Source organism: Durio zibethinus, chromosome 12, assembly GCF_047325235.1.
Source record: "Durio zibethinus cultivar Kanyao isolate XHJ-2024 chromosome 12, ASM4732523v1, whole genome shotgun sequence".
In the NCBI taxonomy this organism is placed as follows: domain Eukaryota; kingdom Viridiplantae; phylum Streptophyta; class Magnoliopsida; order Malvales; family Malvaceae; genus Durio; species Durio zibethinus.
The window spans coordinates 18,064,077-18,136,165 of NC_143173.1; the positions used below are offsets into that span (position 1 = coordinate 18,064,077).

The 72,089-nt window shown below is 30.1% G+C and overlaps 3 protein-coding genes, 2 long non-coding RNA genes and 1 pseudogene across 9 annotated transcripts in view; 2 read left to right on the top strand and 4 right to left on the bottom strand.

Moving 5' to 3' along the window:
- LOC111297678 (uncharacterized) overlaps nt 1-1,077 on the bottom strand; it is a 10,809-nt gene extending 9,732 nt beyond the window's left edge. For 3 of the 4 annotated variants that reach the window (XM_089740940.1, XM_089740941.1, XM_089740942.1), the window contains exon 1: nt 1-1,077. This exon is cut by the window's left edge. In XM_089740940.1, coding sequence (XP_089597066.1) covers nt 1-560 — 560 coding nt within the window. In that variant the 5' untranslated portion in view covers nt 561-1,077. The other variant, XM_089740939.1, reaches the window with a different exon arrangement.
- A 1,355-nt stretch (nt 1,078-2,432) lies between these two features.
- LOC149515806 (uncharacterized) lies at nt 2,433-3,467 on the bottom strand. The gene is made up of 2 exons (XR_016326281.1): nt 3,031-3,467; nt 2,433-2,860 (listed from the first exon to the last, which is right to left on the bottom strand). It is a non-coding gene; the product is annotated as an uncharacterized LOC149515806 (long non-coding RNA).
- Nucleotides 3,468-8,128: 4,661 nt separating this feature from the next.
- Nucleotides 8,129-16,186, top strand: LOC149515807 (uncharacterized). The gene is given in 3 exon segments (XM_089741797.1): nt 8,129-9,495; nt 9,691-11,811; nt 11,889-16,186. Coding segments are annotated over 3 exon segments (6,963 nt in total). The 5' UTR covers nt 8,129-8,259; the 3' UTR covers nt 15,495-16,186.
- A 1,422-nt stretch (nt 16,187-17,608) lies between these two features.
- LOC149515808 (uncharacterized) lies at nt 17,609-18,591 on the bottom strand. The gene is made up of 2 exons (XR_016326282.1): nt 18,187-18,591; nt 17,609-18,015 (listed from the first exon to the last, which is right to left on the bottom strand). It is a non-coding gene; the product is annotated as an uncharacterized LOC149515808 (long non-coding RNA).
- Nucleotides 18,592-58,738: 40,147 nt separating this feature from the next.
- On the top strand, nt 58,739-69,797 carry LOC111297690 (dihydrolipoyllysine-residue acetyltransferase component 1 of pyruvate dehydrogenase complex, mitochondrial-like; annotated as a pseudogene). The gene is made up of 19 exons (XR_016326036.1): nt 58,739-58,902; nt 59,619-59,669; nt 60,068-60,122; nt 60,192-60,225; nt 61,860-61,909; nt 62,021-62,066; nt 62,228-62,300; nt 62,543-62,611; nt 63,057-63,239; nt 63,327-63,377; nt 63,484-63,562; nt 64,871-64,879; nt 66,161-66,216; nt 66,378-66,752; nt 68,006-68,066; nt 68,145-68,189; nt 68,280-68,363; nt 69,311-69,386; nt 69,461-69,797. The product of XR_016326036.1 is annotated as a dihydrolipoyllysine-residue acetyltransferase component 1 of pyruvate dehydrogenase complex, mitochondrial-like (transcript).
- Nucleotides 69,798-71,229: 1,432 nt separating this feature from the next.
- The window catches only part of LOC111296688 (uncharacterized), a 12,893-nt gene continuing 12,033 nt past the window's right edge, over nt 71,230-72,089 (bottom strand). The window contains exon 7 of the mRNA XM_089740943.1: nt 71,230-71,453. The gene's annotated coding sequence lies outside the window, so the exon portion shown is untranslated. The remainder of the gene's footprint in view (nt 71,454-72,089) is intronic.

A 72,089-nucleotide genomic window follows, 5' to 3' on the forward strand; every position in this document is an offset into this window, starting at 1 on the left:
GGAATGTGTCCTTGAACGAGATTGTACTTCAAATCCAAGATCTCCAAGTTGGACATTTTAGCTAGTGATTGAGGGATTGTACCTGTCAAATTATTGTTCTGGAGACTCAAGTATAAAACTTTATTTAATCTCCCAAACCATGAAGGAATTTCCCCACTAAGAAAATTGGAACTTAATTCGATGAGTTTCAGACGACTTAATTGCCCCAACTCTCTCGGCAAATGGCCCTGGAAATTGTTGTGACTCAAATCAAGAGATACTAAAAACGAGAGATTTCCCAATTGTGGAGGGACAGTTCCTGTAAGATTCATGTTGGTAAGATTCAAAGTGTTGACTCTCCTATGCTTAGATGCGCAAGAGACACCAACCCAATTGCAAACAGGAGTATTGATGGTCCAGTTGTTGGCTAAGATGTTGTGAGGATCTATGATTTGGTGCTTAAATTTGAGAAGAGCATGTTGGTCTGTGGTAAGGTTCCTCACAATCATGGCGTAGCAAACCATGAAACAATGAATGAACACTAAAGCTAGCGAAAGAAAATGGAATATTCTCATGTTCATGGCTGTGGAGGGAAAGCAAATCAATGAAATTGCAGGATGGTTAACGAAGTTTGCTCGAAGCAATTCTTAAATAGGAATCAACTCGCCATTATGACTGAGCCTTCAAGAGGAAAGTCCTGGGATGGACTTGGTCTTCACAACAAATAAAATGAGTCAAGCTTTTGATTTTGGGCCCTCTATTATTTTTTTTTTTCTCTCCTTTTACAAGCACTGGTGAAACTAATTTATCTTTTCACATTCTTTCTTTTTCTTTTTCTGTTTCTTTCTTTTAATTTTTTGTCTTGTACACTTTATAAGGCCCCATGACTCCACGTTTTACACGAGAGAGTTGCAAAATAGTAAGGGCTCTATCTTTTTTTGTTAAAAAAAAAGTAATTTATAATATTCTTAAAACTTCTGAGTTAGTTATTTTACAAATCAAAGTAATTTAAATTTAATTAGTAAAGTTACTTAAAAGTCAAAATGAAATAATAATAGAAATATGTTAGTAAAGATATTAAGTTTTTTTTTATTTAAAAATTTATGGTGAAGGAAAGCTTTCCTATTTCAAAATAAGAACAGACCGTAGACCTGAAAGAAGATTTACACTAGATTTACATATCGTCCGTCAAGAAAACTGTTGGTAGTGAGATTCGAATCTAAATCTTACAAACGAAGTATTCGAATCTTATTACTCAACCAACCTCTGTAGGCATTTACATTTTTACTTTGTTTAAGATGTATTAAAAAAAAAAAAAAAACTATACACTTAACTCATCAAGTAAGTTTTTATTAGGTAACGTCAGTTGTTTTCAAAACATTTTTTCTTTTTCACCCACACAATGAATGTGTAAAAATCAAATAGAAATACAAATAATTAAAAAATTTAACTATTTTTATAAAATAAAATATTACTATATATGGTGTATTTGCATTGTGAAATATTTTAGTATTCACTAATAATATGTCAAGTGAAAATTGCTTCTACATCATAGTACATGAGATTCATTCAAAGTAAGCTTATACAAGTTCAAACTTGAGATCCCTGTTTTTTTTTTCTTAACCAATAATTAATATAGCATTTATTATTATTGTTTATGCCTTTGAAATTCTCTCAAAGTTAGTGCCTTTTTTAATAAAATTAGGTGGATACCCATGAGTTATTCCTAGTTAAAAAAATTTTTTTGCCATCTTTATTCATCGTTTTTACTCCAAAATTTACCTATTTGAAAAAATAAAAGGTGAAAGTTAAAAAAAAAAAAAAAAGCCAAATGGGTTGACATGTAAATACATCAATTGATATCATTTTCTCACAAAATTTATCTAATAAAAAAATAAAAATTTTTGAAAAAATTGAAACACAACAAAAACAAAAAAAACAAAAACAAAAAATAAAAAATAACTCATGTAGACATCTAATTTGGTCTAGGCCCGGATCAATGGGTCTGGTCCAAATGGGTAATATGGGCTCATTTTTTTTTTAATTTTAATTTAATTTAATTTAATTTAATTATTTTCATTATTATTATTATTATTATTTATCTATTAATATTTTATTTATTTATTTATCTATTTTTTTAGTTATCTATTAATATATTTTATTATTTATCTATTATTTTTATTTTTATCTCTTTTCTTGATCAATTTTCGGTTGGGATTATGATTAGTATAAAAAAATTGGAATGAATTTGGTCGTGAATTTAGAGACCGGTAGAGTGGGAATTGGATTCAAAGTTTGAATCCCAATCCCAGATGGAATTGGGATTGATCAGAAACTCTTCTCATCAATCTCTATAAATAAATGTTTAAACAGAACCCAAAGACACGGAAAGAACACATAGGAAGAAAAGAAAAGCATAAAGGCGTTTAGAAAGGTCAAAAGCAATCTTAAGGATTTTAGTTGTAGACACCGGTTTTGTCCGGATCTACTGTTTTATTTTAATAATAATAATATTTAACAAAACAAACAAAAAAACAAAAAATAAACAAACAAAAGAAACAGAAATAAAACAAAAGTCAAGGGGTTGGTACGGCGCCGAACTGGTCCGACCAACTACCCGATCAACCTCCCGACAAGCCACCAATCACGGACGGTAGGTATGATTTTTCAGTTGAAAAATGAGATTCGAATCCTAGAAAATCTGAGATTTGAATCCCAACAAGCTCTATAAATAGAGCTTGTAAACTAGACTAAAGGGGGGAACGAAAAAAAAAGAAAAGAAGAAGGCAGCTTCTGTAAAAAAAAAATTCTGCAAAAACACACAAAAAAAAAAAAAAAACAACAGTCCCCTGGAACGGGGAACCCAGCGCCAGAAAGCCACCTGAAAAAAAAAAGAGAGAGATCAGCAGATTCAAAGAAAAAAAAAAAAAAAAAAAAAAAGAGAGACCGAAACTTTGAGCCCCGATCTACGTCGATCAGGGCTGTTTCCAGTAAAAAGGACACCGGATCTGGAAAGATCGCGTCGAAGAGAACTTCCAGAAGAATTTTCACCTTTCCCGGTCATCGGAAACCACCGTCCAAGACTGCCGACGGCGAGCCAGACGGCGGCCGGCACGGTGCTCCGGCAACCGACCGACGACCTCTCCCCCAGAGCTCTCTCTCTCCGTCTCTCCCTTTTTTTTCTGAAACAGAAGCCAAATGAACCAAAAAAAAAATCTTCAGCTATATATAGTAAAGCAAAATCTCAAAACGACGTCGTTTAGATAAAGACCCAAAACGACGCCGTTTCAGCCAAGGAGGATCCGCGCGTCAACCCGCAACCCGACCCGGGGTCCGCGCACCCGACCCGCGACCCGCTGCCTTTATCATCTCTGACCGATCTGACTGGACCGAACCGAACCGCCGGACCAAACCAACCAGATCGAACTGAACCGTCGGACCGAACCAACCAGACCGAACCGAACCGCCGAACCGAACCAGGAGTTGACCGGTCCGTTGACCGGTCCGGTTCAGGTAAAAAAAAATTTTTTTTTTTGAATTTTTCTTATTTTTTAAGTATTATTTTATTAATATTTATGCATATTAAAATATCTATATTTGTTAGACTAATTAATGAAATTGTGGTTAAATAATTTTTTATATAATTATGTTATTTTTTAGAATAAACTTTAAAAACAATAACATAAAAAATAAATTTAATAATAATACTAAAGTAGTAAAAAAATGAAAGAAAAAGGAAATTTTTATCCGACGATGAGATTCAAAGGTATTCCGAGTAGTGATGCCTACGAAATCTCTAGGTGAGAAGATTTTTTTTAAAATACTACCAGCGTATTGGAGTATTTATAAAAAAATTTTCAATATAGTAAAGATTTTCTTTTTTTAAAAAAAATAATAAATTAAAATTGATTAATAAATTAAAATATAACTAATAAAAAAATAAGAGAAGAGGAAATTTTTATCCGATGATGAGATTCAAAGGTATTCCGAGTAGTGATGCCTACGAAATCTCTAGGTAAGAAGATTTTTTTTAAGTACTACCAGCGTATTGGAGTATTTATAAAAATATTTTCAATACAGTAAAGATTTTCTTTTTTAAAATAATAAATAAAAATTAATGAATATAATAAAAAATATAAGTAATAAAATAGGAAGAAAAAAATTTAATCCAATGATGAGATTCTAAAAGTATTCCGAGTAGAGATGCTTTAAGAAATCTCTAGGTGAGAAGATTTTTTTTAAAATATTACCAGCGTATTGGAATATTTATAGAAAATTTTCAATATGATTAAATTCCTTTTTTTCTTCAAAATTTTAATTAAAATTAATAAAATAATTAATAAATTTTTGAATGAGAATAAAATGTGTGCATAAACATGAAAATATTTTGCATGGCATGCATGACATAATTTCTTACGAAAAGTAAATTTAGACCTCCAAAGATGAGATTCTAAAAGTATTCCGAGTAGAGATGCTTTAAGAAATCTCTAGGTGAGAAAGAATTCTTTTAATGTTACCAACGTACTGGAACATTTTAAGAATTATTTCAATAAAAAGGTTTTAATTTATTTTTCTCGAGAATAAATTTTTTTAACATGACATTTTCTTACGAAAAATAAATTCGAGCCTCCAAAGATGAGATTCTAAAAGTATTCCGAGTAGAGATGCTTTAAGAAATCTCTAGGTGAGAAAGAGTTCTTTTAATGTTACCAACGTACTGGAACATTTTAAGAATTATTTCAATAAAAAGGTTTTGATTTATTTTCTCGAGAATAATTTTTAATAAATAAAAATCAAGAAAATTATTTTTTTTAATATTGAAAATAAGACTGTTTGTATTAAAATCAAAGGATAACACGTTGTTAATTGGTACCGTTTTTAACGGGCGTTGTGGGGGTGCTAATCCTTCCTCACGCGTAACCGACTCCCGAACTCAGACTGTTTCGCAGACCGTAAAATTATCTTTTTAATAAATTTTAATTAATTTTAAGATTTCATTAAAAAGGTATGTTTTAATAGGTGGCCAATCGCACCTAGCCAAAAAAGATTGGTGGCGACTCCGTTATTTTTTATTTCGTTTCCAAATTCGTCGGGCGGACACAAAACCGTTACGACAGCTTGGCGACTCCGCTGGGGACGCATTTTGTTTTTGAGAGTCAAGCCAAAATTAACTACTTGTTATCCTTAAATTTTGATTTAAATAGTCTTAATCAAATTCTTAATTTTTTATTCTTCATTTTTAGTAAAACAAAACAAAACCAAACAAATCAAAAATAAAAAGCAAAAAAATTCACACACATTTCTCTTATTATGCCTCTTATGTTTTATTATTGCTTTCAATAAATTAGGATATATTTGCACACAATGGCACGATGCATCTCATACATGAGCTCTATACCCGGGCTTCGTCCTTTATAGAAGGAAGTAAAGTACCTATTGCTCTCGTGAGGTGATAACCTCCGCAATGGCAAGCGAAATACTTTCACTCGAATTGAACCCTTTCCGTTAGTAGCCTGTAATGGGTGAGGATCGGGATGCCTTACTAGTCCAATATGGACGACAGTAAGGAACAATTTGGGAACCTTTAGACCCTGTCAATCCAAACCCAGCATATAATAAGCCTAGGAAACCAGCCTTATGTAGAGCTCCATCCACTTTCTTGTAAAAAATATCCAAGAATAAAAGTTGTGTATAATACAAAACAAAACAAAACAAACAAAAAAATCTCTAAAAAAAAAAAAACAAATTTTTTTTAAAATCACATCCTCACACTAACTCAATTTTGTTACATTAATCATATCATACAGTTTTGCATCGAGATATTTGCTCAAGGACATTTCTCCCAAGAAGTTTTCATGGATCCCATAGAACTACAGATTTGCTCATCCTCAGTCAGTGTGCCATGTGAGTCGTATAATGAAGTACATGTTTGGTCGAAAGAGGCTCAACAAAAGAACGGAGATTGTTTGCATACCAGTTATATGTCTGAGTTACCCGAAAAAGTGCATTTAGATCTCACACAGAATGATTTAAAAGAGTTAGCTGCTATCTGGGGTCAGTTAAGTGAAGGAAGAAAAGAAAGCTTTTGCAAAAAGTATGGGCAGATTGCATCTCTCATTTCAGTAATGGTTGATGAACAGCTGGTCAAAGCAGCTATACAGTTTTGGGATCCATCCTATAGATGCTTCACTTTTAATCAGGAAGATTTGGTGCCAACCATCGAGGAGTATTCGATTTTGCTCGGGATAGAATTACAATGTCCAGATAAAGTATTTACCCGAAAGCCAAAATCAGGTTATCGTAAAAAGTTAGCCAAGCTTATGGAGGTTAAAGTAGAAACCATTGATTCCTTTGTGAAGTCTAAAGGTAAACATCTCGGCATTCGTTGGGACTTTCTTCGAAATTTCATTCAGGAGCATTTGGATAATGATCAAGGTATGGATGTGTTTGCTCTAGCATTGTATGGCATGGTAATCTTTCCAAAGACTTTGGGTTACATTGAGATAACTGTGGTAGACTTTTTCGAGCAAATTAAAACCCAAACAATTAATCCCGCTCCAGCAGTCCTAGCCGAAACCATCAGGTCATTGAATTTTTGTCGACGAAATGGGAAAGGTCGATTCATAGGATGTGCATCTCTATTATACGTATGGGTCAGAAGTCATTTCAAATGTGGGAAAAGTGCATTTTTGAAACCATATCTTCGAAATAAAGCACCACTCGAAGAGTTTTGCAAAAGCCAATGGCCGACATTAAAGACTAAGGAAGAATGGGTCCTTTTCTTACGAAGGATTACTGGGGATGAAATCGAATGGATGGTGCCTTGGATGCCTCGTGTGCCCTTGTTGTATCGTGGAGGAAATGAGCCATGGATTCCGTTATTAGGGCTATGGGGTGTTGTAAGTTATGCTCCATTGATGGCACTTAGGCAATTTGGTGCAAAACAGTTTGTTCCTGCTACTCATGGCCTGGTCCAAGTAGAATTCATTTATGGGGAATCAAATCCATCAAGAACTTCGGAGCAGTTGATCCAAGCATGGAAGAGAACACAAAGAATGAGGTTAGGGCCTCTCATCGATAAAGTCACTTCTGATTATCAGATTTGGAAAGCAATGCGGCCTAGAGACATAGTACTCCCTCCTGATGATAGCTCATATCAATTGGTTAATCTTTCAGAAGAGGTGCAATTATCAGAAGTTGAGCTTGTTAAGAAAGAATTAGAAGCTGAAAAAGAAGAAATAAGAAGAGAAAATTTGAGACTTCGTGAAAAAGTAGGGCAATTAAGATATGAAGCGGAGATACAAGGGAGCATATTAGAAAAAGTCATAAAAGAGCGAGATTTGGCTAATAGTGACTTGAAAGATCTACATCAAGAAAATAAGAGGTTACTAGTTACCAAGTCTTACCTTGGCCGACAACGTGAAATGGATAAGCTCCGAGAGGGAATAAACCAATGGAAGGGCAAAGCTCAAGAAAAGCAAGAGGAGACCACCAGAATTTCTCAAGAATGTCAGAATTGGAAGGGATTATACTCTACAACCTCAGCAAGATTGGTGGAATGCCAAAATGAAAAGAAAAGATTAAAAGTCATGCTCGCAGAAGAAAGAAAAAAGCACTTCGAAGTATTGAATGAAAAAGAATCGCTTCACCAAGTGATCCAAGGGTTAGAGCTACAACTGCAAGACCACAAAAGTCATATTTCAGCAATGATAGATGAGTGGCATAGAAGGGAAAAAGATTGGATCTTCACATGTGATTCAGAAAGGGATGCTCATATGAGATGGAAGGCAGAAAGTTTAGGGAGGCAACAGTACATAAAGCACTTGACTAATCAAGTTTGCAAGGCAGTGAGGAAAGCATGGGAGATGGTTGAAAAGGTAGAAGCATTAAGAAGAAAAGTCAATCCCATAGGAGAATATGGACAGTGCCTAGTGAACTTTCTAGATGAGGTGAAGGACCATTATGAGCAAGTCAAATGCTTTTATGGATATAACTCTAGGATGATAAATCCTATGTAATAAAAGTTGTATGAGATCAATAAAAATTTCTAATGTTGAAATTCGTTCAAGAACAAATATCTCTCACTTGCATTCATGCATCATATACATCATTTTTCATAAAGTAAATTTTTAACACATAGCATTCTAATTTTATTTTTTTCTTTTCTTTTTCAAAATAAAAAAATTTTGTGGTAATAAAGGTTCAAGAATAGCTCGCCCATCAAAAATTTCGGCCCAACCTACTCGTCATTCATACAATACCAGGACACAGACAAGAATCATGGAGCAAGAACAGGCCAGTCGATTTGAGAGAATTGAAAAAGCTCAAGAAGAACTAAAAGGAGATCTTAGTATAATAATGGATATGCTCAAGAAACTTGACAAAGGAAAAATAGTGGAAGAAAATCCTAGCTTTCAAGAACAATCGCCAGATATGGTAGATCCTGTCTATCCTCCAGGGTTTGAGCCACGACTGAACCAACCTTCACAAGGAACTAGAGTACCAATTTTTACTCCTGGTGGATATCCTAATCCTTATCCAGGAATGACATCCACACCTGCTCCAGGACAATTTCAGAATTTTGTTAATCCCATTATGATGGAAAAACCACCTGAGCCAATCTTAGTTCCTGATTTAGATGATCCCAAGGAAAGAGAAAAGCTAGGGATGCAGACACCTGAAAAAGTAGAAGATACCAGTGCCCGGGAGAAGATGAAGATATTGGAGGAAAGGCTTAGGGCTGTAGAGGGAATGAATTTTTATGGCTCCACAGATGCAGCTGATCTTTGTTTAGTTCCAGATGTGGTAATTCCACCTAAATTCAAGGTCCCTGAATTTGAAAAATATGATGGTACAAAATGCCCAATGACCCATATCACCATGTATTGTCGAAAGATGGCAGCATATGCTCGAGATGAGAAGTTGTTAATGCACATATTTCAAGATAGTCTTACGGGTTCTGCAGCTAGGTAGTATGTCCAGCTAGATAGGACTCATATTCGTTCTTGGCAAGAGCTTACAAAGGCATTCCTTACACAATATCGGCATGTCACGGATATGGTTTCAGATCGTCTGTCTCTTCAAAGCATGGAAAAGAAAGTAACTGAAAACTTTAAGGAGTATGCACAAAGATGGAGAGACGTGGCTGCACAAGTCCAACCTCCTCTCACTGAAAAAGAAACAACTATTTTATTTGTGAACACCTTGAAAGCACCATATTATGAGAGATTGATAGGCAATGCAACCAAGAACTTTACAGATATGGTGATATCAGGAGAGATCATTGAAAGTGCCATAAAAAATGGTAAGCTTGATGTGGGAGAGACAAGTGGAGCAAGAAAGAGTGGAGCTCCTAGAAAGAAAGAGAATGAGGCCCAAGCAGTAAATTTTGTGGGGCAACAATTCAGAGGTTTCACACCCTACTCTGTACCAGTCTACCAAACCCATTACCCTTCTATAAACCATGTTACATCCACCCCCCATTCATATCAACCATACCAGTCATTACCACAACCAGCTTATTCACCCCGTTTTCAGCCATCCTTTTGAACACCCACCTATTCCTATAATCGTCCTGTTATACCTACAAGACCAGACTGGAGACCTAATAGTGGTCCAAGAGCCCCAAGAAATACCCAAGAAAAACTCACTTTCGATCCCATTCCCATGACATATACAGATTTGTATCCTCGACTTGTTGAGAAACATCTGCTTGCTCCTGTTATCATTGAACCTATGAAACCTCCGTTTCCCAAATGGTATGACCCCAATGCACATTGTGATTATCATTATGGGAATCCAGGTCATTCCACTGAGAACTGTACTGCTTTGAAGCGTAAAGTGCAGGGGTTAATCAATGAAGGAGTATTAAATTTTGATACCAGCCAACAAGGGACTCCAAATGTCAATGGGAACCCTCTACCGAATCATACCAGACCATCAATAAATGCTTTGATTGATGGGCAAACAAGCTATGTGAAAAGAAGAATAGAAGAGGTCAAAACTCCTATGGCTAAGGTGTTCGAAGTATTGGTCAAAACTGACATGTTGAAGCCAATAGAACCTCAAAATTACTCTGAAATAATAAACTCAACTGAAAGCTGCAATTATCACAGAGGTGTTCTGGGGCATTCTATCCAGAATTGTCATCAATTTCGTCAGGAGGTGCAAAAATTGATAGATGAAGGTCGAATGGAGTTTTATCAAGAAAGAGGAGAGTTGGTGAAAACTGAAGTGTCTACCATTGATTCAAAGAATAAGTTTGTACGTAGACCGGTAACTATCTATTATGATGAAAAGCCAACATCAAAGCTAGAAAAACCCGTCTCTCGACCAGTGGTGACAATTAAAGTTCCTGGCCCTTTTCCATATCAGAATGATAAAACAGTACCTTGGAAGTATGATTATGATGTCGTAGTTAACCCAGATACTGCCAACATAACGGGTGTAGGAGGCATAACTCGAAGTGGGAGGTGTTATACCCCAGAAGCTCTAGAAAAAGCTAGAAAGGAGAAAGCCAAAGTAGGAGAAGAAAATGAAAATCAGAGTGGTCTTGACACAACCCTAGAAAAAGAATGGCAGAAGCCAGTATCTGAAAGTGAAGCAGGTGAATTTTTGAAGTTAATAAAACATAGCGAGTATAGCGTGGTAGAACAGCTGAACAAGATGCCAGCTAGAATTTCGCTATTGTCATTATTGCTCAGTTCAGAGTCACACCGTAATGCTTTGCTGAAAGTGCTAAATCAAGCATATGTGTCTCACAATGCTTCTGTTGAATATGTGGAACAGCTTGTTGGCAATCTGACGATTTCAAACTATATCTCTTTCAGTGATGAAGAGATTCCTCCTGAAGGTAGAGGAAGTACCAAGGCTCTTCACATTACTGTGAAATGTAAAAGTCATATAATGGCTAAGGTTTTGATTGATAATGGTTCATCCATCAATGTTATGCCTGTGACTACTTTAACAAAACTTCCTGTTGATGGATCTTATATGAAACCTAGTCATATGATAGTGAGAGCCTTTGATGGAACCAGAAGAGAGGTGCTAGGAGATATAGAAGTGCCATTGCAAATTGGCCCATGCATTTTCAATGTGAAATTTCAAGTTATGGACATCTCTCCTTCATACAGTTGCTTATTGGGTAGGCCGTGGATCCATATGGCAGGTGCTGTTCCATCCTCATTACATCAAAAAGTCAAATTCATTGTTGAAGGGAAGCTAACATGTGTGACAGGGGAAGAAGATTTATTGGTAACTCAACCGATAAATACTCCTTATGTGGAATCAGCAGATGAAGCTTTAGAATGCTCTTATAGATCTTTCGAGATTGCCAATGCAACATATATAGCTGGAGGATCTAAATTGTATTCGCCATACTTATCTACGACTACTAAAATGGTAGTCAAACAGCTTACCAAGATGGGATGGCGACCTGAAGCCGGACTTGGGAAGAACCTGCAAGGAATCACGAAGCCATCGACTATAAATGAAAAGAGAGATAGATTTGGCTTGGGATATAAGCCAACAAGAGGGGACAGAACAAGAATGGTGAATGAGAAAAGAGATAAGAGGATAGCTAATCTTAAGGGATATGAGCTGGAGTCAGAGCCTATAGTCATTCCACACCTCTATGATTCTTTTCACTCAGGAGGATACATTTATTCAGATTTACCGAGAGCCTCAAGTGCAGGATTCATGGAAAAATTTTCAGAGCTGGCCATTCAAATGGTGGATGATGGGGAAAAGAAGAGTCGAAGTGAAGAGTTGTTCGTGTACCCTTGTCCTTCAGATTTTGAGCTGGATAATTGGAAAGTTACGGAGCTGCCTATTGTTTTTAAAGCTTTGGAAAAGTAATGTGAAACTTTAAATCCCTAATTACTTTCTACGAGTATTAGGAGATCTTTTATGGTGTGTTTATGTTTGTCATTTTAATAAAAGACTTAGAAGATGCATCCACATTTCTTCTATTATCTTCATTTTACCTTTCATTCTTTTCTTTCCTACATTTTCTTGCCATTCCATTTTTGTGTGCCAATATTTTCTTCATCTTACCCTTTTGCAGGGTCCCAAACAATGAACATGAAGATAATCATGGCAATAATCTCGGATTTGATTTTGAAAATTTAATTCATGTTGATGAACTTGATAATGAGGAAGATTCAGATAACTACACACTGCCTCTTGATTTGTTAAAATTAATAGAACATGAAGATAAGCCAATTGAACCCCACCAAGAAATTACTGAATCAGTAAATTTGGGAGATGGTGAGAATAAAAAGGAGGTCAAAATTGGTACATCTCTTTTACCAGTTGAAAGAAAGAAGCTAGAAGAGTTACTCCGAGAATATGTAGATATGTTCGCGTGGACTTACCAGGATATGCCAGGACTCAGCACTGATATTGTAGAGCACAAGTTACCTTTAAAACCAGGATGTAAGCCGATGCAGCAAAAGCTAAGGCGCATGAAACCAGAGATGCTACTGAAAATTAAAGAGGAAGTGAAGAAACAATTCGATGCTGGATTTTTAGAAGTGGCAAAATATCCTGAATGGGTAGCCAACATAGTGCCAGTTCCTAAGAAGGATGGAAAAGTGAGAATGTGTGTCGATTATCGAGATCTAAATAGAGCAAGTCCCAAGGATAACTTTCCTTTACCTCACATCGATACTCTAGTGGATAATACTGCTAGGCACTTCACATTTTCCTTTATGGATGGTTTCTCAGGCTATAATCAGATCAAGATGGCTCGAGATGATATGGAGAAAACTACATTTGTGACCATGTGGGGAACATTCTGTTACAAAGTCATGCCTTTTGGGTTGAAAAATGCTGGTGCTACTTATCAAAGAGCAATGGTGACTCTTTTTCATGACATGATGCATAAAGAGATAGAAGTGTATGTGGATGATATGATTGTAAAATCTCGTGAAGGAGAGGATCATATAGTCAATCTCAAAAAGCTGTTCGACAGGTTGAGAAGATTTCAGTTGAAGTTGAATCCTGCCAAATGTACATTTAGAGCCAAATCAGGAAAACTATTGGGCTTTGTAGTCAGTGAAAAAGGAATCGAAGTGGACCCGGATAAGATACAAGCCATCCAAAACTTATCTCTTCCTCATACTTCAAAAGAAGTGCGAGGCTTCTTAGGGAGATTAAATTATATTGCTCGCTTCATCTCTCAACTCACTTATAAGTGTGATCCTATTTTCAAGCTTCTTAGAAAATATGATCCTGGAGAATGGAATGATGAGTGCCAAGAAGCTTTTGATAAGATCAAAGAATACTTGTCAAATCCACCTGTGTTGGTGCCACCAATGCCAAGAAAACCTTTGATTTTGTACTTAACAGTGCATAAAAATTCAATGGGATGTGTGCTGGGGCAAAGAGATGAAACTGATAAGAAAGAACGAGCAATTTACTACTTGAGTAAGAAGTTCACTGATTATGAGTCAAAGTATTCACCATTAGAGAAAATGTGTTGTGCATTAACCTGGACAGCTCGAAGGCTTAGACAATACATGCTTTATCACACTACTTGGCTCATAGCAAAACTGGATCCTATTAAGTATATCTTCGAAAAGCCCTCATTGACAGGAAGAATAGCACGGTGGCAAGTTATGCTTTCAGAATATGATATCATTTATGTGGCTCAAAAAGCTATTAAAGGGAGTGCAATAGCTGAATTCCTTGCTGATCGTGCAGGCGAAGATTATGAGCCAATGAAATTAGATTTTTCTGATGAGGATGTGATAGCCATTGAAGAAAATAAACCTGTTGAAAAATCATGGAGGATGTATTTTGATGGAGCTCCTAATGCTTTGGGTCATGGTATTGGGGCAATTTTGATATCTCCTGATGGACATTATTACCCCATCACAGCCAGATTAAATTTTAATTGCACAAACAATGTGGCTGAATATGAGGCCTGTGTTACGGGTCTACAAGCAGCAATTGAAAAAAAGATCAAAGTGTTAGATGTGTTCGGAGATTCAGCTTTAGTCATCTATCAGTTACGAGGTGAATGGGAGACAAGAGACTCTAAGCTGATTCAGTACCATAAATATATCTCTGAGTTGGTTAAGCAATTTAAAGAAGTTCAATTTGAGCATCTACCTAGAGAGGAAAACCAAATTGCTGATGCACTGGCTACTCTAGCTGCAATGATCAAAATAGATGCAAATACTGAAATCCAACCCATCAAGCTGGATGTGAAAGATGTTCCAGCACATTGCTCAGGTGTTGAAAAAGAAATTGATGGGAAGCCATGGTATCATGATATCATGCAATACATTAAAAACCAGCAATACCCAGAACATGCAACTGAAAATGATAAGAGGACTATCAGAAGATTGGCTATGAGTTTCTTCATTGATGGAGATATCCTTTACAAAAGAGGTCGAGATCAAGTGCTCTTAAGATGTGTAAATGCAGCTGAAGCAAAAAAGATTATTGAAGAAGTGCATGATGGAGTTTGTGGGGCACATGCAAATGGTCATATGATGGCTAGACAAATTATGAGGGCTGGCTATTATTGGTTGACAATAGAGAGAGACTGTATTGATTATGCTAAGAGATGTCATAAATGTCAGATTTATGCTGACAAGATTCATGCTCCGCCATCAACATTACATGTTCTAGCTCCACCTTGGCCGTTCTCTATGTGGGGCATGGATGTTATTGGTCCCATCACTCCAAAAGCTTCGAATGGGCATAGATTCATTTTTGTAATTATTGATTACTTCACCAAATGGGTAGAAGTTGCATCATATGCTAGCGTGACCCGATCTGTGGTATGTAAGTTCATGAAAAGAGAGATAATATGCAGATATGGACTTCCGGAGACAATTATTTCTGATAATGCCAAAAACTTGAACAACAAAATGATGAATGAAGTATGCACTCAGTTCAAGATCCGTCATCGTAATTCGGCACCATATCGTCCGAAGATGAATGGGGCAGTGGAGGCTGCAAACAAGAATATCAAAAGAATCCTGGAGAAAACGACTGAAACTTACAAAGATTGGCATGAGAAATTGCCTTTTGCCTTGCATGCTTATAGAACATCAGTCAGAACGTCTACTGGAGCCACACCGTTCTCTTTGGTATATGGTATGGAAGCTGTACTACCAGTCGAAGTGGAAATTCCCTCACTTAGAGTCTTGATAGAGGTAGAGTTAGAGGAAGCAGAATGGGTTCGAAATCGCTACGAGCAGTTAAACCTCATTGAAGAGAAAAGACTGTCAGCACTTTGTCACGGTCAATTATATCAAAAGAGGATGATGAGAGCATATGACAAGAAAACTCGTCCCCGTTGCTTCAGGGAAGGAGACTTAGTGCTAAAAAGATTTCTTCCAAATCAACATGATAATCGGGGGAAATGGACACCAAATTGGGAAGGCCCGTATGTGGTGAAAAAGGCCTTTTCTGGTGGGGCATTGATTTTGGCAGAAATGGACGGAGGTGATTTACCTACCCCAATAAATTCAGATGTTGTGAAGAAATATTTTGCTTAAAAAAAAAAAAAGAAAAAATGATGACTTATCTAAGTTGAAAACCTGAAAAGGCGGCTTAGATGTGAAGCAAAAGCATCATCAAGAAAAGATCCCATAATGCAGGGGCAAGTGTAGTTTGACGAACTCTGAATAATCAAGAAAGTCATCTGATTTAGTTTTAGAGAAAGAATCTGAGAATATTTTGTTCATGATTATCTTGTGATCATTCTTTTGACACCTTTATTTCAACTCAAACACTTTGACATACACTTGTTATCAACCATAGGAAATACATTATCCTTCATTTGAAACTAATGCCTATCCTTTCCTTTATCCTTATTTGATATTTTTTGTCCATCAGAGAAATGTGATTGCATTTTATTTGTCTTGAACTTAAAATGATGAAAAGAAAAACAAATATGAAAGATCTCAGCATTACTTTTAAAGTTGACAAAGGCAAATGAAAAAGGATGAGAAAAGCATGACAAGACATTGATGTTGCAGACTTTTGAAGAAAAAACTATTATGGTCAGATGTTGAAGACAGATTGGTCATATAAGAATTCGGATAAAAGAAGTCAAAAGCGAGAGATTTTGAGAAGCTTTTTACTACAATGAACGATTTTGATTGCATTACATGCATTGCATCATGAGCACTCAGTACATGCATCCATGAGAAGTTGTAACAAAGATAAAAATTTTCCTTCTCTTAAAAAAAAAAAAAAAAAAAAAAAAAAGATTTTGGTAAAGACAATGACCAAACAAAGGAAGAGAGAAATTTACTTGTTCAAAGATGAAAACTCAAATTTGAAAACAGATGAAAATTTTAAAGTTGTTGAGCCTCTGCTGAGAGGAGCTTTTTTCAAGAGAGAATTTTTAAAGTTGTGGAGCCTCTGTTGAGAGGAGCTTTTTCAGGTAAGATTTTTAAAGTTGTGGAGCCTCTATTGAGAGGAGCTTTTCCAAGATAAGATTTTTAAAGTTGTTGAGCCTCTGCTGAGAGGAGCTTTTCCAAGAGAGAATTTTTAAAGTTGTTGAGCCTCTGCTGAGAGGAGCTTTTCCAAGATGAATTTTAAAGTTGTTGAGCCTCTGCTGAGAGGAGCTTTTCCAAGATGAATTTTAAAGTTGTTGAGCCTCTGCTGAGAGGAGCTTTTTCCAAGAGAGATTTTTAAAGTTGTTGAGCCTCTGCTGAGAGGAGCTTTTCCAAGATGAATTTTAAAGTTGTTGAGCCTCTGCTGAGAGGAGCTTTTTCAAGAGAGATTTTTAAAAGTTGTTGAGCCTCTGCTGAGAGGAGCTTTTCCAAGAGATTTTTAAAGTTGTTGAGCCTCTGCTGAGAAGAGCTTTTCCAAGATGAATTTTAAAGTTGTTGAACCTCTGTTGAGAGGAGCTTTTTCAAATAAGATTTTCAAGAGAGATTTTTAAAAGTTGTTGAGCCTCTGCTGAGAGGAGCTTTTCCAAGATGAATTTTAAAGTTGTTGAGCCTCTGCTGGGAGGAGCTTTTTCCAAGAGAGATTTTTAAAGTTGTTGAGCCTCTGCTGAGAGGAGCTTTTCCAAGATAAATTTTAAAGTTGTTGAGCCTCTGCTGAGAGGAGCTTTTCCAAGATGAATTTTAAAGTTGTTGAGCCTCTGCTGAGAGGAGCTTTTTTCAAGAGAGATTTTTAAAAGTTGTTGAGCCTCTGCTGAGAGGAGCTTTTTCCAAGATGAATTTTTAAAGTTGTTGAGCCTCTGCTGAGAGGAGCTTTTTCAGATAAGATTTTTTTAAAGTTGTTGAGCCTCTGCTGAGAGGAGCTTTTTCAAGATGAAATTTTTAAAAGTTGTGGAGCCTTTGTTGAGAGGAGTTTTTTCAAATAAGATTTTCAGATGAGATTTTAAAGTTGTTGAGCCTCTGCTGAGAACAGAGGAGCTTTTACAAGATGAAAATTTTAAAGTTGTGGAGCCTCTGTTGAGAGGAGCTTTTTCAAATAAGATTTTCAGATGAGATTTTAAAGTTGTTGAACCTCTGCTGAGAGGAGCCCTTTCAAAAATAAAAAAATAAAAAAAATCAAATCATGATTTATCTTCGGACAAAATCGTTGTCTTTGTCTTTGCCCTATTCCTGATTCTCAGTAATGTGCAAAGAGGGGCAGCTGTAGACACCGGTTTTGTCCGGATCTACTGTTTTATTTTAATAATAATAATATTTAACAAAACAAACAAAAAAACAAAAAATAAACAAACAAAAGAAACAGAAATAAAACAAAAGTCAAGGGGTTGGTACGGCGCCGAACTGGTCCGACCAACTACCCGATCAACCTCCCGACAAGCCACCAATCACGGACGGTAGGTATGATTTTTCAGTTGAAAAATGAGATTCGAATCCTAGAAAATCTGAGATTTGAATCCCAACAAGCTCTATAAATAGAGCTTGTAAACTAGACTAAAGAGGGGAACGAAAAAAAAAGAAAAGAAGAAGGCAGCTTCTGTAAAAAAAAAATTCTGCAAAAACACACAAAAAAAAAAAAAAACAACAGTCCCCTGGAACGGGGAACCCAGCGCCAGAAAGCCACCTGAAAAAAAAAAGAGAGAGATCAGCAGATTCAAAGAAAAAAAAAAAAAAAAGAAAAAAAGAGAGACCGAAACTTTGAGCCCCGATCTACGTCGATCAGGGCTGTTTCCGGTAAAAAGGACACCGGATCTGGAAAGATCGCGTCGAAGAGAACTTCCAGAAGAATTTTCACCTTTCCCGGTCATCGGAAACCACCGTCCAAGACTGCCGACGGCGAGCCAGACGGCGGCTGGCACGGTGCTCCGGCAACCGACCGACGACCTCTCCCCCAGAGCTCTCTCTCTCCGTCTCTCCCTTTTTTTTCTGAAACAGAAGCCAAATGAACCAAAAAAAAAATCTTCAGCTATATATAGTAAAGCAAAATCTCAAAACGACGTCGTTTAGATAAAGACCCAAAACGACGCCGTTTCAGCCAAGGAGGATCCGCGCGTCAACCCGCAACCCGACCCGGGGTCCGCGCACCCGACCCGCGACCCGCTGCCTTTATCATCTCTGACCGGTCTGACTGGACCGAACCGAACCGCCGGACCAAACCAACCAGATCGAACTGAACCGCCGGACCGAACCAACCAGACCGAACCGAACCGCCGAATCGAACCAGGAGTTGACCGGTCCGTTGACCGGTCCGGTTCAGGTAAAAAAAAATTTTTTTTTTTGAATTTTTCTTATTTTTTAAGTATTATTTTATTAATATTTATGCATATTAAAATATCTATATTTGTTAGACTAATTAATGAAATTGTGGTTAAATAATTTTTTATATAATTATGTTATTTTTTAGAATAAACTTTAAAAACAATAACATAAAAAATAAATTTAATAATAATACTAAAGTAGTAAAAAAATGAAAGAAAAAGGAAATTTTTATCCGACGATGAGATTCAAAGGTATTCCGAGTAGTGATGCCTACGAAATCTCTAGGTGAGAAGATTTTTTTTAAAATACTACCAGCGTATTGGAGTATTTATAAAAAAATTTTCAATATAGTAAAGATTTTCTTTTTTTAAAAAAAATAATAAATAAAAATTGATTAATAAATTAAAATATAACTAATAAAAAAATAAGAGAAGAGGAAATTTTTATCCGATGATGAGATTCAAAGGTATTCCGAGTAGTGATGCCTACGAAATCTCTAGGTGAGAAGATTTTTTTTAAGTACTACCAGCGTATTGGAGTATTTATAAAAATATTTTCAATACAGTAAAGATTTTCTTTTTTAAAATAATAAATAAAAATTAATGAATATAATAAAAAATATAAGTAATAAAATAGGAAGAAAAAAATTTAATCCAATGATGAGATTCTAAAAGTATTCCGAGTAGAGATGCTTTAAGAAATCTCTAGGTGAGAAGATTTTTTTTAAAATATTACCAGCGTATTGGAATATTTATAGAAAATTTTCAATATGATTAAATTCCTTTTTTTCTTCAAAATTTTAATTAAAATTAATAAAATAATTAATAAATTTTTGAATGAGAATAAAATGTGTGCATAAACATGAAAATATTTTGCATGGCATGCATGACATAATTTCTTACGAAAAGTAAATTTAGACCTCCAAAGATGAGATTCTAAAAGTATTCCGAGTAGAGATGCTTTAAGAAATCTCTAGGTGAGAAAGAATTCTTTTAATGTTACCAACGTACTGGAACATTTTAAGAATTATTTCAATAAAAAGGTTTTAATTTATTTTTCTCGAGAATAAATTTTTTTAACATGACATTTTCTTACGAAAAATAAATTCGAGCCTCCAAAGATGAGATTCTAAAAGTATTCCGAGTAGAGATGCTTTAAGAAATCTCTAGGTGAGAAAGAGTTCTTTTAATGTTACCAACGTACTGGAACATTTTAAGAATTATTTCAATAAAAAGGTTTTGATTTATTTTCTCGAGAATAATTTTTAATAAATAAAAATCAAGAAAATTATTTTTTTTAATATTGAAAATAAGACTGTTTGTATTAAAATCAAAGGATAACACGTTGTTAATTGGTACCGTTTTTAACGGGCGTTGTGGGGGTGCTAATCCTTCCTCACGCGTAACCGACTCCCGAACTCAGACTGTTTCGCAGACCGTAAAATTATCTTTTTAATAAATTTTAATTAATTTTAAGATTTCATTAAAAAGGTATGTTTTAATAGGTGGCCAATCGCACCTAGCCAAAAAAGATTGGTGGCGACTCCGTTATTTTTTATTTCGTTTCCAAATTCGTCGGGCGGACACAAAACCGTTACGACATTAGTAATTTTTTTAGGGAATTTTTGGTGAAGTTTTTTCTAGGAATTTCTAGAAATTCTAGATTCTGGTTGATTTTTCCGGCAATATTTGAATTTTTTGGCGACCTTTTCGACACTGGTTGAATTTTTCAACAAGTTACCCAGTTTTCGGCATACCATTTCCAGAAACCAACCAACCTTCTGATGAACTTCCGATGAACAACCCAGATTCCGACAAAAATTTTTAAAATTCGGTTAAATTTCAACCAGTGTTCTTGAGAGGGATAGAGAGAGAGAGAAAAGGGGAGTAGAGAAAGAGGGAGGAAGAGAATTCTACTGAAGAATGGCTAAAATTTTCCTTTTATAGTACTGAAAAACGATGTCGTTTGAGTTTAAAGAAAACTCGAGATCCGCATGTTTTCCATTCGAGCGACCCGACCCGCAGTGCAACCCACTTTCGACCCGATTTCGACCAGCACCTCAGCCATCAAACCGAGCCGAGCCGATTCTTTTGGAGTCGCGTTCTTGAGCCATTTTTCTTCTTCTAGGCGAGCGATTCTAACTCCTAGCCAAGCCGATTCAAGGTTTATTTTATTTTATTTATTTATTTATTAGTATTATTATTTTTTAATTTAAAATTATTTGGTATTCCTTAATTTTATTTTTATTTTTATTTTTTCTTTCTTTTCAATAATTTTTTTTCTAAAAAAAATAAAAATTTCCAAAAAAAAATATTTTGAGGAAAAATTGAAAGTATCAATTTTTTTTAAAGATAAATTTAAAAAATATATATTTTTGAAGGAAAGTTGATTGTATCAATTTCCTTTGAACACAAAAAATATTTTTTTAAGAGAAAGTTGAAAGTATCAATTTCTCTTAAAAATAAAAAGTTTAAAAAATATATATTTTTAGGGAAAAGTTGAAAGTATCAATTTTTTTTAAAAATAAAATTTCTAAAATAAAATTTTCAAAAAGTATTTTGAGGAAAAGTTGAAAGTATCAATTTTTCTCAAAATTAGAATTTCAAAAGTAAAAAAAATATATTTTTGGGGAAAAGTTGGAAGTACCAATTTTTCTTAAAAATAAAAATTATCAAGAAAAACATTTTAAGGAAAAGTTAAAAGTATCAAATTTTCTTGTACAAAAGCAATGAGTTCTTTTTTTTAAAAAAAAAAAAGGTAAAAAGAAAAGGATTTATATCAAAAAGTTGAATCATTATTCCTTTTTGTTTTGTTTATTTTATTTTTTTTCTTCTTTTATTTCTTGAATTTTTTTAAAATGTTAAATAATCCGACAATGGAGTCTTTGTAAGTGAAACAGTAGTTTTCTTGCATACTCTTGAGATAAAGGGATTTTCTTAATTTTTTGCCAAAAGTATTGGAGTTAATTAAGAATAATTTTCAATAATTAATTACTTAGTAAAATTTTTAAAGCTTATTGGATAACACGAATTTGAGCTGGTACCATCTTTCGATGGGCGTTGTGAGGGTGCTATAACATTCCTCACTCATAACCGAACTCTCGAACTTTGTTCTGATTAATAGACCTGAACCTATTTTTTTAGAGACTCTTAGTCAAGCTTAGGTGTTCCTTGAAATGATAGATTCCTTAGGTGGCCAATCACACCTAAATAAAAAAGATTGGTGGCGACTTCTAAAGTCAATGTCTAGCAATAGATCCCCGGATCTAGACATTATGACAGTTTGACAACTCCACTAGGGACATCTGAGAGTCAGGTCAGCAAATAAATTCGTGTTATCCAAAAGCCTAATGAAATTGAACCTTTTGTATAGATTTTATATTCATATTTATTTACTTTGTTAATTCTGTCATTCATATGCATGTGCATAACAGTAGCTCTATACCCGAGCTCCGTCCCTCTAGAAAGAGTAAAGTACCTATTGCTTTTGTGAAGTTTAATGCATTCGTAGTGGCTAGCGAAATACTCCCACTCAAATTAAAACTTTTTTCGCTTGTAACCTGTAATGGGTGAGGATTGGGGTGCCTTACTAGTCTGTAATAGACAATGATGTAAGGAACAATTTGGGAACCTTTAGACTTTTAACCTTGAACCACATATAGTGAACTTTCAGAATGCCTAACCTATAGATAGAGCCATCTCCTTCCCTTAGAATTGACCAAAAGCATAAGGTTCATTCCTCTTATTCTGAGGGATGTTTTAATTTACTTAGTTATTTATTTATTTCTCCTTATTTGGTATACTAACCTTTTTTTCTCATTCTTTTGCATTGGTTCATGCTCATATCATAAAGTTGCATAAAGAACATTTGTTTGAAAGATGATCTTCTACAAAAAGTGTTTCATGGACTTTATAGAACAATTAGTTTGCTCCTCATCTGTATTAGCTCTTTGTGAGCCACCCAACAAAGTAAAAGTCCAGTCAGAAAAGATTCAACTAAAGATGGGGGATTGTTTACCAATCGACTATGATTCTACCCTATCTCAAGAAATATCTATACTTCTTAAACAAAAATAATCTAGAGGATTTAATTGATATATGGAAAAAAATGAGCCCAACTAGACAAGAGAAGTTTTGCCAAAGACATGGGTATATAGCACACCTTTTCGCAATAAGTGTTGACAATCAACTAATTAGAGCTGTAGCGTAATTTTGGGATCCTGCATACAAGTGTTTCATCTTTAATGAAGTTGATATGACGCCAACCATCGAAGAATATTCGATTTTGTTGGGCTTGCACCTTAACGCTCATAACAAGATATATGTAAAAAACACAAATCAAGATTCCGTAAGGATTTGGCCCATCTCATGGGGATAAACAAAGAGATTGTGGATTCACATACAAAGAAGAAACAAGAACAAGTTTGCCTACCTTGAAAGTTCTTTCATGATTTTTTAGTGCAACATACTGATGAAAAATGGGGGTTAGATGTATTTGCCTAAGCTATATATGGAATTGTGATATTTCCAAAGGTTTTGGGTTATATTGAAATAGCAGTTATTGACTTCTTCGAAAGTGTGATCAATAGCTGTAACCCTTCAACGGTAATATTAGCAGAGACTGTCAGATTTTTGAGTTTTATCGTCAGAATGGAGAACATTTTATAGGCTGTATATAGTTATTGCACTTATAGATGAAAAGCTATTTCGAGTGGAGAAAAGGTGCTTTCTCAAAGCTTTATGTCCGTAATCGAGCTCCAATTAAGGAATTTTACGAAAGTGAGTGGTCAAAACAAAAGTCTAAAAAAGAGTGGTTAGCTTTCCTACAAAAATTGACAAGTGCCGAAATAAGATGGTTGGTCCCGTGGATGAATCGAGAACCTATGCTATATCAGTATAGAAATAACACTGTCATCCCACTTTTAGATTTATGGGGAGTAACAAGTTATGCGTCACTTCTAGTAAGAAAATAGTTTGGGGTAGAATAGTTTATTCCTATAACGCATGGGCTTCATCAATCGAATTTTTCTTACAGTGAGTCAAAAGCATTTTAAAGGATGAATGAGATGATTAAAGCATGAAAAAATCCTCGTAGAGTGAGTCCTGGACCATTCACTGATAAGGTCACTTAGGGGTACTTGGTTTAGAGAGCAAGACAAAAACAGGAAATGGTATTCATTTATGAAAGCTTCCAATCGCCAATAAAAGAAAAGTTTAAAGAGACACCATCAGAATTGAAGCTTGCGGCAAAATAATTTGAGTCTAAAAAAGATAAGTTAAAGCAAGAAATCCAAAAGCTTCGAAGGAGAAGGATCAATGGAAAGATAAAGTTGAAAAGCATGAAGTCAAAGTTTGCAAGATTGTTAGGGAACATGACATGACTATCAAAGACTTATCAGAGTTACACTATGAACATAAGAGGTTGTGTGTGAGGGTACAAGCCAAATAGATAACAATTGATGAGCTGACTGAAGAGAATGGCTGATTAAAACAAGAATATGTTGAATTGGAAGAAGAAAGTACCCAAGTACAGATAGAGAATAACATGTTGAATAGCTACCTAAGCAGGTTGAGACAAAAGTTGAATGAACAAGAAGACTACATCGCTGCATTGGTCAGAGAGCATAGAGAGTTATTGTACCAAGTTTGGTGTGGTAAAAGAGAGAACTTAGGAAGATAGAAGTACATTGAGCACTTAACGATCCAAATTTGCAAAGGGGTATGTAAGGTAAAAGAGATGGTAGAAGGGCAGAGGCATTGAAGCAAGTGGTGGCCTAAGTAAGAGAACATGGACAGCGTCTCCTAAACTTCATCGAGAAAGCCAGAACTCAGTATGAGCAGATCAAATGATTTTATGGTTATAACTCTAGGATGATAAACTTTATGTTAACGAAAGTTTTTTAGAATAAATGAAATCTTTTGGTTGAGCACTGTCCTAAGGCAAATGTTCTTTGCATACATGCATTTTCATTCATTGCATCCTTATTCATTACATTTAATAAAGTAACCATGAAATAGTCATATAAACTCACTAATTTTAAGATATGGTATTCAAGGCTCAAGGATAGCTCCATCTAGCAAGAATCCCGTCCACTGATATAACACAAAAGCCAAAGCTAGACAAATAGAGTAAGAAAACTCTCATCAATTTGAAAAATTGGAAAAAGCACAAAAAAAGATTGAAAATAAGTTGAGCAAGATTTTGGATGCTCTCAACAAGCTAAACAAGGGAAAAGGAATAGAAAAAAATACAAGCCAACAAGGCCTCCCATCACAAGAAGTGGCTGACCCTCTATATCCTTCAGGTTTTGATCCATAACAAGCCCAGTCCACAAAGGATATACCACCACAGTAGTTCATATATCTTGTATACTCTTGAATGTCATCAGTTTCAAACCCAGGGCATTACTATAGCAATGTAAATCTTGTCTTTACTGAAAAAGGCTATAGAACCGATCTAAGTTCCTGATCTCGATGACTTGAAAGAGAAGGAGAAAGAAAAGGCAAAGGTGGTGGAATCTTAGAAAGATTCGAAGATTAGTATGCTTGAACAAAAGTTATGAGCTATAGAAGGAATTGAGTTTTATGGTTCTATCGACGCTACTGGGCTTTGCTTAGTCCTGGATGTAGTCATTCCACCAAAGTTCAAAGTATCAGAATTTGAGAAATATGATGGTACGAAGTGCCCAAAAACTCATATCACTATGTACTGTCAAAAAATAGCAACCCATGCTCATAATGAAAAGCTACTAATGTATGTCTTCCAAGATAACCTTATTGGCTCCGCTGCTAAGTGGTATGTCCAGTTAGACAAAACCTGCATCCATTCTTGGAGTGATATGGCTTATGATTTCATTAGTCAATACTGACATATCATGGACTTAGCTCTCGATCGTTTGTCTTTATAGAACATGAAAAAAAAGGCAAATAAGTCTTTTAAGGAATACGCCCAGAAATGAAGAGATATAGCTTTTCAGGTGCAACCTCCTCTGACTGAGAAAAAGACTACAGTGCTATTTGTCAGCATTTTGAAATCTCTCTATTATGAAAAGATGATAGGGAATGTAACCAAAAATTTCACTAACATGGTGATTTCAAAAGAAATTATTGAAAGTGCCATCAAGAATGACAAGTTAGAAGGAGGTGAAGCATCCAACAAAAGAACCCTAAAAAAGAAAAAGATTAAAGCTCAAGCTGTGAGCTTTGATAGACAACAATTCAGAGGCTATCAACTCTACTCACCATAAGGCTGCCCTCTATATTACCCTTCTGTGAATAACACTTCCCCTTACCCATACCAACCAATCCCACAATTCTCTTATCCCCAAACATATCAACCCTTTTTTAAGTCTCAAAATACTACATACAGTCCTAACACTCAACCTACCTCAAGACCTCAGACCCGTCTAACTAGCCTAATGGGTGGTTCATGGGAGCAATGAATTACTCGTGAAAAGTTTGTATTTGACCCAATTCTCATAACTTATATAGAATTATATCATGAGCTTTACAATAGTCATCTAATTGCTCTTAGCAAATTAGAGCCATTCACGTCGCCTTACCCTAAGTGGTATGATCCCACAACCCATTGTGACTATCACTATGGGATTATTGGTCATTGCACTGAAAGTTGCACTAACTTGAAACACAAAGTGCAACGACTAATCAAGGATGGAATGATTAGTTTTAATACAGGAAGGGTAACTGCACCAAATTTTTGTGGCAATCTTTTACCTAATCATAATTTAAATGCCCTAAATAACGAACAAGAGTGTCATGTGAAGAGAAAAGTTACAGATATTAAGACTCCTCTTAGTCAACTGTTTGATGTTTTATGGAAAGCTAACATGATACAACCAATGAGTCCGTAAAGCTATCATGGAGCATATATAACAGGCACTAGTTGTAAATATCATAATGGGGTAATTGGTCACCCTATCGAAACTTGTAAGCAGTTTCACCAAGAGGTACAAAAGCTTTTGGATTCATACCAACTGGAAGTCTATGAAGAGAGAAAAATTTTAAAGAGTGTTGAAGTATCCATGATTGACAAGCCTGTAAAATTATTTCCAAAGTCGGTATCAATTCATTATGGGAACAAGCCAAAATCAATCATAGACAAACTCATTTCTAGGCCGGTAACTTTTAAAGTCCCGACTTCATTCCCATATAAAGATGATAAAGTTGTACCTTGAAAATATGACTGTGATACAATAGTTCAAGTGTAAGAGGAGAATGCCTCTAAGACTGATGCCTCTAACATAATAGGTTTAGGAGGCATCACCCGAAGTGGAAGATGCTATACTCCAGAAATGCTGAAGAAGGCTAAGAAATAAAAGGCCAAGATAGGTGAAGAGCGAAATAATCCCGAAGTGGAACATGAGGAGGATCGTCCAAAAGCTAGTGTCAGAAAAAAAGGCATGTGAATTTTTAAAGCTAGTAAAACATAATGAATATTCAGTTGTTGAACAATTGAACAAAATGCCAGTAAGAAACTCATTATTATCATTATTGTTAAACTCAGAACCACATCGAAATGCCTTGCTAAAAGTGTTGAACCAAGCATATGTGGCACATAATGTATCTGTTGAATATGTGAACCACTTAGTTGAAAATCTAGTTATGCCAAATTATATTTTATTCAGTGATAATGAGATTTTCCTAGAAGGAAAGGGAAGTGCCAAGGCTCTGTATATCACAGTCAAGTGTAAGAGCCATATCATAGCTAAAGTCTTTATTGATAACGACTCCACTATCAATGTCTTACCTATGTCAACTTTGGCAAGGCTACCTATCGATTACTCTCATATGAAGGACAGTCAAATGGTCATGCGAGCTTTTGATGAGACTAAAAGGGAAGTCTTGGGAGATATTGAAATGCTTTTGTAAATTAGGCCATACACTTTTAATGTGAAGTTTCAAGTGATAGATATCTCTCCATCTTATAACTGTATGTTAAGAAGGCCATAGATTCACATGGCAGGTACTGTACCCTCTACTTTACACCAAAAGATCAAGTTTAATATAAAAGATCGATTGGTAGTGGTATTTGAGAAGAAAGATATGCTAGTGACTCAGCCATTGAATGCCCTATATGTGGAAACTACTGAGAAAACAATTAAATACTCTTATCGATCTTTCAAGTTAGTCAATTCTGTGGGTGAAAAATTTAAAAATCAACCCTTTTCAAATGTAGTAATGAGCTAAGTCATCAATAAGGGTTGGTATCTAGGAGTAGGGCTGGGTAAGAACTTACAGGGAATAAGAGAGCCCTTAACAATGGTGGATAACAGTGAAAGGCTCGGCTTAGGCTATGAAGCAACAAAATGGGAAATCTGAAGAAGACCAGCAGGTAAAACAGTAAGATTAATGATTATCCCACACTTATATGATACTTTTAGGCCTAAAGGATTTATGTACGCAAATAAAAAAGAATATTGTGAACAAAGCATGGAAAAGGCATTCGCCCAATTGACTATCCATGCTATTGAATATGAAATGGGGCTTGAACAAAAAGGGTGGGTCCATCCTTGTCTGCCAAATTATGAGTTGAACAATTGGAATACCATTGAAATGCCTTTTAATTTTGAGATCAATCCAATGTAATTGTACATCCCAATAACTATTGCCCAAGGCATTAGGATGATCTTTCTTGTTTGAGCCATTTATCTTTTATTATTTTAAAAAAAATTAAGAAAGATGCATTTTTATTCATTTCTTCTTGTACTTTCATTTTTACCAAACACATATTGCTAATATATCTTATTTCATTCAATTTCAAGTCTTTAAATGAACAAGAAGATGATTATGATAACAATCAAGAGGTTAATTTTGAGAATTCAATTAATACTGATAAACTTAATAATGAAGATGATTTTGAATAGTATGTTATACCTCCAAACCTAATGAGATTGATTGAATAAGAAAATAAGCCAATTAAGCCTCATCAGGAGATAACTTACTTGGTGAATCTAAGAGATTAGGAGAATAAGAAAGAGGTCAGAATCAAAACTTCACTTTCATCGAGGGATAGGCAACATTTGGAAATCTACTTTGAGAATTCATAGATGTATTTGCTTGGTCTTACCAGAATATGTCAAGGCTAAATACGAAGATAATAAAGCATAGATTACCTTTGAAGTCAGAATGTAAGTCAGTCCAGCATAAACTGAGACGAATGAAGCCTAAAATACTACTAAAGATCAAAGAAGAAATGAAAAAGTAGTTTGATGTAGGTTTCTTGCAAATGGTTAAGTATCCAGAATGGGTAGCCAATATAGTACCAGTTCTTAAGAAGGATGAAATGGTACGAATGTGTGTAGACTATCATGATTTGAATAGGGCTAGCCCAAAGGATAACTTTTTTTTACCTTATATTGACACACTGGTAGATAACATGGCAAAGCATTCAATCTTCTCCTTTATTGATGGTTTTCTAAGATATAATCAGATAAAAATGGCTATAGATGATATGGAAAAGACCATTTTCGTGACCATGTGGGAAACTTTTTGCTATAAAGTCATGCTTTTTGGGTTAAAAAATGTTGGGGCAACGTATCAAAGAGCTATGGTGATGCTATTTTATGACATGATGCACAAAGAAATTAAGGTATATGTGGACGATATGATTGCAAAATCTCAAAAGGATGAAGATCATGTCACCAACCTCAAAAATCTATTTGAAAGATTGAAAAAATTCCAACTTAAGTTGAACCCAGCTAAGTGCACCTTCGGGGCAAAGTCAGAGAAGTTGCTAGGCTTTATGGTTAGTGAAAGAGGAATTAAAGTTGATCCAGATAAAATACGGGTCATTCGAAGTTTGTCACCTCTAAGTACACTAAAAAAAGTTTGAGGTTTTCTAGGAAGGTTAAACTACATTTTGCAGTTCATATCTCAGCTTATTTATAAATGTGATCCCATTTTTAAGCTTCTCCGCAAGAATAATCCTAGAGAATGGAATGAGGAATGCCAAGTGACTTTTGATAAAATTAAGTAATACTTGTCAAATCCTCCAGTATTGGTGCCACATATTCTAGGAAAACCCTTAATTTTATACCTGACAGTGTACAAAAATTTAATGAGATGTGTACTAAGGCAGCAAGATGAATATGATCAAAAAGAGAGAGCTATTTATTATTTGAGTAAAAAATTCACAGAATATGAGTCCAAGTATTCTTCTTTAGAAAAAATGTGTTGTGCATTAGCTTGGACTGCTAAAAGACTCAGACAATACATGCTCTATCACACTACTTGGCTTATAGCAAAATTGGATCCAATTAAATACATCTTTGAAAAGCTTTCTTTGTCTGAAAAAATTGCTAGGTGGCAAGTGATGCTCTCAGAATATGATATCATATATGTAAGCCAAATGGTAATAAAAGAGAGTGCAATAGCTGAGTTTTTTTATAGATCGTGCTACTGAAAAATATGAACCAATAAGATTAGAGTTTTTTTTATGAAGACCTGATGACTGTTTCCTAGTTAGAAAAAGAGAAACATGAAGAAAAGTGTTAGAAAATGTATTTCGATGGAGCTGCTAATGCCTTGGGACATGAAATTGGGGCAATTCTAATTTCTCCAAAAGAACAATACTATCCTATAACAGTGAGATTAAATTTCAATTACACAAATAATATCGCTGAATATAAGGCATGTGTCATGGGTTTACAAGATGCTATAGATAAAAAAGTTAAAGCATTAAAAGTGTTTAAAGACTCAGCTTTAGTTATATATCAATTGAAAGGAGAATGGGAGACGAGAGATTCAAAACTCGTTTCATATCACAAGTATATTTTAGAGTTGATAAAACAGTTTGAAGATGTCCAGTTTGATCATTTAGCTCGAGAGAAGAATCTAATAGCTGATGCCTTGGCTATTCTGGCTGTAATGATTCGAATTAGTGATAATATCGATATTCAGCCTATCAAGTTAGATGTCAAAGTTATGCCAGCTCATTGCTCTAATATAAAAGATAAGAAAGATAGAAAGCCTTGGTATTATGATATCTTGTAGTATATTAAGAACCAGCAATACATAGTCCAAGCAATGAAGAATGATAAAAGGGTCATCCGAAGATTAGCTATGAACTTTTTCTGGATGGAGATGTTCTGTACAAAAAGCGCCATGATCAAGTATTGCTGAGATACGTAAGTAAAGTTGAGGCAAAAAAAATTATTGAAGAGGTGCATGATGAAATATGTGGGACACATGCCAATGGACATATGATGGTAAGACAAATCATGAGAACAGGGTACTATTAGTTGACAATGGAGAGTGATTGCATTGACTATGCTCGTAAATGTCATAAATGCTAGATCTATGCTGACAAGATCCATGCTCCGCCATCTGCTCTACATATTTTGGCACCACCCTAGTCATTCTCGATATGAGGCATGGATGTCATTGGTCTTATTATCCCAAAGGCTTCTAATGGGCATACATTTATTTTCGTGATGAAAGATTACTTCACGAAATAGGTTGAGGTAGCATCATATACAAATGTAACATGATCTGTGGTTTGTAAGTTCATAAAAAAAGAGATCATCTGCATATATGAACTTTTGAAGAGAATCATTTCAGACAATGCTAAGAATCTGAACAGTAAGATGATGCAAGAAATATGTGTCCAATACAAGATCAAGCAGCATAACTCAGCACCATATCGTTCGAAAATGAATAGGGCAGTTGAGGTAACTAACAAAATATAAAAAAAAAAATTTGAGAAGATGATCGAAACCTATAAAGATTGGCATGAGAAGTTTCCATTTGCACTGCATGCATATCGAATGATAGTGCATACCTTTACTGAGGTAACTTCATTTTCTTTAGTTTATGAGATGGAGGCTATATTACCAATAGAAGTAGAGATCCTATCCTTGAGGGTTCTGAAGGAAGTTAAACTAGAATAGGCTAAATTGGTTCGAAAATACTATGAACAGTTAAATTTTATTGAGGAAAAGAGGTTGATTGCATTATGCCATGGTTAGCTATATCAAAGAAGGATGATAAGAGCACATGACAAAAAAGTTTGACCCCATTGCTTTCAAGAAGAAAAGTTGATCTTGAAATGAATTCTCTCAAATCAATACGATAATAAAAGAAAATGGACTCCAAATTAAAAAGGGTCATATATGGTGAAACGGGTTTTCTCAGGTGGAGCATTGATACTGGCTAAGATAGATGAAATTGATTTGTCTCATCTTATAAATTTCGATGCTATGAAGAAGTACTATGCTTTAAAAAAAAAAGATAAAAAAAGACAAAAAAAAAAGAAAAAAAGGGAATGAAAAAGAAGGACTCAAAGCGAAAACCCTAAAAGGGCGGTTTGAGTCATAAGAGATTTATATAAGTTAAAAACCTGAAAAGGCAACTTAGATAAGGAGAATACAGCATCAAATCTAAAAATTCATTGGCATGGAGGCTAGCAAATTCGGAGGAGCTTTAAGTTGTTAAGTGCATCAGATGGTTGGGTTTTCAGAAGAACCTTGATATGTGTTATCTTGATTGTTCGACTGTTCATTTTTAAGCATTGTCTCCCCATACATATCATTGTAATTCTTTCTTGGCCAAAGTTTGCCAACTTTTTGCTAATAAAAGACATTTTCTTCATTCTTTGTGTGCCTCTTCTATTGATTATTTCCTAACCATTCTTATTCTTTTCTCATTAATACCTTGCAATGGAAGAAATGTGTGAATACATTCTTACTTTTTGATATTGAAATAATGATTGATAAATAAATAATAACATGAAATATTTTTACATTACATTGGAAAGGAGTAGAAGTGATAAAGAGATGTTCAATTCCTAATAAGGACATTAAATTTAGAAAGAGATTATTTGTAGAAAGGATATGAGAATTAAATGAAAGAGATGATTGAAAGTTACGCTGACTTGGTCTTTGAAGAACAAAAGGTTCGAGGCCCAAGAAAAAGCTTGAAAAACTTGAGTACCATAATTGGATAGGAATTAATTAGCCAGCATTTGCATAGCATGCATTGAATTTCACACACATTGCATTTCGCATAACATATACTGCATTCAAGAAAGTATAGTGCATAAATTCAAAGAGTAGGGATATTCCAAGATCCCACATGAAGAAGACAGATGTGAAGACTTTTTTATTTTCCAATTCTCGTTTGAGAAAAAGCTTGTGAGGTAAGTTTCTAATCCTTGGAAAAAGATATCTCTTAGTATCATGATCGATTTGTAAAACCCTTGGGCATGATCTCCTAAAATTTTTTTAAACATGATCTTTGACTCCTCTAGGCATGATTGTCAAGGAGCAATTTATTTTCTCAAAGTTCTATTGCCTCTATTTAGAGGAGCAATTTATTTTCCCCAAAGTTCTGTTGCCTTTATTTAGAAGAGCAATTTATTTTTCCCAAAGTTCTGTTGCCTCTATTTAAAGAAGCCATTTATTTTCTCAAAGTTCTGTTGCCTCTATTCAGAGGAGCCATTTATTCTCTCAAAAGTTCTGTTGCCTTTGTTTAGAGGAGCTTTGTTTATTTTTTCAAAGTTGTTGAGCTTTTATTTAGAGGAGCAATTTACTTTTCAAAAGTCATTGAGCCTCTGTTTAAAAGAGCAATTCACTTTCCAAAAGTCTTGAGCCTTTGTTTAGAGGAGCTTTATTTATTTTAAAAGTCGTTGAGCCTCTGTTTAGAGGAGCTTTGTTTATTTTTCCAAAGTTATTGAGCCTCTGTTTAGAGGAGCAATTTACTTTCCAAAAGTCTTTAAGCCTCTGTTTAGAGGAGCTTTGTTTATTTTTCAAAAGTCGTTGAGCCTCTACTTAGAGGAGCTTTGTTTATTTTACTCAAAGTCGTGAGCCTCTACTTAAAAGAGCTTTGATCAAAATTTTAACCAAAAAAACAACAAAAAAAAGAAAAAAAAAGTGTCGAGTTAAGTATTGAATGGGTGTCTATGTCTTTGCACAATTCTTGTTTTACAGAAAATGTGCAAAGAAAGGCAGCTGTAGACACTCAATTTGATATAGGCCCAGATCAATTAGGCCTGGTCCAAATGGGTAATATGGGCTCATTTTTTTTAATTTTAATTTAATTTAATTATTTTTCATTATTATTATGATTATTATTATTTATCTATTAATATTTTTTATTTATTTATCTATTATTATTATGTTTTAGTTATCTATTAATATATTTTATTATTTATCTATTATTTTTATTTCTATCCTTTTTCTTGATCAATTTTCAACTGGGATTAGGATTAGGAAAAATTGGATGAATTTGGCCATGAATTTGGGGACTGGCAGAGTTGAGATTGGATTCAAAGTTTGAATCCCAATCCTAGATGAAATTGGGATTGATCAGAAACTCTTCTGATCAATCCCTATAAACAAATGTTGAAACAGAACCAAGGACATGAAAAGAACACACAAGAAGCAAAGAAAAGCATAAAGGCATTTAGAAAGGTTAGAAGCAATCTTAAAGATTTTAAAAAAAATTTTGGGGAATTTTTGGTGATTTTTTTTTGGGAATTTTTGAAAATTCCAGATTTCGGTTGATTTTTCCTGCGATATTTGAATTTTTCGGCTACCTTTCTGGCACCTGTTGAATTTTTCAACCTGTTACCCAGTTTTCGGCTTGCCATTTCTAGAAATCGACCAACCTTCCGAGGAACTTCCAAGGAACAACCCAGATTTCGATGAGAATTCAGAATTCGGTTAAATTTTAACCGATGTTCTTGAAGGGGATAGAGAGAGTGAGAGAAAAGGGGAGTAGAGAGAGAGGGTGGAAGAGAATTCTGCTGAAAAAAGGCTGAAATTTGCCTTTTATAATACCGAAAAATGATGCCATTTTGAGTTTAAAGAAAACCCAGGATCCGCGTGTTTTTCATTCGAGCGACCCGACCCGCAGTGCAACCCGCTTTCAACCCGTGCCTCAACCATCAAACTGAGCCTAGCCGATTCTGTTGGAGCCGTGTTCTTGAGCCGTTTTTCTTCCTCTAGTCGAGTCGATTCCAACTCCTAACCGAGCTGATTCAAGGTTTATTTTATTTTTATTTTTATTTTTTTATTTATTATTATTATTAATTTAAAATTATTTGGTATTCCTTAATTTTAATTTTAATTTTAATTTTTTTCTTTTCTTTTCAATAATTTTTCTTTAAAAAAATAAAAATTTCCAAAAAAAAATATTTTGAAGAAAAGTTGAAAGTATCAATTTTTCTTAAAGATAAATTTTTTAAAAAAATATTTTTGAAGAAAAGTTGATTGTATCATTTTTCTTTGAACACAAAAATATTTTTTTAAGAGAAAGTTGAAAGTATCAATTTCTCTGAAAAATAAAATGTTTAAAAAAATATATTTTTAGGAAAAAGTTGAAAGTATCAATTTTTCTTAAAAATAAAATTTCTCGAATAAAATTTTAAAAAAGTATTTTGAGGAAAAGTTGAAAGTATCAATTTTCCTCAAAATTAGAATTTCAAAATTAAAAAAAATATATTTTTGGGAAAAAGTTGGAAGTACCAATTTTTCTTAAAAATAAAAATTATCAAGAAAAACATTTTAAGGAAAAGTTGAAAGTATCAATTTTTCTTGTACAAAAGCAATGAGTTCTTTTTAAAAAAAAAAGATAAAAAGAAAAGGATTTGTATCAAAAAGTTGAGTCATTATTCCTTTTTGTTTTGTTTTATTTTATTTCTTTTTTTTTCTTTCTTGAATTTTTTTTAAATGTTAAATAATCCGACGATGAAATATTTGTAAGTGAAATAGTAGTTTTCTTGCATACTCTTGATGTGAGGGGATTTTCTTAATTTTCTGTCAAAAGTAGTGGAGTTAATTAAGAATAATTTTTAATAATTAATTACTTGGTAAAATTTTTAAGGCTTATTGGATAACACGAATTTGAGCTGGTACCATCTTTCGATGGGCATTGTGAGGGTGCTATAACCTTCCTCACTTGTAATCGAACTCCCGAACCCTGTTCTAGTTAATAGACCTGAACCTATTTTTTTAGATACCCTTAGTCGAGCTTAGATGTTCCTTGAAAAGATAGATTCTTTAGGTGGCCAATCGCACCTAAATAAAAAAGATTGGTGACGACTCCTAAAGTCAATATCTAGTGATAGATCCCTGAATCTAAACGTTATGACAACTCATAGAGGGTGTGACATGGACACCTCTATTGAGATTAAAATATTAATATATTAAATTAAGGTAATAAATAATAACTTTATTAATATAATATATATTTGTAAATATAAAACTAAATTAATAATAAAATATATATTTTTATATATAGCTCGAAATGGGTCAGGAAAGAGAGCACCCTAAACATGTTTTCACTTTAATCTAGTTTTTCTTAAAAAAACTTAATCCATCCCAACTCGATCTTGATTAACAAAAAAATGCCTCATATCGGATCTCAGGATAAATCAAAAGTCATCAAATACATATTGTTTTGGTATCTTTATCAATTAACAACATTTGTTATAAAATTTCTCTAAAAAAAAATAATAAACAGTGAAAAGGAAAATTCCAAATGAGAATGTCACATGTACACTTCCATTAGTCTCATTTTTTTGAAAATTAATTTAATAAAAAAGAATAAAAACAAAAAGGAAAAAAAGTAAAGAAAGAAAAAAAACAAAAATAAAAATAGAAAAGGAAAATGGGGCACATTGGACTATTACGTGTACATTCCAATTAGGCTTAAGTTGTTAATCTTTTAAATTCAGATATAAAATAATAACTTTATTAAAAAAAATGAGAAAATGAAAAGAAACAATAAAAAAAGAAAAAGAGAGATCATTGGAGTACCGTCAAATGGAAATTCAAATTGAGTTTAATATAATACATAAAATCATAATTTTATCAATATAATACATATATAATTAAATAAATAATAAAATTTATACCTTTATATATGGTACATGGTGGATTGGAGTAGAACACCCTAAATCCACTTTTGACCAGCTTTTGAAAAAACTATTCGATATTACTCTATACTAATTTTTTACAAAAACGCTCTCATTGAATCAAAAGGATTCAAACCCATCAAATACTGATTGTTTTGCCATCCTTGCCAACTGGCTTATTTTGTTGTAAAAATTATCTAATTAAAAAACATAAAAAATAAAAACAAAAGAACATATGGAAGAAAATAAATAAATAAGAGTACTATGTGGCATCTCCATTGGTATTATTTTCTTACAAATTTTATCTAATTAAACAATAAACAAAAATGAAAATGAAAAAAAGTAAAAAAAAAAAATCACCTCCTTGTCTGATCGAGTTAGATTGAAACCCATCGGACATGAATTATTTAGCTATCTTTATTCATCAACATTTTTTGTTCAAAAACTTATGTAATTAAAAAAATTAAAAAAAAAGAAAAAAAAAAACAAATTGAGGATTTACGTGAACACCTTCATTTATTTTTTTTCAAAAAATTTATCTAAATTAAAAAAATAAAAAAGCTAAAAAAAAAGAAAAAAAAACCTAAGGTGCCAGATCAACACCTTGAATGAGAGTGTAACAAAAGTCAAAATAAGTACAATTTAGGCTAAAAGGTTAAATGCCTTTGAACTATAATTCAATAATCATTTAAGCCATTAACATTTTATTACAATCAATCAAGCTCTTAATATTTTATTTCAACCCAATTGAATACTTAAATGGATGAAATCTAATCACATGACAAATTTTAATCAATTAATCCTCAAACTATAGTCAATTAAATACTTATAGGAATCTTAGAAAGACAAAGACAAAGAAAATAAAGAAGAAAAAAAGAAAAATAAAAGAAGAAAGGTTTATTTTATTTTATTTAATTTTCACATATATTAATTATGTCACATGGTAAAGTTTCATCTATTTTATTGATATCACATAGAATTTTATCTTAGTTAGCAAAAAAATTAATGGTGTTAAATTTTCATTCAAATAAGGATTAAATTGGATGCAAATAAATGTTTAAGGGTTTAATTGATTACAATAAAAAATAAGCGTTTAGATTATTTTTTAATTATAGTTTAAGGACATTTATACCATTTAGCCTAAAATTTATATAATGGATTGATTGATAGATGGACAGGTTACATCTTGATTATGTATACATCTAATTTTTTTTATTTAATTAAAATATCAAACAATAATTCTATTAATATAATATATATAAATATAAAATTAAATAATTAATTAAAAATGTAATTATATATACTTGAAGAAAAACAAAATACCTTAAATCTGCCTCCGACATGTCTTCGATTTTAAAAAGAAAAAATTTCAACCAGATTTTGAATAATTTAAAAATTGACACATATCGGATCTGACAAATCAAAACCTATAAGATATGGATTTTTTTGCCTATCTTAACGATTTTTTGATCGCTAGACCCAAAAACAAAAGTTGTTACCAATCTTTTTTGTTTATGTGCAACTAAACGCCCAAAAATCTATCATTTAATTAACTTAAAATTAATTAAGTTTTACTAAAAATCTTTTGGTATACAAATCAAAGTTGAGTTCTAGAGTACAGTTATTTATAGGGAAGGTTATAGCACCCTCATAACCCTCGTTCGAAGACGGTATCAATTGATTTTATGTTATCCATTAAGCTTAGCAAAATTTCTTTAAAATATTTTCAAAAAAATTTAAAATTAGAAATTATTCTTAAATTGCTCTAATATTTTAGTGAAAAATTAAGAATATGCCCTCACATTAAAAGTACTCAAGATATCTATTATCACTCTTGAATAGGCTCCGACATTGGATTCAAAACATTTTTTATTAGAATTTTTTATATGAAAAAATCTTCCAAATACTCTAATATTTTAATAGCATTCGAAAAATAATATCTCATTTAGGGATTTACATAGAAATTGCTATTGCAATTTTCTAGTAATTTCATCATTGGAATATTCAAGGCAAAAATTTTTATTTTTTAATTTAAAAAATTAATATTTCAACTTTTTCCTAAACATTTTCAAAATTTTATTCTAAAAAATTGATATTTTAACTTTTTTCTCAATTTATTTTGTTTATTTTAGTTCATTTTTATTTTCAAAGAATTCAAGAAAATTTGATATTTCAATTTTTTGCTAAATATTTTCAAAAATTTATTCTAAGAAAAAATTGATATTTTAACTTTTTTTTAACACTTTTCAAATTTTATATTATTTTATTTTATTTTTATGCTTAAAATTTTTTTAAAAAAATTAATATTTCAATTTTTTCATAAATCTTTTTCACATTTGTTTTTATTCTCAAGGAATTTAGGAAATTTTTATATTTTACCAAATATTTCTTACCTTTTCTTTAAATAAATTTTAAACCAAAACATTTTTATTTTCCACACAAATTAAAAATATCTCTAATGCCTTGTCAAAGACTACATAAATATAATAAAATAAACAATCACAAAAATAAGAATGAAGATAATAAAAAATAGAAAAAAAAAGATAAATAAAAAAGATAAAAAATTACCAAAAATGCCCTTGATCAAGTTGTCCAAAAAGCGACTCGGGCGGTTTGGAGCGATTCTTGGAGGTTTGGAATAGTTCATTGGCGGTTTAGCTTGGCTCTTTTTAGTTTAGAGCGGTTCAGTTGAACCAATCTCAATTTTGAGAGTGTGCCCAATGGTTTTATAGCGGTTTAGTGATGGTTCAGTTGAATCGGTTTAGGGCTATCAATAGAACTGAGTGCAAATTGAATGTGTGAACCTTATGTCGAATCTAGGTCCACATACAGGTCAAAGCTTTCTTTTTAATAGGTATAAAAACAAAATTTTTTTTTAGATTCATTTTATCTTTTCTTTTTTAAAAAATCTCTCAAAACTCTTTCAACTTTCTAAATAAAAACCCAACAACCACCTCTATTCCTAAAATCCGACCGGGTGCTATTGTTGCCTCTGTCAGTCATTGCTAGCCGACTTTCTTTTGAGTCCAAATTTCAACATATTTTCCTTTTGATCTTCTTTTTCACCTTATCGAGATGGATTTCCCAAAAATCAACTCAAAATTCCTAGATCTAAGCATACAACTCACGACCAGAATACCTAAAACACTTTTTTCTCATTGCTCAAATAGCCCCCTTTTTTAAGTATGTTCATCTTTTTATGGCTCCTCTCCTTATTAAGTTTAAAGCCTTGAAACCTTTTGAAAAACTTAGAACTGAAAAGCCTCTCTAACCAAACTCACTTTTTTAGTTTTTTGTTTTTTTTTATTCTTTATTTTTTTATGCTGTTGTTCTTGTATTTTTTGTGCTTTTTTTTTTTGCTTTTAACGCTATGGCTTCCTCTGAAAAGAACATGGATTTTTTTATTATTTTGCTTACTTTCTTTTGGGTCTCAATCAAATGGGATTTTAGGTAGTTTAGGTTATTGGTTGTGGTTAGTGGGCGACAATAGCTACCTTTTGGGTTTATGTTCTTTGCAATGGGTTGTTGGTTTCAGCTGTTGGAGGGGCATTGGTGGATGATGGCATTTATGTGTTGTTGGTGTTGGCAATGAATATTGTGAGTGGTGGTGAGTTAGGTGTGTTTTTGGATAAGTGGTCAACAGTTGTTGGTGGAGTTGGTGATCAATTTTTTTTTCTCCATTTTTTCAATGTTTGAATCTTAATTTATAGAATGAATTAGAGACTCAAATTCCAAATTTTCTAGGATTACTTAAGACTTTTAAAGGTGCCATTGACTGTTGTTACTAAAAATTATGCTAAAAAGAGTGGTGGTGACAAAGTGGCTGGCAGTTCGAATTCGGACTTTAAACTCCTACCAATTCTACCAACTCCATAGCGATTCCTTCTTTTTTTTGACTTTTTTCTTTTTTGCTTTTTTTAATTTTTATTCAAAAAAAGAAATAAAAAACAATTAAGGCCTTAATATTTTGAATTCATTATAGGGATTTGGGCTTTTAGGCCCGAACCTGCCTTTTACTTAAAATTAAGTGCAGTTGAACTTAGAAAATAAATAACAATTAGCTTAAAACTCATTTCTAAATCTGAACAAAATTAAGTGTTTACATTATATCCTTACATCCATTGACTTTTATCTTACAAAATTTATCTAATTTTCAAAAAACTAAAAACTTTAAAAAAAGGAAATAGCAGGAAAAACATAATAGAAAGCCAAATGGGATACCAAGTAAATTTATTAAATTAAGATATAAATTTATAATTATTAATAAAGTACATATATATAACTATAAAATTAAATAATTAATAAAATATATATTTAAATATACTCAAGAAGGATAAAACACCATAAACTCACATTCGTCCTAAATTCCATTTTGAGGAAAAAACTCAATTCAATCCTATATTTAAAAGAAATGCACCTAATAGATACAGATGAATCAAAATCCATCAAATATGAGTTATTTTGTCTCCATAGCTCCATTTAGATTTTTTTAAAATTTATTAATCGATTTCTTTTTATTGTAAAATTTATTTAATTAAAAAATTAAAAGTAAAAAAGACAAAAAGCAAAATTAAAAAAAAAAGTGAAATAGGGCTTTCCTGAAAAAATGATCTAATTAAATAAAAAAAAAAAGGAAAAAAGAACAAACAAAAAGTAAAAAATAAAAAAAAAAAGTTGACGTGCCATGCGACATTCATAATATTTAGTTTTTCTTGAAAAATTTATATTACACATTTAAGAAAACAAAAAAAAAAGATTAAAAAAGGAAAGTACTAAAAAAGAGAAAATAAATAAAATCTAGATGTGACATTGACACCACAACTAAATTATTTTCTTTAAAAATTATTTAATTAAAAAATTAACAAAAGAAAGAAAAATATATATTATAATAGTAATATCATAAAAACCCATATTAATGAAATTTTAAAATACTTAAAAATAGTTATTAAATATTTAAAAGGAAAAAAGAAAAAAATAAATGGAGAAAAAGATTAAAAAAGTAAAAAAAAAAAAAAAGTTAAATGGCTTAACACATGGCAAGTGAGTTTCACAAAAAAGTATAATCTGAAAAATTATTTATTAACTATATAAAAAAAGGAAAAGGTCAAAAAAGAAAAAAAAAATTTATTAGATCATTTATTAAATATAAAAATTATACCCTCCGTGTCAAGTGGATCCTACAAAAAAATAAGATCTAAAATATATTTATTAAATATTTAAAAAGAGAAAATAAGTAAAAAGGCAAAAAAACAAAAACAATAAAAAATAAAAGCTTGGTATCAGTGAATCACACATGCAATAAATGAAATCTAAAATATATTATTAAATATTTAAAAAAAGAAAATAAGTAAAAAAGGCAAAAAAAAGAAAAACAATAAAAAAATAAAGGCTTGATATAAGTGAATCACACATGCAAAAAATGAAATCTTTAAAATATATATTTTATTAATTTAAAAAATCTTTATTAAATTTTAAAAGATAGAAAAAAATCAAAAAGGAGAAAAGTAAAAAACAAAAAAAAAACAAAAAAGAAAAAAGAAAACTTTAGTATGATGTGTGGCACTCTTAATGCTAACCATACATGAGCAAAATTAATATATAAGACTAGTTGGATAACCAAGTATTGCCACAGGTCTAAATTTTTTTTGCCATTTTTATTTACTATTTTTTTGTAAAATTTATCTAATTAAAAAAAAGACAAAAAGTTCAAAAAAAAAAAACAAATAAGGTAGACACATGGATACCTCATATACTCACAAAATATATAATAAAAAAAATAAAAATAACATAAAAGAAAATTTTTTTTAAAAAATGAAATAAAATAACTTATAGAGGGGGCCATAAGGACACCCACATTGAGTTTAAAATATTAATATTTTAAATTAAAATATTAAATAATAATTTTTTTAATATTATTCATATATAAATATGAAATTAAATTAATAATAAAATATATATTTTTTTATATAAACCAAAATGAGTTGGGATAAAGCATCCCAAACATGCTTCCGCTCCAATATCATATCTTATAAAAAACACTTAACCTATCCAAACTCGATACTAATTTAAACTCATTGAATACGAATTGTTTTGGTATCTCTATTAGACTTGATTATTTATGTCATTGTGTCATGTTTCATGTCAGATACAATTTCAGACACGACACGAATAATCTTAACATGAGCACAACACGAATACATGAATAACACGAATAAGTTAAACACAAACACGATATATTTATTACACGTATTACACATAGTATGACACAATTAATATATTTAAAATTAATTTATACCTAACTAATACATCACTACATGACACGACACGATAATATGATTATATATGAATAACACGATTAGACACAAGTAATTATCAAAATAATATGACACAATGTGATATGATTAACATGATTATATTCAAATAACAAGATTAGACACGATTAATCTATTTATTTAAACAAAAAATATTATTTAAATTAGTATTTAAACAAAAAATTATTTAAAAATTAAATATTTATAATCTATTAAAATACCAAAATGATATGATAAATATGATTATTAAATTATTTTTAAAAAATTAAAATACTTTTTTATTTTTTTATGTTATGAACAGTACTATATCTTAAATGTGTTATTATTATTTGACACGAACACGACATGAATAAAATTTTTAACATTGAACAAAAAAGAACAAAAGAAAAAAAAAACCAATTTGAAGTATTGCATGGACACTTTCATTTGGTTTATTTTTAACTAATTTATATAAATAATTTTTTAAAAAAATTAAAGGTGTCACGTCAACACCTTAAATGAAAGTTAAAATAAATAAAATTTATATAGTGGATGGATGGATAAATCTTAATTATATATAAGTAAATTATTTTTATTAAATTAAGATATTAAATATTAACTTTATTAATATAATAATATATAAATATAATATAAATTTAAAATTAAATAAATAATTAAAAATATAATATATATATATATATATATATACTCGAGATAAGACAAAAGATCCTAAACCTGTCTCTGACCCGACCTCAATTTTAGAAAAATAAAAGCCTTGACCTAATCTAAAATTTTTTAAAAACTGGCACATATAAGAACTAGATGAATATATATGAATGGGATATAATTTGTTTTGTCATCACTATATCCATTTACCTTTTCTTACAAAATTTATCAAATGTTAAAAAGTAAAAAACTTAAAAAAAAAAGAAATGACACAGAAAAAAGAAAAGAAAAATAAGCCAAATGGATATGGCACATGGATGTATTATATTAAAGTATTAAATAATAATTTTATTATTATAATACATATATAAATATAAAATTAAATTAATGATAAAATATGTAATATATATACCTAGGTGGGATAAAACACCACAAACTTGTATCTGACTTTACCTTAATTTTTGAAAAAAAGAATTTTAATCCAATCCCAAATTTAAAAAAAAAAATCACCTGTTGGATCCAAATGAATTGAAATCTACCAAATATGGGTTGTTTTATCATATGTACTTTTATTGACATTTTTCTTCAAAAATTTATTTACCAATTTCTCTTAGTGTAAAATTTATCTAATTAAAAAATATAAACAAAAAAGGTGAAAGGCAAAAAACGAAATAGGGTGCCACGTGTACATACTTATTGACTTTTTTTTTTTCTAAAAAATGATCTAATTTAGAAAAAAAAAAAAGGAACGAAGAAAAAACTAAAAAAAAGAAAAGAAAAGATGAAAAGATGAAAAAAAAAAAAAAGAAAAAAAAGAAAAGAGTTGAACTACTATTGGACATTAGCAATGATGACTATTTCTTGAAAATTTTATATCATGAATTTAAAAAAAAATTTAAAAAAAATCAAATCTGGGCGTGATATTGATTCCTTCATTAATATTCTTTTTCCTTAAAAATAATCAAATTAAAAAAATGATGAATAAAAAAGCAAAACATATATTTTAAATAATAATATCAATTGAGCCCTATATTAAAAAATTTTTAAATATTTATTAAATATAAAACATTTTAAAAAAAGTATATAGAAAAAAATGAAAAAGTGAAAAAAAGTAATCAAATATCTAATATATAATCAATCATTGATATCAAATGGGTATAAAAAAAATTAAAATCTAAAAAAGTAATGTACTAAATATATTAAAAAATAAAAAAGTACAAAGTAAAAAAAAAAAAACAAGCGGCACTCTTAGTATCAAGTGGTTCCATATAAAAAAAATAAAAATTTAAAAATATCTATTAAATATTTATAGATATATAAATAGAGAAAAGCAAAAAAAGTTAAAAAAACAAAAAGCAAAAAAAAGAAAAGTTTTTATATAAATGGATTCCATATAAAAAAGAACAAAATCTAAAAAACTATATTTTTTAGCATTTAAAAATTATTAAATATTTAATAAAGAAGATAAAGTAAAAAAAATAGAAAAAAAAGGACAAAATAAGCATGTGACACGTGACACACCCAAGGTGATCGATATGAGTAAAATTAACTATATAGATAGATAGATTATTAGTTCAATGGTTAATGCTATTGAAATTCTTTACAAATAATGGAAAGACTTCAAGTTTGAATCAAGAGTTTAGCATTTTCTTGAGATGTGGTATCCAATAATTTTGAGATTCAAAATATAAAAAATTTTAAAAAACATTAAAAAATATTTATTAAATATAAAAAATTAAAAAAATTAAATAGAAAAAAATAGAAAAAGTGAAAAAATAATCAAATAACTTGACACATGAAATACTATTGATATAAAGTGGGTCTAAAAAAATTAAATTATAAAAACATTATTTATTAAATATATTAAAAAATAAAAAATGTAAAAGGTCCAAAAAATACGTGGCGCTCTTGGTATCAACTGGGTTCCATACAAAAAAATAAAATCTAAAAAAATATTTATTAAATATTTATAGAAATATAAAAAGAGAAAAGTAAAAAAGGTTAAAAAAGAAAAGTGAAAAAAGAAAACTTTTTATATAAATGGATCCCATATATAAAAGAATAAAATCTTAAAAACTAAATTTTTTAGATTTTAAAAAATTTATTAAATATTTTTAAAAACAGATAAAATAAAAAAAATAAAAAAAAGATGAGCGTGTGACATGTGACACACCCAAAAGTGATAGTACATGAGTAAAATTAATTATATTAATAGATAGATGATTAGCCCAATAGTTAATGCTGTTGAAATTTTTTACAAATAATGAAAAGACTTCAAGTTTGAATTAAGGGTTTAACTTAATTTTAGGAGATGATATTTAATAATTTTGAAATTTGAATCTCAACATATTAAATTCTTTGCTTCTTCTTAAATTGCAGCTTGATCCTTTATAAAATACAAGATTTCAATTTTGAAAACTTATTAGATATCGGTTTTTATTTTTTATTTTTTTACTTTTTTTTATCACTTAAACACTCAATATATAAATGCCAATTACATGTAATGATGATAATTTTAATAATTTTTATAGATAATTAAAACATAAATAAATTAACAAACACAATCTATTTATAATACTAATAATCTCAAATTAATATTTAATTAATATCAAAGCACCCTAAAAGGTCAACAAATGAATTACTTAAATAAACATAAGAGATAAATTAAATTATAAAAATTTAAAATTAACACATCAAATAAATAAAAAAATAATGGATGATTTTATATTTATAAAATAAAAAAAAAAAAACATAATAAGACCTTAAATATAAAGCCAAATAAAAAATTTATCCAACGTCTTAAAATGAGTCCAATCAACTCTCAATTTGCCTAACAAGATGTCAAAGAGTACCCATCAAATTGGACAAAATTTCAATTTATGATAGATGATAGATTATGATATTTTAGAAATTTTTTTCAAAGGTAATAATAATGTTACCAGAATACAATAGAATCTTTAATTTTTTATGCTAAATAAAATCTTAAATTTATTTTTAAAGAAAAATTGTGAATATATATATATATATATATACACTAATATTAAAGGGATTGATTGAGTCGGTGTCATGATTTAATCAAATACTAATTTATTTTTTATCAAGAATCAAAAACCAAGTTGATAAATTTACTTTAAATCCAAAGTTAAATTACAATAATAATCCATATTTAGGAATATCTGTGTATTTATATTTTTAAACTAAAACAAAATTTTTTTACCATCATTTTTATTTCTTAATTAATAATTTTTATCCACATAGTGGATGTGTCAAAATTTAGTACATTTATAAAATCTTTAGCTGAGTTTCGTATCATAAATCAAGTGGCATCAATTTTATCGGGGTAGTTAAAAAAAAAAAACCTATTCTTTTCCCTATTTCAATAACAATTTCAATGAGTTGTTCTATTTTTTTCTCAATAACAGTTTTAATAAGTTATTTTTATTTTTTTCCTCTTTCATATTTTCAGAAAACCATATATATAATATTATTTTAACCTTTTTTAAGTTATAAAATTATTTCTTATTCCATTCACATATTGCATGTGTATAAGATTGGTATTTATAAAACTCCTACTAAACATGACTCCAGTAATAGCAACAAATAGGAGAATTGAAAAAGATAAACTTCATAATGCAATAATAAAATATAAATTAACAAGGATATTTTAGTGTTTACATTTTTTGAAATCTGATTTAAGTCCAATTCTTTTTAAACTTACATTTCTCTCTATTTTTTTCTCTATTACAAAACTATACACGAGTTACCTTCCTATTTTTTTCTTTATTTTACATTTTGAAATAACTATATATTTTTTCTCTTTTTGCATTTATCTAAAAGGTATAATTATTGTTTATTACTTCATCTGAATAATGGGTGCGTCAAATATTAGTATATATATAACGCAAAACCATTTCCTATAAGATGCTTAACATTTGGCAAATATATTTAACTTTTCACCAATGTACAAATATAATTTTCATAGTTGGACGAACGTAATTTATCATTTTTTGAATTTTATACAAAATTGCACTTTGATGAATAAATATAATTATTTGGAATTTTTAATTAAAAGTTAAATTAATTTAATATATGAAACCTTTTGTAAAAGGGAATTTTAAGGAAAGTTGGAGTGCCAATTTTTCTGAAAATTCTCGAAGTGAAATTGGTTTATGAGGAGAGTCAAAAACTTATTTTCAGAAATGAAGATTTTTTAAAATAATTATGAACATATTCATAAACTAATTTGTGAGGAAATTAAGTTGAGAAAAATTAACTCATTTGCATCATATTCATGGCTGTGGGAATTGATGAAATTGCAGGATTAAATTTCAAGAGGAATGTCGTTCTGGGATGGTCTTGGTCTTCACAATAAATAAAATGAGTCAAGCTTTTGATTTTGGGCCCTTTAATTTGCTTTTGATCTCCTTTTACAAAGCATAGCTAAAACTAATGTATCTTTTTCTCTTTTTCTTTGCATTCATTGGGACTTGTATACTTTTTGAGACCTAACTAATATTCCTTGACTCCACGTTTTACACCACAGAGGCCTATCTTGTTTGTAACAGATTTGCAGTCAGTCATTCTTTTGTATTTATATTTATATAGATTATATTAGGATAATTGATCATCGACAATATTAAATATTTTAAAAAATAATTCTAAATTTTTAAAATACAATAATTTTTTTTTTGTGGTTATATGAACATTGTTTAGCTCACTTATTTTCACCACAATTTTTTTCTTAATATCTACACAAATTAAAATAAGGATAGAGTGATTTTGGGACATATGGAGTATTAGTTTATGATAATACCACATATCAAGACCGTGATTTGTGTAATCCAAAACTGTTCAAACAATTCTTTCACCACGAGAGAGACAAAAGAAGGATAAATTACAAAACTACTCGGTCGGAATGTGCATAACGATGAAGCTTTTGCCTTTTTAATTCATCAAAAGCAGCAGCGTTCTAAGTGCTAGGCCTTGGATCAATCCAAGTCATCTTGCTTTCCACAAACATTAAAGCAAACTAAGAAATTTTAAGTCAGGAAAGCTAATGATCGTTTTCTAAACGCAAGGATCAATCAAGTGGTCTTGGTTTCATACACGTCAAAGCAGACTAAGAAATATTAGGTGAAGAATTAAAGCTACCAAATGCAAGAATCAATCAGTCTTCTCGCTTTTCTCCTGGATCAAAGCAAATCATTTTTGTTATCATACATTAGATAGGTAATTAAGTAGTTGAGGTTGGGTGTAAAAGCTTATAATTTCTAATAATTTTTTTTCTAAAGGTAAGCCAAATTAATATCTTTATTATAGAAAAGATAGTACTTTTAATTTTTTCTTTAAAAGATGTTTTTTTATTTATACAAAATTTCATAGCCCAAAGATTGAAAAATGGCATGCAAGTATTGAAATTTAAACTTCAGACTTATTGAATGTCACTTCTTAAAAATAACTATATGAACTAAATGAGTTAAATTTTTAAGTTATATTGATAAAGCTACCTGCATGAGCTTGAAAATTTACTTAAAATTTGAAAAGGTTTTGACATAAATTTTAAAGTTGTTAAACGAGCTTGGATCTAAATTTTAAGCCTATTTAAAAAATGTGATATGCCTTAGATATGAAGTTTAAGTCTCGAGCCATCCTTAGCCTAAATAATTATTATATATTTTTTATATTTGTACTACATAAAAATAACAAATAATTAAATAATATATATGTATATATTAATATCCCATGCCTATATATACTAATTACATTTAAACACCAAATTAGGTTAACAAAATATTTTTGAGGCTTTACTTTGTTGATTATTTATTTGATCATAGTTAATATTTATTACAAAACTTATTTTTATTTTTTATTTTAAAAAATAAAATATAGGCAATCCTAGGCATCTTTTAAAAATGAATTGGGCCTGAGCAGCAAAGTGAGGTCATATTTTGGGCGGGCTTGAGTCTAGGCAAGCTTTAAACTTGTTAATACTTTCTCTAGATCAGACCCAAATCTTACCAGACTTGATCCATGGACAGATTTAATTATTAGTATTATGTATTTGCACAGCTAATTTGCCAAAACGGTTGTTGAGTCTATATTTCTTTTTCTCTTTCTAATGTACTTAATGTATTTAATTTAATAATTTTATTATACTATTTGAAAAATTAATATTAATGTTAATTTGCAAAAAATTTTAAATATTAAAAAATTATTAAAATTGAAAAACGAAAAAAAAAATCTCCATTGCCCCATTGAGAATTTTGTCACACGTAATACTAGATTTTTGGTCCTTGCTTTAAAATCTCACTTGTTTTTCAAAACGATATTTAAAATTTGTTTATTTTGATTGAAGTTTTTTTTTTATTTTTTTTGGTAACAAGTGTTAAAATAGTATTTGATAAACATAAGGCAAAAAATTTCTAAAACATAAAAAAACATATTCAATAATACTTTTATAGATTTTTATTAAATAAAAATTAAAAGGTTTAACTTTATAAGGTAAACAAATAAATAAAACAAAGCTATATTTTGTTAATTAGAAAATAAAAAATTAATGAAATTAATGAAAATTTTGGATCAAAGAAAAATATGTATGTGAAATAATGTGTTCTTATTATTTTATGAATTATTTACAAATGAGAATGTAAAAAAACTTAAAAAAATATTTGTTATTGTATAATAACACTTTTGAAAAAATTTTAATTTATAACATCGTTTAAAAAAATTTTGAAAGTCAAACATTTTATTGATATTTTTACAGCAAAAAACTCTCGAATAAACTAGGCCAAACAGTTCTTTACTTAAATATACACACTATTGTTTGCCTCTAGGATAATTGATCATCGATAATATTAAATATTTTTAAAAAATAATTTTAAATTTTTAAAAAACAATAAAATCTTTTTTTTTTTTTTGCCATATGAACATTGTTTAGGCTCACTTATTTTTACCACAATTTTTTTTCTTAATATCTACACAAATTCAAATAAGGATATAGAGATTTAGGGACATATGGAGTATTAGTTTCAATTCAATCCTAAGACAAGTTTTTGATAATACCACATAACAAAGAAGTGATTGGTGTAATCCAAAACTGTTCAAGCAATTCTTTCACCATGAGAGAGACCAAAGAAGGATAAATTATAAACCTACTCGGTCGAAATGTGCATAACGATGAAACTTTTGTCTTTTTAATTCATCAAAAGCGGCAGTGTTCTAAGTGCTAGGCCTTGCATCAATCCAAGTCATCTTGCTTTCCACAAACATCAAAGCAAACTTAGAAATTTTGAAGTCAGGAAAGCTAATGATCATTTTCTAAACGCAAGGATCAATCCAGTGGTCTTGGTTTCATACATGTCAAAGTCAAAGCAGACCAAGAAATTTTAGTCAAGAATTAAAGCTACCAAATGCAAGGATCAATCAATCTTCTCGCTTTTCTCCTGCATCAACGCAAATCATTCTGTTATCATACATTAGATAGGTAATTAAGTAGTTGAGGTTGGGTGTAAAAGCTTCTAATTTCTAACAATTTTTTTCTTAAGGTAAGGCAAATTAAAATATTTATTATAAAAAAGATAGTACTTTTAATTTTTTTCTTAAAAAATGCTTTTTTATATATAAAAAATTTCGCACATATAGATCGGTAAATGAAATGCAACTATTGAGATTTAAATTTTTAACTAATATGTAAACTTTGAGATTTAAATTTTAGACCTATTGGATGCCACATTTTAAGGGTAGCTACATGAATTAAATGAATTAAACTTTTAAATTACATTGGTCAAGCTACCTGCTTGAGTCTAAAAGTCTACTCAAAATTTGAGAGGGATTCAAAATGAATTTTAAACTCATTAAATGAAGTTTAAACCTAAATTTTAGGCTTATTTAAAAAATGTGCCATGCCTTGGACGTAAAGTTTGAGGCCTGACCCCACTAACCCAAATAACTATTATATAATTTTTGTATTTATATTACATAAAAATAAATAAATAATTAAATAACATATATCTATACATTAATATCCCATGCCTAAATACACTAAATACATTCAAACACCAAATTAAGTTAACAAAATATTTTTTAGGCTTTACTTTGTTGATTATTTATTTTATCATAGTTAATATTTATTACAAAAATTATCACCAAATTAAGTTAACAAAATATTTTTTAAGCTTTAATTTGTTGATTATTTATTTTATCATAGTTAATATTTATTACAAAAATTATTTTTATTTGTTATTTAAAAAATAAAATATAGGTGGTCATAAGCATCTTTTAAAAATGAGTTGGGCCTAAGCAACAAAATGAAGTCATATTTTGGGTCGGATCTAGTCTAGGCAAGCTTGACACTTGTTAATACTTTATATAGGTTAGGCTCGATTCTGATCCAATTCAACCTATAGACAAGTCTAATTACTAGTATTATGTGTTCGCACAACTAATTTGCCAATACGACAGTTAAGTTTATTTTCTTTTCTTTTCTTTTTTTAATGTATTTAATTTAATAATTTTATTATACTATTTAAAAAATTAATAATTAATGTTAATTTGAGAAAAATTTTAAACATAAAAAAATTATGAAAATTGGAAAAAGAAAAAAAAATCTCCACAACCACATCGAGAATTTTGTCGCATGTAATTCTAGATTTTTGGTCTTTGCTTTACAATATCACTTATTTTTCAAAACAATATTTAAAGTTTGTTTGGTTTGATTGAAGTTTTTTGTAAGAACTGTTAAAATGGTATTTGATAAACATAATGCCAAAAATCTCTAAAACCTAAGAAACCTATTTAATAATATTTTTTATAGATTTTTATTAAATAAAAATTAAAAGTTTTAATTTTATAAGGCAAACAAATAAATAAAATAAAGATATATTTTATTAATTAGAAATTAAAAAATAAATGCAATTAATAAAAGATTTGGATCAAGGAAAAAATATGTATGTGAAATAATGTTTTCTTATTATTTTATAAATTATTTACAAATGAGAATGTAAAAAAAAACTTAGAAACATTTAAATTTCTTCCGATATCTAGGCAAAATTTTCAAAATTATTTTTATTTGAAAATATTATCTTATTTTTATTTCTAAAACTCCATTTTTAAAGAAAGTCATTGTTAAATCATAAAATTATTATTATTTTTTATTAAATATTTTATTTTATTTTACAACTTCAATAATCCATAAGCAAATTTATATTCAAGAGTATTTAAAACATAAAGAAAACAAATACACATAATAACATAACAAAATAAAAAGAAATAATAGAAAATATACCAAATAGGATTCTTGGGCTTGAACCCAAGGTGAACCAAAACAAAAAGAAGGCCTAGCTTTAGTGGAGTCTTGGACTAAATTTGGCTAGGTCTAATATTGGATTAGGGTTTATTCAGTTGGATCTAGTTGGTAGCTTTTTTTCATTTTTTCAACTTTATTTTTCCTTATACTCACTATTTCATCCTTTTCCTTCTAAACCTTATTCTTTCCCTTGTTCTCTTTCTATTTTTTCTTTCTTTTTCACCAGCCACCATTCTTGCCTTTAATTGAATGCCCCTTTTTCTCATCCTTCCAATCAAATGTCGACATTACCTCCAAAAACCATTGGCAATCACCAGTTTTGGCATTCCCCCTCTCTTTTTTTTTTTTTACTTCTTTGGTTTCTCTCTCTTTTTGTTAAAACTCAAGCCTTATCTTTTCTTTTTTCGTTTCTCAATTAAGTTTTCACCAAAGTAAATCCCCAAAAATAAACTTAATAGTCGATACTCCAAAAACCCCTACCATCGTTCAAACTCTCTTAACCACCGGTAATGACTTCCATTTCCCTTATTAGTAAAAATCCTACTCAAAAACCTGACTTCTCTATCTCTTTTCTTGTTATATATATTTCCTTTTTTGATTGTTGCTTACTCAAGGTGAGCAATGAGGTTGTTGCTTTTTATTTTGATTTTTTATCTTATTTTTGAAGTTAGAAAAAGAGAAACAAAGGATCTTTTTGGTGTGATTTTTTATTGTCGAAAAAGAAGATAAAAGGGATTTTTTTTTTGTTTTAGGTTTTTTAGGTTGTGATTAGGTTGATTGTTGGTGACAATTGGTCAATGTATTAGTGAAAGAGATCTCAAGTGACTGGAGTTGGGTTCAGTTTTAGTAGAGGCAAAGGGCTGCAATGGAATTGGTGTTGAGTTTTTGTGGTGTAAAGGGTTCAAGTGGGAATGAAGACAAGTCTAGTGTTGCTTTTTGGGTGTTGTATGTGTTTGTGGGGTGATGATGTAGGGATTTGGTGGATGCTATAAGCTTAGCGGTTGTGGTGATAAGGGTTCATGGTGGTAGGGATTTTGTGTTTAAGGTCTTGATAGGGTGGTTCAACTAGTGGTCAATGATGGTTGGTGATGTAAGCAGTGTAGGTGGTGTTGAAGTTAATGGATGGTGTTGGTACTGGATGGATTTGCTGGTAATGGTGATTTTGGAGGTTTGGGTAGTTGGATTTTTTGTGAAGGCAAATTATGCTCTTAGGATTTTTTTTTTTTTATGAATTGCCTAGGTTATGTTATGTGTGTATCCCCCTCAAATTGCTTTGGATTTTATTAGAAGCCATCTCTGTTTCATGTTGCCATTAAGATATGGACAGAAAATTGATTAGGTTTAAAAAGGTAATTGGAGTTCATGAATTGTTATTGCATACAAGATGGAAGCAACAATGCTGTTTCTTAGGTTTTGCATTGCTAGCGAAATTTGGATTACAAAGTATTTTATCAAGTTGTGCTAGAGGTGATTAGGGTAAATTATTGGAGGTAAAAAATCAGAGAGTTGGAATTAAGGCAACAATTTGGAGGAAGGCTTCCATGCTAGTCCAAGCTTTAGGCTTTTTTTTTTTGACTTTCGGTTTTTTATTTTTTTTCTTTTTTATATATAGAGAAAAAAAAAAGAAAAAAGAAGAAAAAAATCTCCTTGTGAGCTTTTTCCCTATTTCGAGCTTCAAAGCCAAAATGATCCAAAATTGTGATTGAACTAAAATTTAATCCATAATAAACCCAAGCCCAAATGATAGATCTAATAAGCTCAAATGAATCCAAATTAAATGAGTCCAAGTTATCCTAATTAAAATGTAAAATTATGATAAAATTACCTTTAATTCAATATAAATTGAAACTCTAAATTACTTTAATTATCTCAGATAAAATTAAATATTTATAGTTATTTCTCTTTGTATATTACTAATAATCAGGAATATGACAAAGATAACAATATTGTTACTACCAATGATTTCAAGTCTTTTTCCTTTTTTTATTTATTTTAGATTTTTTGAACTTTTTAATTTTTTTTTAGATTTTTTTTTCTTTTTTATGTTTTGTTTTCAATAACTTTGAATAATTAATATGAAAACTCTTCTCACTAAAAGCTTAACAATTTTGAAAATTAATTTGGATTGCTCTTCTCACTAAAGGTTCTTCTTTTGGAAGTGTTTTCCATGTAAATTTGTTGCCTCCATCTTCTTTTTTCTTTTTCTTTGTACATGGTTGGTTTGATTTATTTTCTTTTCTCATTTATTTGCCCTTGATTATTTCTTTTGGTGGATAAATTATACATACTTATGCCCATGTTTATTTTCGTATACAACAACTTTTGCTTTGTAGTTGATTGATAATTAATTAATTATGCTTTATAATTCATGATTTGTTTATTTCTGATTCTATTTCCAAATTCTCCATTTTTAGAACTATTAACGAAGCTCTTTCAAGTAATTTTTGAATAAATATATATATTTTGTTTGTTGGAGAAAGTTTTGAGAAACCAAAAGCAATAATTAAACAATATTTAATACCTCATGGCTCTAATCGAAACTGTGCAAATTGATTTCAAAGGAAAGAAAATTATTTTTATTTATTTTTCTTGATATTTTTTATTTTGATAATATGATTTTGAAAGGTAACTTTCTACTCAACAGCAGTTATAAGTGTTATTATTTTTTATTACTTAACCGTTTAAAAAATAATTGATGTTCTCACTCGACATTCCCACCATTATACCTTGGTTAGATAGCATACCCAGGTAGAGGTGATCAAAACATTATTTCTTTTTTAATAATTTTGAGTGGCCTAAACAAAATTTTTAAAAAAATTAAATAATCAATGATGATATATCTTATTTTCTCCTATTAGTGTAAGTCTTTTGTTATTAAAGTATAATAATATTTACCAAATTTAAATATATTTTTAAATATTATTATTATTTATTTTAGTTCTTTTACCATAAAAATACTTTGTCTTCCCTAGTTCCTTTTTTTTTTTTTTCATTTTTGTTTATTTTTTCATTTGTTTTACCCAATATTTTAGTGAAGTAATTAAAAAAAATACTTTCTAAGTAAACAAATGGAAATAGCTGGAACATATATATATATATATATATATATATTTTAAGGGCATTTATTCAATAAACATTCCACCAAGTCATTACAGAGAACAAAAAAAACTTCAAAACATTACAATTTTGAGTAAATTACTTTTTTGCACTTAATTTTTTAAAAAATTTAATTTTGATTACCCAGCTATAACACATAATGTTTTGATCATGTCTCACATGGATATATTACTTGATAAAATATAATGATATAAAATATTACATGATAGATTTTGGAATGACAAGATTTGCCCTTTATATTATTATATTATTATAAATATAGATATAACTATAGATTATATATCTATATATCTATATATATATATATATATAGATATATACACATATATACAATGACAATTTTCTTCTTCCTTTGAATATCATAGTTGAGTAGAAATGTAAAAATATATTTTTTGCACACATGAAAATAGTTTAGTTTACTTCATTTATCCCATTAATTTCAATATTTTATTTTAAAATTTAAAGTTGACACATCCAAATTACAAATTGTATTTTTAACCAATAAAAAATAGTTTGATTTTATAAAAAAATCCATAAAATTTTTAAACTCTGCAAAATTAAAAAATTAGCATGTATTTTTTGTTATATTAATTTTTCTTAAATTTGTATTAATATATTTCAAAAAATATATAATAACTCTTTAATTCATGAAACCTAAAAATTTAATCGAACGTGTATAGAATAATTTCTCATATATATATATAAATAAACGAACATTTGATTTAATTTAATGGTTGATATAAAATTTTTATTTAAAAAGCATATTTTAATTATCTCTCAAATAAAAATAAAAAAGGGAATGGTTTGCTAATTGGTAATGTCACTAATCCCAAATTGATACGGCAGGGGTGGTTTGGGGCTTATGAATCATGTTTTCCTTTTTCCACCTAATAGATATGCCTTTTAGGTCGAAAATAAGGAGCATATCCAATTCTTCACTAATGTGAGGCTCTATGAGAGATATTAGGGTCAAGATAAGTATGAACCAAGGTGAGTCCTCTCTTCTGTGGACGAAAAAACTAGTGAAATTACTATAGAAGGAATGATTTTGGATAGATGTGATAATTTATATATTTATGTTATGTAAAATATTCATAATTTATATATTTGTATAATATTTTATAAAAAAATTAAGTGTCACAATTTTTACAGATATAAAATTATAAAATATAATTTTTGATTTTATCAAATTCATATATAATTTTATTAAAATTTTAAACTATAATTTACGTGTCTCGCATATTTTTGAACATATAAAAAATGAATTTTCCTCCCCCTATATATTCTTTTCGAGCCCAAGACAATAGCAGTTAGGTGTTGTGGACGTGCCAATGTTGTTTGCCCATTAGGCTGGGCTTTGAAATGCAAAGCTAAAATAAATAAAAAATTTTAAAACTCTTTTAAAGTTCCATTTTTTTTTCTAAATTACTTATCAATATTAAAGATTAAAAAATTATGTTCTACGAAAAATAATTTTTGAAAAATAATTTTTAACATTTTTTATATTTGTTTCATAAAAAATTGATCGATTAACGAAAAATAATTTAGTGATCAATAAAAAATAAATTTTTTTAAAAAATTATCTTTTCCTTTTAAAAAAAGAAAACAATTTATAAAAATTAACTGCATATGAATAAGATTATTTATCAAGTTTGTAATTATAATTCTGGTCAAGGTGGACCTTTAGTATGATTTTTAAGCTCAAGTTTAATTTTCTCAACATAAAATATTATTATATTAATAAATTTATTTTTATTAAATTTTACTTAAAAAATTTTAAATATTAATATTAAAAGTTTTATAATATTTTAATTTTAAATATTTTATAATTTGACTTAAATTAGACTTTGGACATCATATTTTAAACTCGAACTTGATTTGATTCGAATTAAAATATAATTATATTAATAAAAAATATTTTTATTTAATTTTAATTAAAAATATTAATATTAAAAGTCTTTTGATATTTTAATTTTGAATATTTCCAATTTGTATAGTATTACACATAAATATTTTTAACATTTCACTAATAAATAGTATTATATTATTATTTTAATAATACTTATTAATATAGTAAATAATATTTTTATTATTTTAATATAATTATTATTTAGTATAATTATAGAATTATATTAATAAGATGAATATTTTTAATTATTTCTTAATATTTTTAATTTAAAATATATTATTTTTATATTTTGTTGCTAATGTCTTTATATTACTATTTGAATACTAAATATAAATAAATAAATAATATTTTTGTTATAATTTAATAATAGATACTTTTAATCTAAAATATAATTATTTTAATATTATAAATATTTTTAATATTTGCTACTAAATATGAGTATTTTAATATAATTATATAAATTAATAATATTATTTTAAATATCTAAAGTATTAATATAAAAATATAATAGTTTTAGTTTTTAATATTAATATAATATTATAAAATTAAATATTTTTATTAAAATATAATTAATTTCTAATTTTATTTATTTTAATAATAAATAATTAATATATTTTAATAATTATATAAATAATATTTATAAAAAATCTAAAAAAACAGTCTAATAACAAAAAATAGTTTTCATTCACCCATTTAAATAATAAAAAATCTATTTTTTCAAAAAAATTATAAAAATTTTTCATAGACACATTTATTAAAACTCAAATTTGCAAAACTAACAGATATTTTTGTTTAGTCGTAGTCTTGTAGATCGATATGCACTTTGGATCAGCCATTTTCGATCTAAAGAAATGAACTTTTTTTTTCCTTCTTTTAAATCGATTATTCAAGAAATAAACACCCAAAACTTCTTCTTTGATGAAACTGTAAATTAAATAAAATCAAAGATCTTTCTTCTCACACTTTGTTTTTTCTCAGAGCACTTTCAATGGCGCTTTCACGACTCAGAAATCCAATTTTCTCAAGAGCCGCTCCATCTCTCTTTAGAGCTCGTTTTCTCTCTTTCTACGCCTCCCAGATATCACTTTCTCTGTATTTTTTCTCTTTTTTTTTTTTCCCATTTATTTCTATGCTCAGAACTGTTTGTTATCAACTGTATTAGGTACTTGCCACTTGCTGTGATAACCATCAATTTGCATCTTATTTGAATCTTTTTGGATGAAAGTAGTAATTTTGAGAGTTGGCTTTTCTTTGTGATAATTTTAGTTTTGAAATCAAATAGAGAATTGCATTTGAATGTTCTATTTTGTCTTTTGTTGGAGAAAGTAGTGATTTTGAGAGTTGGGTTTGTGAGAATTTTGGTGTGGAAATTAGATGCAGAACTTAATTGCAACGGTGCTTGAAATGAAATTATGTTCTTTGAACGTTACAAGGGTATATAATTATGAAAAAGAAAAAGTTTCCGGTAAATCATTTTCTTTATAAACATGTATATATTTATATATATAATAACTATTATCCTTAGTTCTTACATTGGGCCCTTTTTTTGTTCTATTATGCATTTTTGTCTACTTGCTATGTACTTATTGCTTTCATTTATATACACCTGTACAATGCATTTACAAACAACCTGCCTATATCCCTTTTTTTTCCAAGTGAAAAATAGCAGTTTAGCATTTTAAGTTAGTGATATGAGGTACTTTTCTTGATTATTTATATGTGATGCCCTTTAATTTGTGCTAAGTGTAGGACTTTTACATGAGTTCGTATCATTCTGCTTATGTCCTTTTACCGATTTGCTGCTGCAGCACCACAAATGTTGAAAGCCCTTTCAAGGACTGGAATGGATCTTGCTTAAGGTTTTCTTTGTTGACTTCCTATTTATCAGTAGTAAATTTTGTTACGACTGCTTTACATGATTCATCACTCATTTATGCAACGTTTGTTAATCTTCATGTACCTCTGTTAACACCTTTACTCATTGTCCATGCAATTGTAATAGGACCATTTTTTTTTTCTTGTGTAACACTATTTTAAACCAATAAAATATCAAGGGATAAAACTTTTAAGTGAAGTTTGAGCTTGGTCAGTGTTGTTTTCCCCTTCTTGCTTTTGCAACTCAAAACCAATGCAATTTTGTCTAAATGATGGTGATACATCAAAGTTGACTCAATTTCGTTTATTATGCCTTTATTTGGACAAATGTAGCTGGGTCGCTTACTTTCTGAATCTTACCAGCTTATTCCCCTCATAGCAGGCCAAATTCTTTATCCACCGTAATTGGAATATACATTACTTCATCAATGCTCGAGGTTGGTATTTAATTATAACTTGCACTTTTCTAGGATAAGGTTGGTTTCTGATTTTATGTGATTTTGAAGTTGCAAATTGGAGTTCGGCAATTCTCATCTGCAGGTATATGACATCTTTACTTTTACAGTGTGTTTGGACGAGGAATTTTAAAATTTTGAAGAATTTAAAATGAGGATATTTTAAAATACATCATTTTAAAATGTTAGTATTTGTAATTATTTTGTTTAGATAAATATTTTTAAAGGAAAATTTATTCTGTTGGAATTTGATGAAATAAAAAATAATATAAAAGGAAAAAATACATATATATATATATAAAATGTAATATGGGTATCATTAGATTTATAAAAATGTATAGATATTTTATTAGACTTAAACAAAATGATATTTTGTTTTTTGAGTTTTGTATTTTATGGTGTGCCATGTGCAATAAAGTGATGGGAGATTTGGAGGAATTCTGAAAACCACCCCTTTAGGTGGAGTTTTAAGAGAGAATTTGAGGTGGTAAATTTCCTCTTGAAATTCCTCATAATTTTGAAATTCTCTCTTATATTTACCCAAACTCCAAATGCCTCATCCAAAGACACCATTAAACATTTCCCTCTTCCTAAATGCCCATCTAGTTTTCAAAGTCTTGTCCGAGAGGCTCCGAGTGACTTGCTTACTTTTTCATTCTTTTCTATTTCAAACCGCTAGCAAAGTCAGTATGATCTTATGCTAGGTATCTCGGTCATAAAAAATTTGCCTACTAGAATAGCTTGCCTTTGTTTGATCTCTCTCTCTCTCTCTATATATATATATATATATTATATGTTATATATCCTTTTTCAAATCTACATATTAATTAGAGTCTAATGATAGTACTTATTGGCTGTGGATAAATGTCTTGTAGTAGAGTCATAACATAGCACTAGGCAAATGCTGGGGCATCGGTTTCATGTGTTCATACATACTCAGGAATATTTATCTAGGCAAGGAGCTATTACATTGGTAAACTTCCATGAAATTTTTTGTATCAGTTGAAGTAAGAAACATCTATGTTTTGTTCACATAAACAGTTGTGCTTGTTGAGCAGTAGAAATTCGAAAAGCAAGTTTAACTACAATATTTGGTTTCATGGATACAAGGATTCTTATGTATGGTTCATTATTCTAGATTTACTAGTAGTTATAAATCTGCTTCGTTGAAGAGCACTTAACTGCCTAGCCTCAGTAATATACGTAATGCATGGCCTTAGAATTATTTGGTCCTATTTAGGTTATAGATAGAATTATTTGGTCTTGGTCCTACTTTAGGTTATAGATAGAATTATTTGGTCCTACTTTAGGTTATAGGTAGGTTTTCATGTTTGCCTCAGCTCTGTCTAAGGATTAATACAAGTTACGTAATGCGGAATCAATACATTGTCTTTGTGCAAGACCTATTTGAAAATCTATTTACTTATATTCTTCAGCTTACATATAAAATGTCAGTGCTTCAAATTGGAATGTATCACCTCTTAGTTTCATATGTTAAATAGATTTTGTGGTCTCATAATGCATTAGTGGCTGTTGGGCCTTAAGCTAGCTAAAAAAGTGTGGAGACGGGTTAGAGTAGGTCCCAGATTCGAGTCTACTTATTAAAAGGGTAAATATTTTCTATCATTTTTCTTGGTTGTTAGGTTTTACTTGTTTTCTTTCATTATGATATTTGCCAAAGATTTGTTCCTTGCTTATCACTAAGTTCTGTTATTACAGACCTTCCTGAGCATACCGTCCTGGGGATGCCTGCTTTGTCTCCCACAATGGTAATATATTTTGTGATGTTAAGCCTCATAATATTTGACTATGATATAGACTTTCTCCCTTTATGCCAATAGTGAAGCTTGTGCTGCTTCTTGCATATGTGCGGAGCCAAGGTAACATTGCAAAAATGGAAGAAGAAAGAACGAGATAAGGTGAGTTATATAAGAAACTAATGGAAGCTATAGGTTGTATGGTCTTCGCATCTGAATTTGATGTAAATTAAAAATGGTTGTTCAAAAATAAAAATCTTGTGATAAGGTGCAGTGAATTAATTGATTCATTCTGTCATCCTGATTTATTTCTTGATCATTGATGCTTACCCAACAGATTGAATGTACCATGTCAAATAGAGACAGATAAAGCCACATTCAAGTTTGACAGTCTGGAAGAAGGGTAAACTTTTTTTTTTTTCTTTTGCTTCTTACTGCTTTTATTTTTCAATTTCTATGGTGTCTGATGTTAAATCCTATGGCCTAATTTATTATTAAATTTTGCTCCACATGTGAGATTTTTGGTTTCCTTTTACAACTTTATATTTTTGCATGTGAGCCCTTTATACACTTTTCTTGTGCTGTTACATCTTAATATTGACCAAAGAGCACACATGAATTAGTGAAGTTCATAACCATCTGCAGGTTTTTGGCCAAGATACTATTACCTGAAGGTTCTAAGGATGTGCCTGTGGGCAACCTATTGCAGTAACGGTATTTATTCTTTGGTGCATCCTTTAGTCGCATACTATTGATAGATCTATAAAATTTGATTCTATTTGAATTTTTTCAAGAAGAAAACAGTCTTGCTTAGCATTTGGGGATTCTTACATCCTGATCTAATGAGTATCTGCCCTGCTTACCAATTTTTGCTAGCTATCCACTTCTTTTTATGCTTCTTGGAGTTCAAAAAGGTTTAAAGAATAACAACTATATAAATAAGGACTTATGTTCATAAACTTTGTAAAAAATGGCAACAACATTGTTGGAAAATACCTTCTAATTTCAAACAATAAAATTTCCATCTTATATGGTGAATAACTTTTGATATCTGAATTTTCTTTTTCTTTTTTTTTTTGCTTTTTAAATAATAATTTTTTGTTGAGTACCAACCATGCAATAACCAATTTGTTAAAACTCATTTGGATGGGTTCACAAGGCTGAGGATGAACAAAATACCCAGAAGATCCCTTCTACTTTTGAGGGTGGATCAGAGGTTGAGGAAAAAGCAGCCCATCAGGATGTCAGAAACTCAGAAAAAGAAGAGGAACCAAGTTCTATTACTATCAACGCCTTAGACCTTCCTCCTCACATTGATATTGGAATGCCAGCACTCCAACAATGGTAAGAAAAATTAGGCTAAAATATGAACCTACTTCTCTGACTTTTTTTTCTGCAAAAGCTTATGTTTGCCTTTTCATATTTTATTATATACAATCAGGGTAATATTTTTAAGTGGAGGAAAAAAGAAGGGAACAAGGTTAGTTTTATTACCCCAAGTTATTAAATACTTTAAAATGCTTTCTTTTTCTATTAGAGTGAATAATAAGCTTGTTCACATCAATATGCCTAACTTTGTTGGGCAGATAGAAGTGGGAAATGTTATATGTGAGATTGAGACTGACAAAGCTACTCTCGAATTTGAGAGCCTTGAAGAGGGATAATGTTCTTTCTTGCTTTTGAATTTATTGCTGATAGCACTAAAGTGACATTAATTGATAGTGTAATCTTCGTATCATATCATATAAATCCGTAAATTTATAGTTAGACTTAACAAATTAAAGAGTTGCTATCAATCTTTTTTATCTAAGTGTGATTGATCACCTATAGAATCTATCATCTTAAGGAACTCTTAAACTTGACTAAAAATTCCTAAAATAATAGATTCATGTCTACAAATCAGGATTCGGGAGTTCGATTAGAAAGTTATAGCACCCGCACATGTCCATCCGAAGGATGATACCATATTATTTTAAATTTATCCTGGGGTCTTGGTTATAATGGTTTCAAATTTTATATTAGAAATAATTCTTAAGATTCTTCCATCAATTCGGTAAAATTTCAAAAAATATTTCCTCACCTTAAGAGTATTTAAGGATCCCATTTGTTTCTTTAAAGAGGCTTCGTCATCGGAAAAAGATTTATTTATTATTATTTTTGTCGAAAATATATCTAATTATTCCACCATTTAGGCCTATTTATAAATTTTCTCTTTTGTTTTTAATTTTTTTGTTGGATTTCTAAATTTTTCACCATTCGAGTTAATTTAGAAATATATTTTTTTTTAATTTCTAAATTTTTCACTATTTGGGCATATTTAGAAATTTTATTTTTTTTATTATTTTTGTTGGATTTCTAAATTTTTTCCAATTTGGGTCAATTTAGAAATTTTTTTTAGAAATTTTTAAAATTTTCACTATTTTGGCATATTTAGAAATTTTTTTTTGTTTTCGCAAAAAAAATATTATGACAATTATTTTTTATTGAAATTTAATTTAAATTTTCTACCATTTAGGATAAATTTAAAGAAATTTCTCACTTAAAGATTTTTTAAGAATTTACCATTTGAAATTTTTAAGAATCTAATTATTGGATAATTATCACATATTTTCAACCAAAATTTTATTTTTTAATTTTTTTATTAAAAATAAATATAATTATTGTTATTGAAATTTTATTTAGATTATTCCATTATTTGAGATAAATTTAGATAAAATTCCTCACTTAAAAAGTTTATAAAAATTTATCATTTAAAATTTCTATAAATTCTATCATTAGATAATTAATATTTATTCTCAAAAAAATATTTTATTATTATTTTATTTAATATCAAATAATTAAAACTATAAAACAAAGTGAATAAATAAATAATTATGCATAAAAAATGAATAAACAATCAATTAAAGAATAAAAAAAAATAAGAACAAGTACCAAATAATTAAAGAATTTAATTAAAAAAAAACTAAATATAAGTAAGTAAAAGTACCAAAGTTGACGTAACCTCTAGGATGAAATTCCACCAAAGCAAACCAATGTGCTAGCCTATCAACTCACTTTTCTCTTTATTTCCTTCTCTACCAGACCCCGCAACTCTGATTCTTCATATTCAAACAGAACCAACTTGAACCACGAAAAATTAACACTGTGATTGTTTGGAATTGGTTTCTATCGCAGATGGTAATTCGTGTTCAATGGTTTAGGCATTCTGATCCATAGTGGCACTAGGCTGGCTGTCAGTGAACGTTAGTTGGCAATGGCCAGATGGTGCGCCGTCCTCCCTATTATGCTACACTTCTTTATATTTTCTCTGCTGATTGTGTTTCTGTCCCTGATTTTTTTTGTGTGCTTGTGTGATCTGTATGGATATGTATTTATAAGTTATGAATATGAGAACTCCAATCTAGAAAAGAATTCCAATTTTCTTTGAATTCTAACTTTAAATTCAAATTCAATTTTACAAACCGGTTCCAACAATTTCACATAAACTCAACTATTTATTTTTTCATTTTTTCAGCTTTTCTATTTTTTTATTTTTTATTTTTTATTAGCAAAAATCACAAGTAAACCCTAAGACAGATTGGGTTGTCTATACTTCGGACTAACTTGATTTCTGTAGCTGATCATTTGCCATTATGTCCATTCAAAAGTATGATAAATAGTGTGGTATCAGGCGTAAGTCTTCCAAAATGGTGCTTATAGACTTATTGGATATACACTAAGATGTGAAACACCTTTGGTATTAATATGGATTTACCTTGTTGTTTTCAAGGAAATATTAGCATGATCATATATTTTAGTTAAACTTGACCATGTATTAGACCCTAGTTCTATCAAAGTGAACAACAAATGCAAGGTCTATGTGTCTCTGTGTGTGTGTGTGTGTATATAACATTGATGTGAGGCATAAGCATGAGTTTTCCATAAAGCACATACGTGGATATTATATTTAGTAAGACTAACAGTGAAAAATAGTACTACTAAATAAGATGTCAAATCGAGAGAACCTGGGTGAAAATTTTGGGGGGCTGTATTTACGTGGCTAAATAAGTTGAATCCTATGAAATTGAACAACCAAAGCTGGTGGAACATAGTTCAATCTAGAAGCAAGGGGTTTTTTATGAGTTAATAACAAAAGAGAGGTTTTCTTGGGTTTGAGATTGATCTTGGTTAGCAATTCCTTTCATTTCTATGGTTCATTTCTGTTAATTACATATAAACTTACAGTTGTCTGTTGAAATTGTTGGGTGCAGTTACCTGGCAAAGATACTGGCTCAGAAGGTTCAAAGGATGTGGCTGTGGGGAAACCTATTGCAGTAACAGTAAGTCGCCATTGTATGCTTTTACGTTGACTTATTTCATATCTTGTTGTAAATTACTTGATGCAATTTACCTCTTCATATTTAGTCAAAGGATTTTTTGAAGTCAGGTTAATGGTAGTGACTTGAGGCACATGGGGCACTAATGCTTGTTATTTTGCAAGGTTGAAGATCCAGTTGATATTGAAGCAGTAAAGACCACTACAGTCAAAAAGCGAGAACCAACTCATCATGAATCCGAAAGTAAAGTTAGAGAGCAGAAGTCTGGTACAAAGATCAGTACATCAGCCAAGTTGCTTAGAATATGGATTAGATGCATCATCACTAAAGGCATGAGGTCCTCATGGTACTTTGCTAAAAGGAGATGGTTTGGCTGCAATTAAGTCCGGAAAAGGATCTTCCAAGATATCTTCATCTGAGAAGAAAAAACCATCAACTCAAATCATCCTAAGAAATCTCCTTCAGCGAGGCCTGACTCAAAAGCTCATCCACAGCAATCAGATTCTTTCGAAGACTCGTCCAATACTCAAATTTGCAAGGTATATTTCATTGTTCAGTTATAAGGGAATTAACAAGGCAAGAGACTTTGGCCTTGACCTTTTCTAACTAGGTTATTATTTAAAGATAGGAAGAGCATTATGGACTGGTTTTAATCTTTGTTCCTAAAATAAATGTGCCTTTATATTGCATTGGCCGTCAGATAAAACTTAAAATCTCTAAAGTCCTGTGACTGCAGATGGTTATACCAAATATTGGATAGTGAAAAAATGACCTGTTCATACATTTTAAGTATAGCTTGATATAAAAAATTGAAGCATGCATCAATATAAGAAAGGTAAGATTTATGCGCTAATGACCAAACTGATGATAAAGGCAGATGGTGGTGTTGGAGAATACGGAAATAAAATGATGCAAAGAGCTTTGCCAAAATTAGGAGGTTTATATGAATGCATTTGGCGGAAGTTAGAGGGAGCAACATTCAAAGGACATTGGGTACAAAGTTTGCATGTAATGGTTTGATGAATCAATTGCACTGACAAGTGATTTATTTTAAGTAGAGTTCACCAAAAGGACACAGGCCTTTATGGCTATTGCATTATAGAATCACAGATTATTGATTGAATAGGATTAGTAAGGGGGATTGAGAGCGTTTTCTTTTATTATTTATTTATTTAAAACTTATTTATCATGTGTGACATGTTAGGGTTGGTTTTAAATATGGGCAGTATATCTTCATAAACTTGATATGAATACTTCTGAATTAATAACATGTTAGGGTTGGTTTTATGTAGAGGCACTGGAACTGTGATATAAGTATTTGAACATGCTGGTCTTCCTTTATGTCCCCGTATGCTATTTGCTATACAAAATGTCTGAAGGCTTTTCCTTAATATTTGTAGTTAATTTATTCGTTCAGACAATAGTTGGGTTCATTGAAGAGAATTAAATTTCTAAGCCCAAGGAAAGTCCTATTATTGATTCTTTGTTCTTTTCTAAGCAGTTTGAAGAGAAATGTGTCTCTGTTACTGCTATAAGTTCTTTACAACCTTTGCATTGGTTATACCGTCAAATGTTGTTATTAGTAAGATGTAGTTTAATTCATCTATTTGTCTGATATCTTTGGATTTCTCTTTTCACATGTTTCCATACTAAATTTTGTATTGGAATTTTATTTTGACTGGTCTAAGCCAGTAAATATGTTGTGTTATATGGTTTAGTGAGTGAATGAATGAAAATTCATTCTGTTAAACTCTGGTTCTCTCTTTTTACTGAATTTGTGTTCATTCTGCAGGTTATTGCGAGGAGGCTATTGGAATCAAAACAGACTACGCCACATTTATATTTATCTTCTGGTATGAACTTTATATATTTATATACTGATTTTAGCATCATTTAACTTTTGATCTTAAAGGTATTATTGTGTTCTTCAGATGTTATACTGGATCCTCTTCTTTCGTTTAGGAAGGAGCTTAAAGGTATGGAATAAATTCCTGTATCATCAATTTGATCTTTCACACCTGTAGTTTTACTGACTGCTAATTGTTCTATTCTTTCTCCGTTTGCAGAGAAGCATGATATTAAAGTTTCAGTTAATGACATCGTCATAGAAGCAGTGGCAATTGCTTTGAAAAATGTACCTGAAGCTAATGGTAAGACATAATTTCAACAAAACTGGTCCTTGTAGATTTCTGAGTAAACGTGGTATAGGAGCCAAGCCAACACAATTGGCTATTGAGCTTGACCAATTGTAAAATGTAGTAAAGATTGCTAGAAATGTGGGGTAATATTTATCTCTAGGACTAGATTCCACTCTGTTATGCTGCTTTGAAACATTGGAAATGACATAAATTTTTTAAACTGATGCAACCTCAAAAATGCTTTTATTAGTATTTTTGCATCTCTAGAAAAACTACATTGGGAAGAAAATATTTTGAGTTTTTGATTCTTTTCTACCTTTATTTATTTCTTTTGTGTTGATTCATTGGCTGGATTCTTAGTTGGGGGCGGGTGGGGGCAACACTTTCCCATTCCTTTACCAACCCTACTTGCCTTTTCATATGCTCAAACCAGAACTTCAACCTTCCTTAATGAAGGAAATGCCATAAGATGGTGTGGTCATTTTATTTCTTATACCTCAGTAGTTCAACAATTAATTTGTAGTTGCTGATCTATAAATGGTTTTCAGCTTAATCTGAAAAGAGAGTTCTGGAGAATGTTAATGTTTGTATAAAATATTTATTCACTTTGATAGATCTGAAGCTGAGTATTTACATTATTACCAGGTGGGTCTATGAGCCTCCTCTAACATCCGAACAGGAAAAGACTTATCTTGTTTTTTGTTGATAATATATGGTTGCATCGAAGAAGTTTCAAACAGGAAGAGCACTTAGACTGCTAATTTATCATACGTTTGTGTCGAGTGTACACACTGCGTATAGGAAATTCCAGCATCAGCTTATCAGTAATAAGTGCTATTTTATAAAGTGGAAAATAATTACATTATTCTGTTTTCTTCGATTAAATTTAGCTTTCATACAAAAATGTTGGCTCTTTTGGCTTATTTCTATTAAAAATTTTGCTATTTCAATGACTGCAGCTTATTGGGATGTTGAGAAAAGGGGAAATAATTGTGTGATTCTGTTGACATATCAATTTCAGTTGCTACTGAGAAGGTATGTTTCCAATAAGATGTAGTTCTCGGGCTCTATAGAGCAACGGGTTTCATATTATTTTATTTGGATTGCAGGGTTTAATGATTCCAATTGTAAGAAATGCAGATCAGAAATCCATTTCATCAATCTCCTCAGAGGTACTTTCATTTTTGACCTCTACCCTTTGTTAATTTTAACAACTTTGTTTGGCTCCACTACTCTGTAGTGTAAGTGATATGACTGCGGTTTTAAGCCTAGCAGCCTCGCGTTGGACATAACATAAACTTGAGCTTTCTCAATTTTGGTTACTTTACACCAGATCATTAGGTTTATTGCCTATGTACTCTGCCTTTTAAGCTTGTTTAAATCTCAATTCAGAAAGGTAACGCTAATTATGAGGTTTTTATATTACCTTATTTTGGGTTGATCTTTAGGTTTTGATTTGTGCAAAATTGTTGATATATTTACAGTGAGAAAAAAACAAAAATAAAATCTTGAAAACGTAAATTCTCAAAATGCCAAACCACAAACAAAGAATTTTTTTTTTTATTATATCAAAAAGATAAAATCTTAGTACAAATAAAAAAAGAAAAAGGTCTATTCATAATCAAACTTTTGATATCCCCTCAAACATCTTTAATCACTAGGTTAAAAGTTTGGGGACACAAACAAAGGCTTTGAATATTGATAAAGTTGTTCTAAGTTTGATATTTTTTATCAAATTTTTTGAGTTTGATATTAGATTTAAATAAATATTAAATTTCAAAGGTTTGGATTAGTTCTGCATTTGATATTTTTGATTTAGGATTTAGGCTTGTAAACTGAACGCAACCATGATAGTTTTTGCAACTTCAACGACAATTTTGAGTTTGAAATACCTACCAAATAGTTTCTCCTTTAAGAGAATGGGCCTTGATCCAAGCAATTAAAATTGAGCCCGTTTTACACAATAAAGACCAAATATATTAGATGATACAAACTTTGTTCAAACTGAAAGGATCTTTAAATATACTTTAGATTTTATGGAATATTTCCCCATCATTTTAGTTCAATTTAATGGTTAGTGAAATATGAAAAGTTTTCTAAATAAAATTAATTCGTTTTTTTTTTCTTTCAAAATTTTATTTTCAAGGCATTAGTTAATAAAAAATAATTTTATTTCAAAAGTTTATTTTCAAATAATTAATTAAATAAAATATGAAAAAACTGGAATTAATATATATAATTTGTATAACTTTTCTTTTCCTAACTATTTTTAATCAAACTCAATAGTTACTATGATATCAACAGTTTTTTTTGAATAAAATTTATTTCTAATTTTTTTTAAACGTTGTTTTCAAATCATTAATTAAAAAAAATACAAAAAATTCACATTATTTTCAAAATCATTAATTTTATGCTTTTTCTTCTCCCTATCATTTATGTTAAAAAAATAGTGATATTTTAATTAACAATTTTTATTTTAAACCAGGTGACGACATTGACATTTTTCCTTTCAAAGATTTGTTTTCAATTTATTAAATAATTGTATAGAAAATTAATAATTGACAAATGAAAACATGAGGAAATTTATAGAAAAATGATTAGTAATTGTTGTGCACCAAAACATTTTAGCAAAAAATGTCTTACTTTTTGAATACAAAAATATAAACAATGATATCGTATGTTCTTACTTTAGTTACTTGTATTTTAGCTACTCACCATTTATTGAATAAAAAATTTTGACACCTTCATAGAATAAAGTAACACGAAAACCATTGGCATCAAGTTAAATAAACTTTGCATCGTTTATTTTCAAAATATGATTCAATAAAACTATGGATTCCAAATAAAACATATCACTCTAATGTTCCTCCATTAGAAAATAAAAATAAAAAGTCATTGCAAGAAAAATTATCGCATTTCTCAAGAAGAAACACCACACCGCTTTTGGCCATGATTTCATGAACTTTCTTAGACATTCCACTCCATTGGAGGGTGAACTTCCAATTCACAAACACACCATAAATCTCTCACTCAAGCTTCATGCAATCACAAAAAGAGAAGAAACAGCACAATCTATTCCACGCTGAATTCATAAGTTACATACTGCAATAAAGTTACAAAACTTTCATCAGTTCCCTTTTTTTATTCTTTTTTTTGTTTTTGGACAAGAACCTTGCGTTCATATTTTGAAAATCAATTTCTAACAATAATCAAGTGCTAGAAAAAAAGATGAACTTCAAGAAGCTTGCACCTACCTCTATTGTTATTCTTTTTCATCATACTTATTAAATTGGTTTGTGAATAAGAGAAAAAAAATGCCCAAACTGATAATTGATAAATTAATAACATCATACCATATAAAAATAAGAGACAATAATTTATAAACTTAGATGAGTAGGTATAAATGATGATTGACTAACTCTAAACATTTCAAAAGCTTAAAATTATAAATCTATAGAAACTGAATCAATAGAAATTCAATAATGGCTTATGTGATTAATAACATCTATTTTATCAAAGCAAATAATTAATAAATTGATATTCACTTTTAGGTAAAGTCATTTCATACTTTTATCTTTAAAATTGTTTAATTTCAATAAATATATATGTTATATGGTAAATTCTTAAATGAATATTATTTTAATTATGTAAATATGTGTTCAATACTAACAATATTGTAATTAAAATCTATGTTAAATAGCAACTAATATAGTTAATTTATCAAAATAAATAAAACAT